This window comes from Kogia breviceps, chromosome 1 (genome assembly GCF_026419965.1).
Source record: "Kogia breviceps isolate mKogBre1 chromosome 1, mKogBre1 haplotype 1, whole genome shotgun sequence".
Lineage (NCBI taxonomy): Eukaryota > Metazoa > Chordata > Mammalia > Artiodactyla > Physeteridae > Kogia > Kogia breviceps.
Genome location: NC_081310.1, coordinates 34,604,835 through 34,676,923, shown reverse-complemented (window position 1 = coordinate 34,676,923; position 72,089 = coordinate 34,604,835). Strand labels below are relative to the sequence as shown.

The following is a 72,089-nucleotide window of genomic DNA, read 5'->3' as shown; positions in this document are numbered from 1 at the left end:
GTCCCGTGCATACCTTATGCTGTACTTGGAACCTTGGGGAATGCAAAACTAAGTAGAGAATGTGGATCTGCCTCAAGGAGCTTGCCTCAAGAGAAGGCATGACAGTTTCCCTCCATGATGCAGAACTTCAAAGTCAGAGATACCCATCTATTGTTCAGAGTATCATCTACTCCAGAGATCCTAACCTCGGAGCCTATAGGTTAAATTCAACTTACAGACATACTTGTTTTGGCTCACAAAGTATTTACAAAATAAATTTTAACAAGTCATTGATATTTTGAAATGGGAAGATATTACATAAAATTCTGGATTTATGACTGCTTTTGAAAAAAATGGGGAGATATGGCAACACAGGGTTTTCTTTCCTAGTTGGCAATAATTGAGTGGAGTGCCCAGTTTTTCACAGTCCTCATCACTCTGTCACTGTGTTCTCTCAATTTCCATAATTTCTATAGAAAATAGTGGGAAGTTTCTAGGAAGGTGGTAACCTGAATGTATATATATTTTTTCTGGCCATGCCATGCAGCATGAGGGATCTTGTGGCATGCAGGAACTTAGTTCCCAGACCAGAGATTGAACCTGTGTCCCCCTGCAGTGGAAGCACAGAGTCTTAACCACTGGACCACCAGGGAAGTCCCCCTGAATGTATCTTTTTTCCCTGTTATTTCAACTTTGTCTAGTCTGCTTTCTGAGCCTCCAGACCACTGAAGCTGATTGGTATATACTCATGTTCCAGTGAAACCCAAACTCTATGGGACACACAGAGGAGAAATGTTGTATAGGGCTTTTTCTATATGGTCTTGGAGAGCCTGGAGATCTCCAAGATGAAGACTGAGAAACCTGGAAAGCACCTGTTTCTAAGACAGTATGGATCCTTGGAAGAAGTTTGACATTAATATCTGTGAATGTGCCTGGTCTTCTGGCCTTCAAGAGCTAAGGAGAAGCAAAGCAAAGGTTGAACTCTCATTATACCTGGGATTAGAAGAGAGAGAGGATAGCTGGATGCAGGAAGGTTTTCAGACAGTTCTTCAATAAGAGTCAGCCTCTTGTTTGTAAAGTCTGCTTCACCTTCCACAATGCAGGAGCCTATAGACAACTTGAGATAATCCAATAACTAGACAACAAGCTCATAATGAAAAGTGATCAGTTGAGGACAGCCCAACAATCTACAAAAAGAAGATAGATCATAATACACAAAACACCCACACAGCTGCTGAAGGAGACAGATGACAATTCATAAAGATTCAAATGCAGTTCCGAAATACCTCCTGTATGTGAAATCATAATTTCTGAGCTAATCAATTCAGTAAATGAGTTGATGGAATTGTTGGCTACCACCTAGACTCAAATTAGTGGCCTGAGATGTCAAATAAAAGTAATAACTCAAAGCACAACATAATATTTCACAAATATGGAAAACACACACAGAGAAACTTGCAGGATAGAGCAGGAGCCCCACATATGAAGGAAGTTCTAGAAGAAGAAATCGCAAAAGGAGGTGAAGCAATGAAACAAATATTAGATTTCCCTCAAGTTCAAATAAAGGTCTAATCTTCAATTAAAAGGACTGATGAGAAAAGAAATAAATCTGATAGGATTTTTAAAAAGAAAAAAAATAGTATAGTAATGTGATTAAAATTTCTCACAAAACTGCAGGAATTTAAAAAGAGACATCAGAGGTTCATAAAGGATGAAAAACGTATAAAAGAATATTACATAAAACTTTTAACAATAAATTTGAAGTCAGGAAAAGAAGAATTTCCTAACAAAATTATCAAAGAAGACCAGGAAAACTGCAATGGGTCAATTACCACAGAAGAGATTGTCAAAAGATTAAAGACTTACCATTAAAAACAGTACCAGGGACAGATGGATTCATAACTAACTTTTATCTAACCATTTAAAAAAAGTTTTCCACATTACTTGATGGAAAGATCTGGTATAATAAAAGTGTCAATTTTCCAAAAATTATTGTTTAAATTTAAAATAATCTCGGTTTTAATCCTTGCAGAGGCTTGGGGAAAATGGATAAAAGACTTTAAAGTTTATAAGGAAGCAAACATTTTTGAGAATAGCCAAGCAAATTTTGATAAAGGTGAATAGTGAATAGGGACTTGCCTTACTATCAGAATATATTAGTAAACAGTTGAAATTGTATTAGTATGGTTATAGGCATAGGAAGAAACAAATAGATCAATAGAACAAAATAAAGAATCCCAGAAAATACATGATTTGATATATGAAAAGAAGAAAAATACTGAATTATTTAATAAATAGTGCTAGCACAGAAAGCTACCCATCTGAAAAAAAGTAAAACTGAAATCTATTTTATGAAAAAATTAATTCCATATGGATTAAAACCTTAAATAAGTAAAAAAATAATAAAATATGGCAAGAAAATCTAGTACACAAGTACAATCAAGGAGCAGAAGAGACTCAGCAGTATAAAAGACTTTTTGATAATACGAAAATTAAACTTTTAATTTAAAATTAAAATTTTAATTTAAACTTTAAATATTTGAATGACAAAATATCATATATCATATTTTAATATTAAATATTTTATATTATGCAGAAATATACCCAAAACATTTATAAAATTTATAAAATTTTATAAACATTTATAAAATTGATTTGGGAAAAATATTTGCAATTCAGAAGATCACCAAATGTTTACTATGACAATGAAAAGTTCTTACTACTTGACAAAAATGGGATGTGAATCTCAATAGCAAAGAATATGAAGAGGCAACCAAATGGCCAACTAACTTATGAAGATATTCTTACTTTAATTTGCATTTCCCTAATTCTCTTTACTCCCCATTAAATTGACAAAATTAAAATGTATTGAAACATCTATTGTCACATTCATGGAAACATGGGTTCTCTTATATATTGTACATGAAAATGTGAATATTTTCAGCCTTTATGACCACCAATCTGGCAAAATATTTAAATTAACAAAACATGTACACCTCAACCCATTAAATCCCACTCTTTAATATCTATCCCATAGAAGGGAAAAGCCATTAATTTCCAGAAATACATTTTATTTGATTAGATATATTAAAATACAGTTGATACTGACAAAAAATGAGCTAATAAAGTAAATATACCTCAATATAGAAATAGTAAATTATGGTACAACCACACCAGGGACTATTATGGAGTCATTAAAATGAATGAACTACAGGTCTAGAAGTTAATTTGGAAAGATTTCCAGTAGATATTTCTAAACAAAAAGAAAGATAAAATAGCATAAATATGATTCTATTTTTAGAAAACAATGATAAGGTTTTATATCTATGTATACACATACAATGATAAGATTATATGTATATAACTATATCTATCATATATTATATACACATAATCCTATCATTGCACATCCTTCTATATATAATACATTTATATATGGAAGGATGTGACCATAAAGAAAATGTGAATGGTACAATACAAAGTTATTAGCATGCTATGGAAGAGTTATTTAATCATTATGTCCCCCTTGTTTCTCCCAATTACTTCCTTATGTTTCCCAACATTTCCTAACTATCTTTGGAGTTAGGTTGGGGTCACATGACAATCTTGACCAATGGACCAAGAGGAAAAATGAGGCAGTTCAGAAATGATGTGTTTCCTGCATTTCTCTCTTCCCTTGCCTTGGAAAACTTGAAGGCTACACGTTCCAGATGGCATAGCTACAAGTCTGAGGAAGACTGCCAATCTACATTAAACTTTGCATGAGGAAAATTAAACTTATTTTGTTAAGCCTTAGAGAGTTTGACGTTTTTCTCTTATGGTAGCTACATTAATTATCTTAATCCCGTGATTAATATTTTGAAATGAGATGTTACTGAAATTAAAAATCTAAAATATATGCTTCATATTAGTGTGAAGCCGGCAGTGAGAAAATTGACATCAGAGGAAAGAAAGATAGAAATTTATGTTATCCAGTGTCCCAACCCCACCCCCAAGAAAAAGAAAAGGTAAAATTATCACTCTTGGTAACTTAGGCATTAGGCCAGACCTCATGCATAGCAGAAGAGATTAGAAAAGACAACAATTAGTAGTGAATATTGGCTACTGCTAATTGCTTTTGTCAGAATCTTATAAGAAAGTGATGAACTCAGAAAAAAAATTGGCCAATTTTCAAGCAGAAGTTAGAAGGATTACAGAGATGAGAAATTTGGGATCATGCAAGGTTGGAAAAACTGATTGCTTATCAACCTCAAAAAGTGTAAGATAGTAACAAAAAAAAATTAAGGTCTTTGTTGGCATAAGTGATCACATTCAGATTTCTCACTTTTAAGCCTGAAAGCCTTTAGGTGGCTATTATTAAGTTGAGAAAGACAAGAGTAGAGATAAGAAAGCAAAGACATAAAGCAGATCTGAAAACTATGCCTCAATAAGATTTACAGTGTGGTTACTGGCACATGAAACTGAGCAAGTGGATGAAAAGCCTACTACATTTTTTAAGTGTTAAGCCAACCAAGATTTTAAGGAACTACATTGCTAAAGAAACCAGTAGCTTAGACCAACTGTGAGATTTTGATCAAGATACGGAGACTTCTACTCACCATCCAAAAAAATTACCCTCCCACATAAGACAACTAAGAAACCAAGAAAATATATTTTAAAAATTTATTTTCAAGACATTAGGCATAAGGCAATGAAGAAAAATGATCTTTTTGAAATGGGAGATGGGGCTTCCCTGTGGCGCAGTGGTTGAGAGTCCACCTGCAGATGCAGGGGACGCGGGTTCGGGCCCCGGTCCGGGAAGATCTAACATGCCGTCGAGCGGCTGGGCCCGTGAGCCATGGCCGCTGAGCATGCGCGTCCGGAGCCTGTGCTCCGCAACGGGAGAGGCCACAACAGTGAGGGGCCCGCATACCGCCAAAAAAAAAAAAAAAAAAAAGAGAAATGGGAGACAGAGTAGGTGAGCCCTACAATTGTTCCAGCTTAAAGCCCAGAAAAAGTTTCCAATCAGGGCACAGATGAAGGAGTACAGGTGGAGCATGGCAGTCTCCCTGAGTTGAGAAGACAGAGACGGGAGCCTGAGTAGTAAAAACGTGGCTAGATTTTGCAGGCAGAGTACTAGAGAGAAGAGAGCTGCACAAAGAGAAAATTTTGGACATCTGTACAGGGTTCTTCTCAAGTATTCAGCTAACTAATGATCAACACATGCATGTAATGAAATACCCAAGACTGAGCGAAAAGGCACCTGAAAGGATTAGAGGGAAAATCCTGTGAGCAAGAGTGAAAAAAACTCATAATGTATACAGCTTTGATTAGAGTACTCAGAAGGATTTTGTCTCAAGATAAGGAAAAATTAGTCCCTGACTCAACACCACTATGTCTAACAAAACTTTAAGCAAGATCCAAAGGATTAAACTGCTCCCAAATAATTTAACAATGTCTCAGAATAAAGCTCAAATATATTTATAGGAAAACAAACAAATGAAAAACTCCCTAGCCATCAACAAAGTGAAATTCACAAAGTCTGGCATGCAATCAAAAATTATCAAGCATGCAACTAATAATGGCTGATAATATGGAAAAAAGATCAATTAATCAAAATCAAATCATAAATGATACAGATGACAGAATTAATAGGCAAGGATATTGAAACAATTATAGGGAAAGAATCTGAAAATATATATGTATATAAATGAATAACTTTGCTCTATAGCAGAAACTAACACAACATTGTAAATCAACTATACTCCAATAGAATTTATTTTAAAAAACACTGTAAATCAAATATACTTCAATAAAAAATAAATTAATTTAAAAAGCAATTATAAGTACATGTTCAAGAAGCTAGAGAAAAGCTTGAATATGTAAATCAGAAACATGGAAGATATAAAAGAGAACCGAACTGAACTTCTTAAAATGAAAATTACAATGTCAAAGATGAAAAATGCACTGGACAGGATTAATGGTAGATTAGATATTGCAGAGGAAAGGATTAGCGAATTAGAAGACATAGCAATAGAAACAATTCAAAATGAATCACAGAGAGGAAAAAAGTTATTGAAAAAAGGATGAACAGAGTTTCAGTTAGTTGTGGTATAATTTTAAGCAACCTAATATACACGTGATTCTAGTCTCCAAAGAGAGGAGGGGAGGGACAGAAATTTTTTAAAAGAAATAATACTAAAAATAATGGTCAAAACAATTACAAATTTGATAAAAATTATGAGAGCAGGAGTGATTATATTAATATAAGGCAAATGATACTTTAAGGCAAGAAATATTATTAGAGATAAAAAAAGACAATTCATAATGTTAAAAGGTGCTAGAACAATTGAAAATCCATATGTGTGTGTATGGTAGAGGGATAACTTCCATCCATATACATATTAAAATCACTCAAATTGATCATAAACCTAAATGTAATACCTAAAACTATAAAACAGTCAATAAAAGCAATGCATGGAATCTTTATGACCTTCAGTTAGGAAAATATTTATTAGATATAACATTAAAAGCATGACCCAGGAGCTTCCCTGGCGGTCCAGTGGTTAAGACTCCATGCTCCCAATTCAGGGAGCATGGGTTCCATCCCTGGTCAGGAAACTAAGATCCTGCATGCTGCACAGTTCAGCCAAAATTTAAAAAAAAAAAAAATTAAAGAAAACAAAACAGAAGCATGATCCACAAAATAAAAAATTGAAAAATTGGACTTCATCAAAATTAAGAATTTCTGCTCTTTGAAAGATACTACTATGAAAAGACAAGCCTCTGGCTTGTGAAAATGATTAAAAATCATATATCTGACAAAGGATTTATATCCAGAATATAGAAGGAACTCTCCAAATTCAATAAGAAAAGAAACAGCCCAATCAAAAAAGGCCAAAGTGTATAAATGACACTTCACCAGAGGAGAGACGCTGATGGCAAATAAGTACACAAAAAGAAGTTCAAAGTCATTGGCCATTTTTGAAATATAAGCCCAAACCACAAGAAGATCATGTTATACACCTATCAGAAAGTTTGAAATTAGAAAGACTGACCATATTAAGTGTTGTGGAAGTGGAGAAGTTGAAACTCTCATATACTGCTGGTGGAAGTGTAAAATGGTGCAATTACTTTGGATAACAGCTTGGTGGGATTTTGAAACTTAAAAATACAGCAACCATATGACCTAGCCGTTCTATGCTTAGGTTTTTAAGTAAGACAAATAAATTTATATTCCCATACAAAGACTTGTTCTTGAGTGTCATAGCGGCTGTATTGGTAATATTCAAAAACTAGAAACAACCCAAATATCTATTAACAGAGGACTATGATGAAATACTACTTCGTAATAAAAAGGAATGAGATGTTCATGCCTGCTGTACAGCATGAATGAATACCGAAATAATCATGCTGAGTAAAACAGACCAAAAAAAAAAGTATGCACTATATATAAAGTCCATGTATATAAAATTTTAGGAAATGAAAGGATCTAGAAAGCAGATCAGTTATTGCCTAAGGATGAGGGGGGAAGAAAGGTGAGGTGGAGAAGAATTCTAAGGGGCTTGAGGAAATTTTTATATGTGATTGATATGTTTATTGTCTGAATATGATGATTTCTCAATGTAAACATATGCCAAAACCTATCAAATTATATTGTAAATATGGGCAACTTATATATCAATTATATCACAATAAATATGTTTAAAAACCAGGCAATTAGGGCCTCAAACTTCTGCAAGCAGAAAGTAGACTGAGAAAGGTATATAGTTCCAAGGACAGTATATTCCCTAAATGACTTTTTTAGGTGTAGACAAGGAGGATGTTCAAAAAAAGAATTTTCAGATGGGAAAACAAAGGTTATTGAGAACAGTGGACAGAGAAGATTCAGAGAGCAGAACTGGGGGCTGACCAAGGTGATGTCCTACACGCACATCTCCATGCCAGCTAGGAGGCCTTCATATTGCCTGCCCAGAGGACTTCAGAACTTCTGAGGACCAGTGACTGCTGTGTATCTTCCATTCTTCCCTTTCAAAATGGGGGGTGTTTACTGTTCCATTATATATTAACATCTTGAGTAGTAGGGCTGGGGTATGAAGGTGACTTGGGTATTTAGTTCATAGTTCTCCAGTCTTGATGGAGATACTAATCTACATCCTGGACTCTGAGATGGAGGCAGCACCTGAATAGGACTTTTGTTGTCTCTTTTGAGAAGACATTGACTGTGGAAAGGAAGGAGAAAACGGGCTATTTGTCACAATGACAGTGCTCACTACATACTCCGTGAGCTGCCATGATTTTGCAGCCTGTTTTAAAGTTTAGCTGGAGCTTTGTGACTAATTCAGCTAATGGTCTGTCAGTAGAATTTGTGTGTCACCTGCAAGCCAAAATAGTTAAAAACTCTTTTCTTGTATAGTGATCTTGAAGGTCATATGTTCCAGATGACATAGTTACAAATTGGAAGAGGACCACCTTTACCTTCATCAGATTTGAAATAAGTGACAAATTTTTATTGTGTTGTCACTGGGATTTCAATAGTGAATACTTTTTAGATTATTGGGGTGGGGATGAGAAGGGGACAGAGGAAAGTGGAGGGAGACGTCAAGAAAAAGAGGAAAATAATTAAGAATATCACTTAAAAATGCATAAATATAATCAATTTATTAATTTCTATAAATATACATACATTTACATAAATCAAATGTCCTCTGAAAATAATGGGGCTATAGAAATATTATAGAGAAATATCCCAAATATTTCTACACATATAAGTTCTTGTCACTGTACACTATAGTAAATATATTATTGTTTATTATATTGTATATAATGTATTGTATAACAATGCTACAGAAACTTTGGACAATGGAGAGAAAAAAATTCCTAAACCAATATTCTTGTTAAAGTAACTTTGAAAGTTTCTATGCATTCTTTTCCAATCTTTATTCATCTGTACATACATTTCACCTAGAGTAATAACAATGTAATGACACTTGTAATTTATTCACTTTATATTATATTACCACTTTTAGTAGTTGTAATAATATTTCACAGTGTGTATGTCAGCATTTAATTATTTATTTTCCCAATTTTGGATAGCTCTAATGTTTTCAAACTTTTGCTATTGTGAATATCTTCCTGCACATAACTTTTCCCTCATAATGTTTTGTTCTAGGCTAGATTCCAAGAAATGTTTACTAGGTCATTTTATATATTAACTTCCTAGACTCTGTCACCCCACTACTTTACTCACCATCTTTTTAAATCAAATACATGAAGGCTGACTACCACTTTGACCTATCTACCCTCTCTGTTTCCCAGCTTCAACTTGAACTCCAAATTACTTAGCATTTTGGCACATCTGGCACCCACTTTCCTTTCTTACATCCTCTATCTGAAAGCATGGAACCAGCTTTTTTTTTTAACTACTTAAACTATCCACCATTTACAGAAAAATGTATCACTTCCTTTAAGGCATACTATATGTAACCAACTAAAATATATAGAATTTAAAAGAAATTTAGATTCCACTGAGGAAAGGAGAGGTGAGAAATAGATTTATCAAGTAGAGAGTAAGTTGGTTTAGTCAGAAGTTTTCATGAAGAAAATAACCTTGAGTTGTGGCTTAGTATATATTCTGGACTTAACATATTGAGAAAAATAAAATAAGCAACCAAGTGTACATTTGTTTGTTTCCCCGATATTTCCTTTCTATTTACTCTGTTTGGGACTCAGCAAAGTTGATGAAGAGATGTTGGTTAAGGAGTGAATTGGAGCCCAAGTCCCTGCAGAGAGTCAGATTGTCCAGAATCACATTCCTGATTATAACACTCACTAGTTATGGGAAGCTGGGCAATTACCTAATTTCTCTAAGTCCTAGTTTCCTCATCTACAAACTGGGAATAATTATATTTACTCCATATGGTTGTAGTAAGAAGTAAAGTGTTTACATCTGTAAATTGCCAGGCCTAGTAGATAGGCAAGCAACAGCAGGAACAGTATCAAACTCCTCTCCTGGTGTAATGTGGGCTCCATATAAAAAATAAAAATGGTTGATGAATGTCACTGGTTATCAGATTTATCATTCACTATGAAGAATCTCTGAATGAATTACATTAGATCAATTAAATTAGATAAATAAAGCATATCTTACCAGTTCACTCTAGGTATTAACGAAGTCACCAGCTTCCACTAATAGTATCCTTGGGGAAATGCTTGACTTTTGCTTAGTGACTACATGAAAAGTATAAACAGGTGAAAGGGACCACTTTTGGTCTACAGAGGAGTTGAGTTCATTGTTATTTTGTATTTCTTTGAACAAAAGGGAAAATAATGACATACATTTTCTAAGAGTTTAAAAAATCACATGAACAAAGAAAATGATGTCAAGAATAACCATCACAAATCACTTTTTAATCACAAGATGCCAATTAAATAGTAATTAATGATTCACTTTGGGCCCTTGATTTTACCTTCTTAAAGATTTCTAGCTAGTGTGAAAATGACCAAAGTATTGAAAAACTGCCCAGCAATTGGGGGGCCTGTCACTTGGACATTAGGAATGTCAAGGGCTCTGAGCAGAGTCTGGATCTCATCCAGGTTCAGTGTCACTGAAATGAGAACCTGACCAGTAGGAAAAGTGTGTTCTTCTCCTGCCTCTGTGGATCTCTACCGTGGTTGGTGGGACAGCTGCCGGGAGCTAACTCTGTGTGTCAGATCTTCATCCTGTTGCCTGCAAGGCAACAGGTAGCACCTTACCTGCAGAACTGAACAGATGGACTTCTCTCAGCAAACTTCCAGACTGTAGCCTCCTACTCGGGCTTAAGGCTGAGAACCGACCCTACCGATTTATTTTCAGATTTCGCAAATGAGAATGAAATTCAAAACACTTTTAAAATTGGATTTGATACACACACATATGTTCAGTTTTAGTCCCAGGGGAAAACCAAAAGCTTGATAGCTTTTGATGCGCAATAACACCATTCTTTCGAACGCTGATTTCTCTGGCCTCTCCTATAAGCATTGCATGCCTTATTCCTGCCACAGAAATTCCATCCAAGCAGGATTGTGAATCTTATAGATTTTGCCTCCCTTCAGCAGCCCAGGAAAATAAACAGCTAAACTAAACCTCACTGTAAGTTGGTTTCTCCTGAGCCATGTAAATATAACAATACATATTTTTACCTAGATGTAGTAAATACATAAATATACAAAGGCTTCTAACCTCCTTGTGTTGCTTCCAGAAGCTGAGTAAATGTTCTCCTGGGATCCATTTTAGGAGTATGTTATTTTCAGAGATGTCTTATGCTGACCTGTGTTAGTGATGCTTACCTTTCACCTTGTAAGCTATTTCAGTGTTGTGACATCATTTTAAGGAAAAAGAAAACACCAAAGGGTTTTAATTTTTTCCCTCTTTTCTCATGTTTCTACTTCTCCATGTCCCACCTACACTAGTATTAAGTTGATTTCCTCCAGAACCCTTGTGAGTGTCTGTCTTCATTCTAAGTTTTCCCCTCCCCTATGCCCGATGGCTCCTTGGTATTGACAAAGTCTGTGTTCAAGCCTTCTCTGCCCTCCTTGGTTTGCTTGTTTGTATTTTCCCTGCCTGAGGCTGGACTGACTGCAGGGCTTTCCATAGAAGAGGTAGGAGTTTGGATAAGCCAGCAGTTTAAGCAGGTTTTATGACCAGCCAGTGTAATAAAATGCATTCAGGGGTCACCCGAGAAACTTTAATCAGCACCAGGGGTCACTGGATAGCACTTCTAGACGGGGGAGACAGAAATGAGGAACAGAGGCTCAAAAGAGAAGGACGAAGAGTTGGGGGAGGGGGCTAGGGATCGAAGGTTCTCAAGTTATCAGAAATAACTTTTTAAAAAAATCAATGTGTTTTGCAATCAGAAATGGTAAGAAGAGACATAATTGCCCAGCGGAAACTAGGGATCTGCTGCAAATTTAGATGAGAATTTTACCCAAAGACCTAATTTTTTTTCCCTTGTGCAGTTTGCATGAAAGTTTGGCCTTATGATTGGTCTCGGGATGGATATCAGATATCTCACCCTGAAGGGAGAAACATTCCCACCAAATCCTTCTCCCCTGAAAGGAAAAAAAAAAAATTTCTGCATCCAATAATCAGAGCCTGGGCAGACAAATTGGCACCACTTTTTTTTTGCTCTCCAGTCTCCCTATTATTTTCTGCTAGAAATAAGACTGCAGACTTGAGTCACAATTCACAAATATTTGGTAGTATTATGTTGTAAGAAACTGGGGCAAAAAAAACAGAGAAGAAGGTAATTCTTAAAAGCTTTGCTTTTACTCATGCAAACAAACTTTATGCTTCTCAATAAATCTCCTGTTTTGTAAGTGGCCATTAAAATAACAGATCATTTGATTAAAATTCTGTTTTCACAACAGTCATTTGGAGTTTTGGGGAACCTCCAAATGTGGTCTTGGCCATGATGCCATTAGCATTTTATTAATGCATTCAAAAGGTTAAAAGCTCTTACTTTTTATTGGGCTTTTAAAAGCAAACATTTGAATGTCTCTTGCATAAACTGACTCTGAACCCATTAAAATGTGACAACTTCAGAACTGACCCGATTTAAGGGTAAAAAATTGATCAAGGATTTGCCACATTCTTAATTGCTTTGAATGAGGTGGAAACTGAACTGAGGCCAATATGTTGGAATGGAAAGAATTAAATCTAGTGCAACACCTTTTGATATAATAATGATATCTTTTAAATTAGGGTTTTTCCCTTTTAGAATTGAATGATTCTTTATGGCACAAAAAAAGTTCATAGTTTGAAAGGTTTATTTTTTCCTCTTTTAGTCCAGTCACAATGCAGTTTGTCATTAGAAATAAAATGGAAATTTTTTTTTAATATGTTTCAGGTGGTTTGGCCTAAAAAAAAAAAAAAAAAATAGCTCAGGGCGGCAACTGTAAATCTACCTTTGTTGTTTATTTGGATGAAAATGCACGTGTGTCTGTGCAGATTTGAAATGATGTTACCAAAAGTTTAGGCTCTTACTTGTATATTAGGCACTTTTGGGAATTAGGTAATAAACCCACAATAAAATAATAAAACCAGTGGTCCTGAAGCCATTTATTGTTATTTTCCATTTTGTCTCATTCTCATAACATATATTTTTAGGTTGGAATACCCCATTTTATTGAATGATATTTTGTATACAAAAAAGAAAATTCTTGCTCCCCCAACTTCTCCTCCAAATGAAAATGTCCATTCTTATTATTTCCTACTTTTACATCACTGATTGTGAAGAGTTTTCAACTTACCTTTATTGTTTTATTCCTTTATGTTTTAGTGACTGATCACATTTCTCACTCTAGTATATTCTGTTTTTCCAGAGTACATTAGGTCTTTATTTTTTCCTCCTTCACAAATGAACTACTGAAAAATCATCTCCCTGGGCCTTTCTTTTCTAATTGCTTCTGTGTTCTGAGGCATTGGGGAAGCTGCATAACTAGCAGAAGTAGATCAGTAGATAAGCTTGCATAACACGCACTTAATTATACAAACAAGTCTTTATGGAGAAAGTCTTCTGACAATTAACTCCCGAAATAAATATACCTCAGTGACTGTCAATAGTAATAAAACCTGCACAATCATTTCTTAAAGCTTTTATTGTTTGCCTGTAATTAGCATGTTGATGTGATTAAAGCTACGTTTGACTTTTGATAAACCCCAGACTCCTATAGATAACATTTCCAGCGGTTCTTCGAAGCTGCTTTCATTAGAAGCGATATTTATCTGATTTGTAACCAATCAATTGGAAATAAAACTTTCCTGTGGCATGCTGTTAAAACGCCCGCAGCAGCCCTGGTTTCCCGAAGCCCCTCTCCTTGTCTATGTCCTTGAGTGAGATGGATTCCATATGGTTAGGCGCAAGAGAACGGGCAGGGATTGAAAAGGTAGGGAATGCGGCTCTAAGGAGAGCCCCTCTAGACGTCCTGCCTTATTTCTACTTGCTGCTATTCGAAGGCACGGGTAACTGCTGTAACCAATTTTCTTGAAAAATACACTTTTGTGTGGCAGCAGAAAAGCCTGCAGAACTGGGGTTTGTTAAGGGCATTTTGCGATGTTTACTCTGCTTCTATATTTTTAAGTTTATGTTGGATTCTTTTATCAGACCCCTTCAATTCTGATCTTAATTTTGACCTTTTAGCCCTCCCCCCAATTATTTCTCCCTCTGTTTCCATACTATTATTCTCATTTTATATCTCCTTTCTTTCTTTCTTTCTGATTTTTGTTTTTGTGTTTGTTTTCTATAACATTTGACTTGCAACCAGTTTAAATTTCCTTGTTCAAAATTACAAAGCACTAAATTTTGAAGTTTTGAAAAATAGACAAATAATGTCTTTCAACAGTTTATCTGACCCAGCAAACATGCTGAATACTTTCTAAATGTTCATAAGTGATAGAGGAACACGGAGCTAATAGTATTTATACATTATCACTGCAGTGATGTTACATCCTCCATCCCAGTTTCTGTATAATTTCTCCTCTGCACTAAACTACTAATCTACTTACTCTTGTTCTCAATAGGAAGAAGAAAAGAAAGAAAAAGAAAGAAAGAAAGAAAGAAAGAAAGAAAGAAAGAAAGAAAGAAAGAAAGAAAGAAAAAGAAAAAGAGAAAGAAAGGGAGAAAGAAAGTGCACCTTCAGAATCTATGTATTTATTTAAAGCATTTCTTCCCTCTTATCCTCCACATTAACCAAACATTTCATACTTTTAGAAATGTAATAGAGAAAGGAAAATATTTTCTAAAATGGAGCCAGTGTTGACATGCAAACTTTTATGGATTTCCAGTCATGGCTCATTAAAATCTGTCTTTAAATATATGGTAAACATGTGCATAAATGCTATATATGCCATGCTTTTCAAGTTGAGTTTTAAAGTGAACGTACATAAACAAAATATTTTATTGCTATTAAAATGCAAACATGAAATCTATGTCTGTGAAGCCATTTACACCAATTTGGACATGTTCAAAGGTTTTCAATTTTTATTTAATTATATGGCTTCTCAGTGCCCATTTCAAGTGTTTTCGTGAACAATGTAATTTATAACTTTATAAATAATCCTATACAATTCCAACCTTATTTAAGTACATGTATGTCTTTGCACAGATAATTCAAGTGCATTGTCTTGAAAACACTGATTCTTTCCAATCTTAAAATGACCTCAGTTATGACATTTAATATATTGGAAATGAATGCCATTTCATGTACATATTACCTAGAGGCAGTTTCATTTAAAAATTTAGAAAATAAGAAGGGGAATTTTTCCTGTAAAATGAATAACTAAGAAGATAGCAAGATTGGGTATGACAAGTATGTCTCTACTGGTGTGGGGTTTATGAACTTGCCTTATAGTTAGGAGAATTTCTGTAGAACGGCAGGCTCAGGGAAAAGGTTAGTATAGTAGTATGCTATGTGCCTTTTGAAAGCAGCTTTTATCAAATAGTTTAAACATTTTCTTTTCCATTTATTTTTAAAAATGTTTTAGAAATCATTAAATATCCATTTTAAATAAGTCAACTGTAAAGTGGTTCTTCACTTTAAATGCATTCCCTTATTTCTCCATCTCCCAATTAAGAGACATTAAGGTAAGTCTGTTAGCAAATATATTATGCTACCAAAACACAAAATATTTATTCTCATCTTGATTTTGAATCCTTTAACGTAAGAATATTAATCATGTGTTCTTTGGATACAATTTTTATTTCTGTTGAAAAAACAGTAAGTATATTTTAGAAACTGAAGCTGGGATTTTTTTTTTTTTTTTTGCACATAAATTGTCTTGCATTTCAGCAACCATATGATCACTAAAATAACAGAGAGGCTCAGAGCATTCTGGATTTGAGCAGTACCTTGAAAATATACTCTGCCCATAACTGAAACCACAGTGACAATATTTCAAGCGATAGAAAGAAAAATGTTTTGCAGATTTACAAAGAGAAGGCATGTACTTCTACAAAGTTTTATTCTCATAGGAGTTGTCTGGCGTATGGATGAATAAGATTGAGATAACATCACAACAAATAACTAAAGGTAGAGGGAAAATCTCACTTAACTGGATTTTTAAAAATTGGTCTTTGAGTGTATGTTTGCACCTGTGCCTGTTATGTGTTTGTTTCTAATAAAGACACATAGGTGACATGGCACAATGATTTAGCTGTTTACTTTATGTATCTTCCCTATAATTTACTTCTCTTGAATTACCTATCATATATATAACTTTCAAACTTTTTTTCTGGTAAACATACACTTATCTAGCCATTGACTATAGCTACACAATGACAAATATCAGAATGAAACTGAAAAATCTCAATTGTTTCCCTTTACAATGCCAAAGAGCTGAGTGTCTGAAAAGCATCACTGGTGTAATGGTTTCAGTTTTTACCCAAGTGTTTGGCATCATGTAGACATGGTCACAGGCTCATTCCCTCCCTGATGAGGTGCTTGTCATCTGTAGATACAGGATATTTCAAAAGTACTCAGTAGAGCAACTGCAGAAGTGATTGAAACGACATTTTCCAGGCTGCATACTTGAAGAGGGTAAGTTTTGAACACTTTTTCTTGCAAGTAGCCAAGCCAAGTCATTCCGATTCACATCTCTCATTTTATACCTCAGATGATTTTCTCCTACATCAGTCTTTGCATCTGTGTGTGTTGATTCCTTTATTTTTGTTTCCTGAAATTAACATGATTATATTTTAAAATTCTATACATGATGGAGATTTAAATTTTGTTCATAAGTCCTATGCACATCATCAAAAAATGCCTCTGTGTTTCTATGTCTCTTTGAAAAAACTTCTCCTAGAGAGGGAAAGAATCTTCTTATTTCAAGTTTTACCTGAAGACAGAGTGGGCTTCATGCTTCAGAGTTAATTCTTTAAAAAAAGCTGAATGTCCGTGAACTTGGGAAGGGTAAGACAGGAACAAATAGGCCAATTTCTATTGTCTCATTAAGACTACAGTGCTGATTCAAGTTTAAGTAACTCTCAATTTGTTAAAGGCATTGACTTCTCTTTCTTTTTAAAAAAATTAATTAATTTTTTATTTTTGGCTGCGTTGGGTCTTTGTTGCTGAGCCCGGGCTTTCTCTAGTTGTGGTGAGCAGGGGCTACTCTTATGTTGTGGTGCGCAGGCTTCTCATTGCGGTGGCTTCTCTTGTTGTGGAGCACGGGCTCTAGGCACACGGACTTCTGCAGTTGTGGCTTGTGGGCTTCCTACTTGTGGCTTGCGGGCTCTAGAGCGCAGGCTCAGTATTTGTGGCACATGGGCTTAGTTGCTCTGCGGCATGTGGGATCTTCCCAGAGGGATCGAACCCGTGTCCCTTGCATTGGCAGGTGGATTCTTAACCACTGCACCACCAGGGAAGGCCCTTTTTTTTTTAACATTCCTGAACCAAAGTACACTTATGAGTGTGTTCTAATATTGTGTCCTTTCCAAAGGCTGATCAAACATTGCTAGAAACAGTAATACCAGCTAAATCCACTCCAGCTCCCCAGACAAAAAGAATGAGAACAAAGATGTGCCCTTACAGTGTGTTTCATTTTATATTCTGTGTATTCATGATGCTTTTTAAAACTTACTCTGTATTCAAACAAAACTTGTTTGCTTAAATTTAGATTTAAAACCACCATCTTCTTTTCAGGTCTCTATGTGGCTGCATGGCTAGTGTGATTCTATTTTTCATTTTTCCACAACTTGAAACATGTTGTGACAAAGTCAGTTAAAAATGAGGTCTAATAAAATGTAATGGAGTTCTGTAAATACATGAATATCGCAACCTCTACACTCTGGGTCTCAAAAACCTAGTTCTTAAAAGCAAAAGCAGCTTGGAGGATTCATCTGCAGGAATTCCTCCACACAAAATGGCGCCATTGGGCAAGTCCACTGACAAGAGAATGTGGCGGGGGAGCTGCAGGCTCTTGCAGAGAAGTGAGTCATGGGCAACGTGCATGCGTGTCATTTGCATTCGTGAACATGTCTCTGTGCCCCTCACTGAACTGCTCTTTATGTGTAGTATGAAGGCCTGATGGAGGGGGACAGAGTGAGCTCCAGAGACACATACCTCCTGTTTGCTCTGGTCTTAGTAACTATTGCAGAGTCACTGCAGAGCTCAGGAGAAAGAACACAAAAAAAGAAGTTTTAAAAGGAAACAAAAGAAAAAGAAGAGAGGAAGAAAAGAAGAAAGTGCAGGCACTCTCTGCTCCAACGGAAGCTATGCCAAGAAGCAACTAACTAAAAACAGACAGAGCAGAGGGGAGAAATGAGGAAAGAATAAAATGGTTTGGAGTCAGGCTGACAAATGCACGAGAGAAAAATTCACATGGTTTCAGAGCAGTACTTGGCATCTAACTCAGAAATTCATGTGTGTGTATAGTTTTTCATTTTTATTTCTGGAAGGATATTTTGCAATTTCTTTTTATTGAAAAAGATGAGTTACTTTCATTCTTCTAGAATAGTGGAGAGAACACACTTATCTTCCCCCCAAAAGGCTACCTCCTCTAACTTAACACATTTTTAAAAAATGGTGTGTGTGTGTGTGTGTGTGTGTGTGTGTGTGTGTGTGTGTGTGTGTGTGCGCTGACTCACTAGATGACTTCCTACTGTCTATAACCAAATAGAATGCTAAAACCCAAATGTCTGGGCCTACTGTCTTTCAACTAGTATCCTAACACCCCTTATGAGGAGATAGAGGCTCATTGGCTTGTTTCAAAAGAAGGCATGGTGTAACTCAGGCCCATTTGACTTTGCATTACTTGAATAGTCTAACCAGCCCCAGGGCTGAGGTCTGCAAGTATTTGGCTTATTCGATCTAATCCACTGATGGCTTGTGTGGTAATGAATGTCTGAAATGCTTGTCTATGATCAGGAATTTTTAATGCTGTCCTCATGGGCTCTGCTGAGCCTTCCTGCTTGTAAACGGAGGCTTAACACACTCAAATCACTCATGGAACTGTGTGAGCTGGCAACACCCAGAGAGAAAACTTGCCATTGTGATGCTAATTTCCTTATCACCTTTGACCAGAAGGGGTAATTACATATAATTTGTGGAAACAGTTCCTCTGGAGTGAGAACACCTAAGGGAAACACAGAAGTTTGTTTAAACTAAATTGAATACATTATAGATAAGAAATACAAATGCAGTTTCAACTGGATTGTTCATCTCTGTCCCAGGATCAAAACTGAGGAATTTTGACTCCTCTGAAAATCACAGCCATACTATGGACATTCTTATTTGGACCTCTCTCTGCAAAGCTACAAAGACTGAACTTGATGAAGTAAAGAACCTTAGAACAGCTGCCAGGGGCTTTCGTTCTTTTGTTTTCTTCTATGGCAGACATGTTCTAAAGACACTGATAGTGATTAACCATAAATGATTGTCTAAAGGGTACATCTATTTTCTTGCCACTCCACTCCACCCCGCCCCCCCCCACCCCAACATCAACCTTAAACTAGTTTTATCAGGATAGACACACCTGGAAAGTCATTCTGGAGAAGTGTGTGCATGGCTCCCACCTCTAGGGTGGCCACCAGTGTTGCCCTGAGAACATGGTGTAGCATCCTCTAAGAGAAGTCTCTTGAAATATGTTTCAACTTATGTGTCCCAATTTCCAGTATTTTTTCCATCAGAAGTGAGCTCCTCAAAGGGGTGAACGTTTCAGTGGTGCAGTAAGCAGCAGTGCCTAAGCAGACTGTGATGTGGATAACACTGTTGATCCATAGATGCAGCACTAACCCCCTTTCTGGGTAAATGATGGTAGTTGGGGGGACATGTATTTTAACCACCATCAATTTAGAAGCCAGAATATTGGTATTTTAGTACTGATTGAAATACTGTTTCTCTCTGTTTCTACTGTTGATCGACAGTTGCAGATAAGTGAAAGTCAAATCTGGCCATTCCCATGTAGTGGAAATAGCACGAGCTTTAAAGTCGGACGGATCTGGATGCACATATTAACACACTACATGTTAACCTTGCACCCTTGACTTCCCAGATCCTCAGTATACTCACCCTTTAAAAAGAACACCACCTCAAGGGATTTTTAAGATAAGATGCAGAAAGTGCTTGGTACTTTTAAAAAACAAACGGGAAACAGGGAAAAAAAAACGAAAACATCAACACTCAATGAAAGTTAGTTCTTTCTTTTCTCCTAAAAATATAACAAAACCACAATTGTTGAAGTGAACCATTTTTGGTACAAATCACTCTGAAGTCTAGTTGTCATCCTCTTTAACAGTTGATGACCTTGCTATAACCATGATAGATATTAGAGCAGTTGTAGAAGTTAAAGGAGACATGATACACAATGTCTTAAATGCTTAATATTATGTGTCATCTGTCTTTAGTACCAAATATCCATAGGCGGTTTTCTTATGCTGTAATAATCATAATATCTTTTTGAACATTGTGAGAGCTATAGATATATTCTTTCATTTATTTCACATAACAATTTTATGAAGTGGTTATTCCTGTTTTACAAATGGGACAATTAAATCTCATTATTTGCTACCACACAAATAGTGGAGGTGAGATTGTAACCCAGTTCTACTTGGCTCTAAATCCCAAACTCTTAGCTGCTGTGTATACTACCTTATGCTATTCAGCCACATGGAACAGAATTTCACCATAGCATCACTGCAGACAATCATTTAGATTCTGCTCAAATACTCTGATGACATGAAATCTACTTTTCCATCTAGGTAATTCATTCCACTTTTTAATAGTTCTGTTTTTCTATAGTTATTTACTTGGAATCTGATAATCATCACTGTGAAGCTGAGAAGGACATTCAAACAATTGTATGAAAAGAAATGTGTTGTAATGCAGGGTAAAAAAGAGAAGAAGCTGGTGAATTGTCTACAGGTCCCCTGGCCATTATCCAGTTTCTGGTAATATTCCTAGGGTCATTAAATGTTATTTTCCATTTGTTGGAACATTTTCATGACCAACATTTTAGAACTGCACTTGCTACATGTGGGTATTAAAAACTTGAAATGTGGCTACTGTGGCTAGTCCAAACAGAGATGTGCTGTGAGTGCAAAATACGCATCGAATTTCACATAAAATTTCTCATTAATTGCTTACACATTGATATGATAGTATTTTGGATATTGCTTAAATAAGTACAGTATTAAAATTATTTTTGCCTGTTTCTCTTTACTTTTGAAAATGTGGCTACTGGAAAATTTCAAATTACATATGCAGAGACTTACATTTGTAGCTTGCATTACACTTCCATTGGACAGCAATTGTTCTGTACCCTCAAGAGGAAATGTACCAGATGTTTGAAATGTATCAAATCCATACCTTGCCCCAAACAGTCTCAGAGAACAGTAAAGGCAAATGCTTATTTATCTTCCACTCTATGCTGTTTTAAAGCTGAGTACAAAGGTACTTTGTATGCACAGAGAGATCATTTATCTTTTGGCATGTGTCTAGTGCTAAAGTGAATATCCCTTAATCATCCTTGTTTAAGTTTGACGAGAATTATTTCTTTATTTACACCAGAAATATTGCTCTTTGTGTTGTAGAGAAATGCATGGCCTTAGTTCTTAAAAACCATGGAGTTAGCATTGGAACAATTCAGGCATGTGTCCTCAGTTTTGCCGTGTGTGGGTAGGTGGGTATGAAGGGAAGGTGTGGAGCAGAGAACAGATGGAGAGCTCTCCTAAATAGACACCATGATGAACATAAAGGTCTTTCCAAATCCTGAGTCCTCCACTTGAACACAACAGAATATTATCCAGAGTAACCAACCATGGCTGAAGACCTGAGTTGGCTCTGATAACTGTTCCCTGGGAAATCAAATGGTATTTCCACCCTCGCCACCTAGAAATGGTTTGTTCAAGTCACAAGAGGAGGCTACAGCTGATTTCCATCTTGGAGGAAGGAATTGTTCCTGTCAGCCTGCCTGCCTGGGATTGCAGCTGAGCCATATTTAGCCTCTAAAGCTAGATGTTTCAGTGCCTGGCTCTTTTTAACTGGCATATGTTAAGAGCTTTGAATTAACAGGTGCATAAAAACTGTCAAAACACACTTAAATCTCAAGACAGACCGTCAGTTGTATTAAAAAATATGGTGTTACATAAACATGCACTCTCAACACATCCAGCATATAACAGCTTGGAAAGTCCTTTCTCCCTGCAAGCAACCCAGCAATGTTAATCCATCCCATGAAACAAAAGGCCATGGTCCTTTAACCTCTTGATGGAGGATGGTGTGTGTGTGTGTGTGTGTGTGCTTGTGCACACGCACGTGTACGTATTAGGGGGATCAGAATCATGCACAAAGTTTTCCCTTCTGCAACTGAATCTTCTTTCAGTTTCCCGGATCCCCACTTATAAACTAAACTAATTGAAAGGAAAAAGAACTCCCAGAGCTCTGGAAGGCACACTTGAAGTTGTTCCTTTTAAGGAAAATAAATTTATCGTGTAACATGGTGAAATTTAAATTAAAATTATCACAGGGTGGCAGGGAGAGAAAATGCATCACTTAAAGCTGCATGAATTATGTGTAAAAGACACTACTTGGTTAAAACAGGTAGAATCAAGTAAGATCCAGTACTTGATCAGAGGATAAGCAGAGGATAATGTTTGCTTCCGTGACATTAAGTTCCTTTATTATATTTGTAAAAGCAATAGTTATGTATCACTAACTCTAAAATTGGCATGAAAGAACCTGACATTTCTGAGTTAATGATTTTCTTGCACATAATATGTACCATAAAGCATTTTAATTTAATCAAATTAAAAGTTTAATATGACCTTGGCTCTGTGTTTCATAGTGACATCTTAGATTCAGCACTAGGCCCTCATCTACCAAATAGCTGGGTGATCATAACCAAGTCAGTTACTTTTTCAAAGCCTCATTTATTGTTTTAAATTGTAATATGAAAGTGGATAGAAGTGGGATGGGAGAGAAAGTTTCCTTAACATTCATTTTGGTTCTAAAAAGAGTAAAATCCTATGATTTACAACATTCTTCCTGGACTAAGAGTGTCACTTCTAGATATTCCTGTGTAGAATACTAGGGCCACTATACTGAAATGACGAGGCAGTGTATTATTTGTTTGTTTATGTTTTTTCTATGTCCTAGCATTTAAATTGTTTATGTTTTTTTCATTTTTAATATACATTCCAGAAGGCTGTCAAAGATCAGATTTCCCAGAAAATAGAGTCTGGGATGAAGATGTGTGTGCCAAAGTTTATTGGAGAGTATGTTTGAGGACAAGGACTTTAAGTGGTGAAGGAAGCAGGACTGGGTAGGGAGAGCCGTTGGATGTGATACAGACACAACAAAGGCCTCAGCCGATCCTATTTGGAGTTCTGGCCTCAGTTCTTCCCAACTGAGGCCTGCGGGCCAGTTCTTTGTACTCCCATAACTCTTAGACTTTGTTTCCAGGCTGCCCCCCAGGAAGGGGACACGAACTTTGGCAACACCACTCTCTTTAGCCTAGGGCAATTCCTGAAGACAGAATCTCCAGTGAGCCATTAGCAACCAACACTTTCCACAGCTGGGGGAAGGGGTGCCTTGGTCCTGAAGGGGTCATCTGGGCTGTGCACCACTGTGACCATTACAAAGACAAATATAGGATCTGTTCTCATCGTTCTTTTTGTAGCTTCTCTCCTACTAGATGTATGACCTTAGACAAATGCCTAATTTTTTTGCTTCTTAACTCATGCTTTGCTCATTCCCAAATTGTGGATAATAACAGAACCAGCTAAAGTTATAATGAAGACAAAAAGAAAGAAAATTTTCAAGCATCTAGCAGAATGCCTGACATGTAATGGGCTCTCTTTAAAAGTGAGTTTCACCTTCCTCTCTTATCAAATGATAATCCTTTTTTCATGTCTAAGGATAGTTTCAAAAAATAAGGGAGATCTAACAAATAGCAGATTGTCCTTGAGGTTAGTCCACAGATGAAAATGTTGTCGTGTTGTAAACTGCCTTGTTCCAGGAGGAGTGTTGACATTTTGGATCAGGGTTGTGCTTTCTGCCCCTGGAGGATGTCACTCCTGTCAGAGGAAAACGATCAAATGACGTAATGCCCTTACTCCACCACCACGTCATCCCATTCAACGCTGCCCTGGTATTAGCATTACTCAGCATTAACTGTTAATACACTAGGGATTGAGATAGGAAGTATCCTTCAGAAAGGCTACTTCTGCCCTAATTATACATTCATTTGAGAGGCTATCACTAAGCATCCTGCCAAATTGTTCTGACATCAGTTTATTAAGCTGCATACGGTTTGGATAGAATAGAACAGAGGTAGACAGAAGCATCTAATTATTTTGCCAAATCCCCTTTAAAATATGAAACCAAGCCAAGAGCAGATAGCATGCACAGTTCCCAGCACTGTTTTCCCATTGGGAAGGTGTTAACACTATTGTTATTGTTTTATTCTTATTGATTGGCAACGACAAGTTCCTTTTTGTAATGAGTATGGAGGAGAAAGGGTTTTTGCCAAAAAGAACTACATTCTAAGAAAGATCAAAGCATGGGTGTTTCATCTGATACACGTCTCCTCTGTTTGGATACTCAGCCCTGCAGCCTGTTTTGAAATTCCTGTGTGCATGTCAAACAGTCAGGGTTTTTCTTCTTTCTTGCTCACTCTCTCCTTCCCTCCTTCTTTGCCCACAGAGGTTTCCTCCTGGCTTTTTCCCTGCTCACCACCAGCCTGTCTGATGAGCTACCCCAGCAGACCAAAGAAGGAGATGCAATGTTGTACAATCAAACCCTGTTGGTAAATATTTTCATTTCAGAAAAGCTAAAAAACAATTGTTATTTCAGAGGTTGAAGGGCCAATTCCAGGAAGGAAATTCCTGAAAAGGGACCTGGCCCTGGCATTGACAATCTCTTTAGCTGGGAGATATTTTTATCTTTGAATATGGAACAGGAAGATCATTTTCTCTAACCATTAGAATGAAACAGAATCTTGACCAGCCTGCCAGCAACTTATAACAGAAAAGAAGAAAATTACTTGAGTCCTAACCATGGAGAAGTTAAAACCACAACAATAAAACAAACTAAAAAGACCCAAACAAACAAAAACCACTTTTCATTCCACTGTGTGAAATAAACAATCCCATCCCTCAGGGTGTATTGGTTTTTATTTTAGTTTATTTACATTTGGACATCCTTTTTGCTTCTCTTCAAAGGAGGCTGAGGTGTCTTAGGGATGGGGATTAGGTTTTCTAGGTTATTTATAATAGCAGTTTTCATTGTGCCATGTTGATGATTATATAAGACGTCAGGTATTTTTTTTTTTCTTCATCTTTAAAGAAACTTTGGAACAAGTCCCTGAGAAATAGTATTCAATTAAAACTCTATTCATATTAACTCTTCAGTTCTGCTAAAAAGAGATGATCAGGGGCCTCATAATTGATTCATACCTGACACCTTGTCAAATTTTAATGGACAGTGTTTATATAGCACCAACCTCAAAGAAAACCAAGTCTTGAGCTGAATTAGGTAGCCCTGCGGGGTGGGGGGTTGAATGCTCCCAAGATTGTCAGTAAAGAGTGGGATGGAGGTGTGAAGGGAGGGACTTGGAGGTGATGTGGCACATTCTAAGCATCTCTCAAGATTACCTTGGAGCCTCTCACTTTCTGCACCCTCACCCCCTTACTTGCCTTGCTTTACCCAGCCTACCAACTTAGCCTGGCAACTCCCCTGCTGCCATGAGCAGTCTACTGTTTGCAAATGCCAAGTCCTCCCCCTCAGCTGCCAGTCATTTATCCACATGTTTCTATCTCCTCCCACTGCTTTCGGACTTGGATAAAACAGTACACCACAGGCCTACTACACATACCATATCTACGATGGCATTTGACATCCTAGCCTCCGCCGAGATGATGTAATCCAGAAAGGTGCGGAGCCCCACCCCATAGGGCAAACTTCAACCAGTGAGGAAGGGAAAGAGGTGGCAGCTGGCCAGATAAAGTTCCTCTTCTTCCTCATACCCATGGACTGCTCTGACGCATTATAGTCTATCTGTAGAAGTGGCTGCTGGATATACCAGTGCTGCAAACAGCTATAGCTCTTCACCATTGTGGCAAAACACTAGCCAGTGCATTATTGCTTCCTGTTCCTTCCCTTCCTCCCTTCTTTCTTCCTCACTCTTTCTGACTTCCCAAGCAAAGCATCACCAGGGAAATTTTGCCTCAGGATCTGTTTTCCAGGGGCCCTGAGTGAAGACCAGAGGGCAGCATGAAGTCCTCTGAGAAACTAGACTTTTCAGCAACGCTCATGGACTACTGTCTGAATCTTAGAAAAAGTGTGTAAAAGTAAGAAATCCCTCTGAGGAGTTTGGAATGCTAGACAGCCTCCTTTAAGATCTTGGTAGCAGAGGGTCGCACAAATACACATCTATGAGGGCAAGAGGAGGAGAGGTTTCTCCACTTCCTCAGTGCAGGACAATGTGGCACAGGGTGGCCCTTAGGGGCCACTGGGTCCCTCAGTGGCAGGAAGTAGCCCAGCCTTAGTAGTTGTGATGACAAGCTTTGCGGAGAAATCACTAAAGAGAAATAGACAGAGGAGCAGAGAGTAGGGTGGGTGGTACATGGTGGTTTGAGAGACCTTGTTCAGAAGAATTTGAGAGGCTGCTCTTCAAAGTTTTAGAACTATTTGGAAATTTGGGAAAGCGGAGTATTGAGGGAAGGGTTAAAAGTTCTGTAATACAAGTTGGACCAAAGCAAACTTTTATAATGCAGTTGCTGAGTTAGAATGACTAACTGCATTATACATGAGCTAGCCACAGTGTGATTACTATTTGCTGTATACCCTTGCCATGTTTCTGTAGGGCATAGTGTGACACTTGTGAGGTCCATTTACTAACGGGATGTACCATGACTGGCTCTACATTATTATTTGTTTTCCTGCATCTTAAGCCAGTAATCAATCCATGAGATATTCCATTTCCCTTACAAATGACCATGCAACACCATGACATCAAGCTTTCTTGACTAAGTCTTTTAAATTGTATACTCAAAGCTAAATGCTTCTCAGATGATAGCTCTGGGTAAAATGAGGTAGAGAATTTGACACTTGAAAAGATAATATGTTCTAAGGTTAGAGATCCTTATTATAAGCCCTCTACTTATAATGAAAGGTAGCTTCCAGATACTCTCAAATTATGCTTGAGAAATTTTTAGTAATTATTAAGCTTGAGAAAAAAATGACTACAGGAAAGAGCAAACAATACAACAGCTAAGTAAGATTGAGGACAGAACCAATGACTTTTTCCCTTAAAATTTTACCTGTGTCACCTGTGTCACAGTCTCTAAGTCCAGGAAAAACTGAAAGGTCTAGAGCCCAGTTGATTAGCATATGTGTCTGTACCCCAAAGAGACTAGTATAATTATAGTCATAAACACATTCCCCATAACACAGTTTAAAAAGCTCAAAAGTCCATACCAGCTACACTCATCCAATTTCTATTTGGGGATCTTATGATTTTTCCCCCCTAATCCTTTCTTTGAGTAGAGGAATTATGACTCTTTTAAGATAAAAATAATTAATAATAAAAATAAAATTTCAGAATTCCTACATGACACAAGATTTAAGGTTCAACATGCATGTTATTGTCAGTAGATCTATTACTACTGCTTTCTTCTAGTCGATATTCAACTGTGACACATTTGTATACACATTATTATGGATACACAAAAGTAAAAAATGGATACTGTGCATTGCCCCTTCTCTCACCCATCCCCTCCCCACCTATCAATATACTTTCTTTTATTCAATCCGGAGATCAAATTTTGTTGGTTTTCAGTGATGCATCTCCAGTATCATAGCACTTGATATACGGTAGATATTCAAGAATTATACATTCAAAGAATGAAATTTATCAAAGGAGATCACCCTAATGGATTAAATCTCTTGAAACCATCTCCTCTTCTGAGAAATCTAAACAGGGTTTACTCTTAGGCTACACACTAAACTATATGAAGCACATAATTTTGAGACCTAGTATTTATGCATTTTTGTTACTTTACCCTGAAAAGTACATCTGTTAATCAGGCAAAAAAGAGGCCATATGTATAATCATAAGGTGGGAGCAATTATATACCTTTTCATAGAAAAAATATACACAGCTTCTGTGTGTGTAATGGCATTATTCCTCTTCCTCATCAGCATGATCATCCCCATCTTCATCATCCACTGTGGGCTAACAATCACCACAGAGAGATGTAGGGAACGAGGCAAAAGGTGATGCCCAGAAGGAAGCCTCAGGAGACAGTAGGATGTACTAAAAAAAAGCACCAAAGTAGGAATCAGGAGCCAGGGGTCTTTGATAAATTGCATTACCTCTTGATCCTCCATTTCCTCAGCTATAAAATAGAAATCATAACTGCTTTGTCAATCTTAACTGATTGTCAGAAATATCCAAAGAAATCAGTGCTTGAGAGCTCTGACATTCTATATGGCTATAAAGTGCTATTATTATTCATGTAACAATCTATTTAGGAGATAGCAAGGCATTAGAATCAGATAGACATGAGTTGAAATCCTGAGTCCTTTATACTAGAGCTATATGTTCTTGGATGGGTTACTTCATTTTTCTGAACCTCCTTTCATTTTTATATGTGGCTAATCATACCTGTTAGAGCGGACATAACAATAAATAACTGCCAGGTTGCTAGGCACAACACTTGGGTACCTTGTTCATGTAAGCTTGATTTTGATCATTTTAAATGAACAGACATTTGTGGAGGATTTTGTCTCAAGAATTTGACAAATTGGACCTTGTCATTTATTTAGTAAATAAATGGAAACTTTGTTGCACTATATAAAATATATAATGCAGACTAAATTAATTTTCCTGAAGATGAGGCTGTAATCTGCTTCTTACTAGCGATGTGACCCAGGAGAACCCAAGAAATTTCAACCAATTAACAGTACCTTGGTCACACGATGCTCACAAACAGAATCATTGTTTTCCATCAGATCTCAGAACTCAGTAACTAACTTAAGCAGTAGTTGATATAGAATATTAAAATAGCCTCAGTCAACTGGAAAAGTGAATTACTTGTGATGAGTCACAAACCATAAAAGTAAGAAGGTTTTACTCATAAAAATGTTTACAAATGGTAGATAACATAATAAGGGGAGATAATTCAAATCAAATTTTAAAAATAGATAAAAGACTGGAAATAGACACACATAAAGCTTTTTCCCAAGACCACTGGATTTGGTGAACAAAAACTCTCCAACCTACTTGACCAGTTTACCACGGTATGAAAAAGGACAAAATGACCCTAGTGCCTTCTCTTTCAGTGCTATTGTTCTATTTCTGATGAGACTTGAAGAAGAAAGTCATTTGCTAATAGAAATAACACAGTCATTCAAAGGTGAGACCATTATTGATGAGACAGCAATAAAGAATAAAACAATCATGAGAAAATATACTAAGGTCAAAACCCAAGGTTTAATAAAAAACAAATATGAAGATTTTCCATGGATAAACAAAAGTCAACTGAAACGATAGGCAGCTAGAATTTCCTGCACCAGATGATTATAGGGCAAAGAGTAAGAGAAGGAGAAAGATGAGGCACATGGGTGCAGTTGTGGAGGCCCCCCGGGACAGCACTGTGGAATGCCAGCTGCCAGGCGATAGCTGTTGCCAGCTCTTGGACATTAGGCTGAAATCTAGGACTTCCATTCCCTGCTGTCTGACGAAAAGCTCTCCTGTATCCACCATCAGATTTTGCCTGGTCCTGACCTCCTTGCTAAGACACGTGCAGTCACCTGTGTCCTTGAGTCATCCTGGACTCTTCTGTTCTCTTTTGGGGCTGAGTGCAGCATGTTTTTAAAAAAATCCTCATTTTTTCCCCCACTTTTCTGGTTGGAAAAAAATGTGAATAGAAGAGAATTAAGAATGGGTGGAAAATGGGGAAGGGCGTTAGACCTGCTTGTAATCATGGGTGCCTTTTTAGGACTGATTTATGTTTGTCCAACTTAGAAAATGTATTTACCAAAACAATCCAGTCCTAATTCATAGAGCTATGAAGTTTTTCCACCCTCAATCTGACTTAAACTACTAACATGATTTAAAATCTGAAATGCACACATTGCCCAAGGCAAGGATTTAAGGTGAGAGTCAAGTTTGCAGTCTTCTACCAAGTATACTTTCTTACCCCCTGTCACTTCTCTGGTTACCAGATCTTTCCCAACCTGTCTGGACCTTCTGGTGCTTGGGCATAAATCAGGAGAAATGTGGTTGGAAATGGCTTCCTTTTCTTCAAAGCATCAGGTACCCACCTCAATGGTGCATTCGAAATCCATAATAGTGCATGTGGTTTCCATTATGCCAAGGGAAATCCTGTCTTAACTGCTCTAAACTGTCTTTCCAGTGTATGACATCGCAGCCCAAGTTGATTTAAAAAATTCTGAAGTCCTTGGGTTAAAATCAAGAAGGCATCTTCTAGGCTCTCAGATCTAGTTTATTATTCTGAGAGACACAGAGAGCGTGTGCTTGTGATGTATGTATGGTGCCTTGGCATGGTCTCTGAAGAAAAGATCGTGCTATGAGATTTCTGGACTCTAAATACCACTGTACTTTTGGGACTTTAGAACTCCTCTGAGGCTGTTCCCAGCCTGAGCCAGAATGGTCACGAGAGTCCTGGGAACAAACATGAGACACGCAGCCTTGAGGCAATAGCGATATGTTCACGGCATTTTTTCCTTTCTTTTTTCTCTTTTTCCTCTCTTTCTCTATCTTCCTTCCTCTCTCCCTTCCTTTCTCCTTCTCTCCTTCCCTTCCTTCCTTCCTCCTTCAATACCTTTATTATTTATTGTTTAACTTTTATTTTTGAGTTTTATGGTATATTTTTCAGATGGCTGGACAGGTGGAAAAGGTTAGTAAATGATACATATTTGTCAAACACCTTCTTATAGCTTTCTTGTTTTTTCCAAGATGGTTATTATTTTTACTGTGTTGCTGCTTCCAGCAGTGGGGAGTAGCACTGAAGTCCATAGACAAATGGGTTACCTGCCACGATGAATAGATCTTTATGTGCCATTGAGAGTCATCTAGTTATCAAACAAGGAGACCAAGGACTCGGAAGAAAACACTCATCAAAGCTCCTTGAAACACTCATCAAAGCAAGTATACCAAGAGATATATGCACAAGCCCTGTCCTCCGAAAATTACAGGCTAGTGGAAAAAAACCAAAAAAACAAAAAACGAGAACCAACACTTACTGCACACTGATTATTCATTAATTCATTTAATACACATTAATTGAGAACCTGCTCTGTGCTAGGAACTCTTCTAGGTGCCAAAGATAAAGCAGGGAACACAAGAGACAAAGCTCTGACTTACTTTGTAGTGTAAGGGACCAGGTACTCTGTATATATGACTTTATTTGATGTTCCTAGAACTCTGTAAGCTAAATATTATTATTTCCAGGTTACACATGAGAAAATGAAACTGCAGAGTTAAATTACCAGTTTATTAGGGAAAGGTCCCAGCTCTCCAACTAAGTCTATTTGATTCCAAACCCTATACACTTTCTATGATCTCTCATGGCCTTAAGAGGCTAATGAAATCATATGAGCTATCACAGGACAACGCAGACTAGCTTAAGTACCAGAGGAATCCAGATGAGAGAGACCTGGGAAAGCCTGGAGCAGCCCATGAGAGTTTCATGGAGGCATCCAGTCTGAAGGATAGAAAGACAGAGCTTAGACAAGAGAAAAAAGGGGAAACAGAGCACATTGAAGGTGCAGAGGCACATGTGTGCGTGGCCTGGTTAATGACAAGTAGAAATGGCCTAAATGAAAAGAAAGATTCTCATAGGAAAAAATTTGGAGACAGAGCTAAAGAGACAGAGCCACAGTGTATGTCCTCCAGCTCTATTATTGCTAAAAGATTTTTTTACCTTTTCAAAGTTATGATTTCCTTGTCAGTGAGATAGAGGATAATCACGGACATGTTTTTAGATGACTTCAACAATGACCAGCTAATAGGAACATTGGTTAATTGCTGGACAAAGGGTCAGCCCATGATGAGATTTCTACCCTGGATATATTTTTTAATACCCACTCAGATTCTTCTTTGGGCGGGCTTGGTGTTCATATAACTGGATACATGAGTATTTAGCCAATAAAACTGGTTGAAGAATGTGAGAAATTTATCTAGTACATGAAGTCATTGTTTCATATTTGTCTGAAGCTCCCAGTGGACTCTGAACACCAGATTTTCATGCCCCTCTGCTTTCCACATTGCTCTTTCCCATGAGGAGATTCTTTTGATATCAGCATGGGGTATATGGAATTCTTTGGGGGTGAAAGGTGTTGTTTCTATTATAGTAACTTTTTATTTAACTAGTTCATTTCCATGTAAAAGCTGCTATTGATGCAATAAAGTAAGAAGGGGCATATCAGATTTGTTTTTAATTTTCCTCTGGTGGGGCAGAGTTGCTGAGCAAATTTGTTGAGCAGCCGGAATGGCTAAGGTCACACTAACTTTGAAAAAAGAAGGTCCTGACATCAACATATCCGAAGATCTGAATAATTCTGGGCTGCCTCCAATTCTGAAATCCATTTCTTCAGGCCGTTCATTTCTTCCTTTCTTTCTCCCACACTGGTTTCTGGCTTTTCCCCTTTTTCTAATGAACCCAATACTATGTGGATGTTTTAATTTTGCCTGCTCTAACGCAAACAGTTCCTATGGTATAACCTTTAGGTCAATTTTATCAAGTATTATTTGCTTGGTCGGTTCAGGAAGAAAAAAAGTCACATTCTTCTGCCAGGATCTCATGTAATTGCAGGAATTCTCTGATTTAGTTGGCTCTGCAAATCTATCCCAAGGTGCTCTGACTGCAGAAATGGAAGGGAATTCATTATACATTCCCTGTTGAAATAGTGACCTGCAAATAATGATGGGGAAATCAACCTTGATCGCTGTGCTTTCCCTTCAGTCTAATTTCTTCTGAACTTTAGACTGTAACTTGTTTTTCAGCTGGATAGCCCCAGGACATACTGGAGTCTGACCAAGGGGGTGCTGAGACCTGGATTTTCACACCATGAAGCTGGTAACAGTTTTGACTTCAATGCCTTGAAAAGTGGGTGATTTCAATTGCCCTGTTTCCTTTCAGGGGAAAATGCTTTCTTTGCACCTAAACAATCTTCCGGTGCTTTTGACTGACAAGCATATTGTTATGATTATGACTGGACTTCTTGACTCCTGCAGGGATAGCATTTAAAACTGCCTGAGACTGGCACAAATCAAAATATTCATCAACTTAAACTATGTCAGCTAAAATGGAAAAGCCAAAATTGTAGTGTTTTATATCATGTCAGAAGTCCACGAACATGGTGTAAGACTGCTTAACTCTTTCCCTGCCTAAAGAAAATTGTAGCATATAAGCATATAATAGAAGGTATCTGGATACTTTTTCAAAATTATATCTGTCATGTAAATGCCTTATATTTCTCCCCTTATAGTATCTATTGATTTGGGGGGAGGGCTTATTGGTTCAATTAACTCTTTTTGTTCCCATTCATTGATTTTTTTTAAAAAAAATTATTTATTTACTTATTTATTTTTGGCTGTGTTGGGTCTTCGTTGCTGCGTGAGGGCTTTCTCTAGTTGCAGAGAGCGGGGGCTGCTCTTCATTGCCGTATGTGGGCTTCTCATCACAGTGGCTTCTCTTATTGCGGAGCATGGGCTCCACGTGCGCGGGCTTCAGTAGTTGTGGCGCGTGGGCTTAGTTGCTCCATGGCATGTGGGATCTTCCTGCACCAAGGCTCAAACCTGTGTCCCCTGCATTGGCAGGCAGATTCTTAACCACTGTGCCATCAGGGAAGTCCCCATTGATTCTTCAATGGATGCTCTTGAATCCTGTACTCTGCAGGGCACCGTGTTTGCCTTTGTGGGGAGGAGAAACTAAGTTCTTGCCCATGGTTGCTTGTCCCATTAGAAGAGAGACATATCCCTAAATAGCTATGAAATGAGTAGTCTGGTGGGTACTACATGATAGGTACAAATAAGCTGCTAAGATAGTTTTGGAAAGGTGAAGTCACTTCCACCCAGAGAACAGTAAACTAGACATCTGAAGCGCTATCTGTCCAACCTCTTTTTTTCCAAGAATTTTCCTTTCTTCTGTTGGGCCTGGGCACTTGGCAGTCTTTGTAAAATGGGATTCTGCCCTTCCCTACACGTATTCTCTTAGCTATTGTTGCTTGATCATTGACCACACTGATGGATCCGTTCCATTAGAATTCATATATTAGAACAAGAAGATTTCAGTCTCAGCACAGTAGCAGGAGGAGTTCAAATGCAGGCCCTACCTACAGAGGGGCCAGAGAAAGCCATGACGTAAACAGAGCCAACATGAAAACAGAGAAAGCTTGGTTCTGATAGAAATTTAGGTCCTTGGTGGCTTCGTGAAGCATGATTACTTTTCTGTCTGTCTCCAATCCTTCCCGCTCCTTCTCTCAGCACCTGCATTTCATTCAGGGAGCGGGTGGGCAAAAATGGGTTGACTTCTATTACTTACATCCCAAAGACCCCTTTCTAATGCTGAAGACTGTAAGAAAGGAGAAAGATGGGTTTGTCATTGAACAAAGAATGAGAAAGAGACTAGGAATCCTAGTGTAGCAGGATAATATTTTTATATTTTAACAAATGTGTTTTTCCCCGTGATTTCCTGTTACCCTTGACCCTCCCCCACCCGGGCAGCCAGACCATGAGTCATTCCTTGCCTCAAGGGAGGGTTGTCACAGCAGAACCAGAGAACAAAAGAGACAAATTCTTGGCTTTCAGAGTTTAAAAAGCAGAGCTTCAGGCTTCAGACAAAAAAGATTTGGAAGAATATTTGATCAACTTGAGCCAATATTTTCCTGCCCATGTAAAATAAAAATTCCCCTGGCTGGGAGACAAGAGGCCATTCTAAAGCAAAGCAAGAGGGTTAGATGCTGGTGACTCCCTGAAAGGGACTCTTGCACTCTATTCTTGCCCCCCCACCCCGCCCCCAGGCTGAATCCTGGGTTAAGCATGGGTTTTTCAGGTTCTGAGAACAAGGAGACCTATGCCTTATTTCGAGGTTGGAAGCCAAAAGATGGCAAACTTCCCAAAGATCCCCTCTACCCAGCATTGTGCCAGAGACACTGCCTGGCACACCTAGAGCAACAGGGTATGGGTTGCCTCAGAGAATTTTCCATGGTCCTAGAGTGGCAATGGAGTTGTTTCTTTGGTCCTGAGAGGTATAGAAATGGTCAAGAGGAAGCCAGATGTGGCAGAATCCCACAGTCTGGTCCAAGCGATGTTGAAGATGTAATCCACATGAATTGAATACGAGGGACAAGTGGTACCATATACGACTTAAGAGGATGCCAGCCTGGACAGATAACAACCAAGAACCAGACCCTAAGACAGGCAAGGGCAATTCTGGGAAAGTAGCTCAGCTTCCCTTTGGGTAGCGATTTGAATTTAACCCACAATTCTTTGCTCTCTGCACTGAATACTTCCTCAAATGAAGGCTCTGATCAGGTCGTTTAGGCAACATTTAGATATGGCACACACCTCCTTAGATAGGACAGAGTTTCTGCTAATCACCTTAAGGGAGGCTGACCTCCCTCATGGCCAACTTGTATTTCTGTTGCCTCATATAAAAACAAGAGCTCCTGATTCAATCTACTGCACCATATCAATTATTTATTGCTGTGTAAAAAACCATCCCTAAAACTTAATCCTTTTAAAACAAAAATCATTTTATTTGTTTCTGATGCTGTGTATAGAACATAAGAACTGTCCCTCTGATCCTAGTCCGAACTGCTGACCCACAGAATGATGAGAAAATAAAGTAGTTGTTTTAAGTCACTATTTTTTTTCTCAAAGTCTTATTTGTTGACGCATGTTTATATAGAGTGAAATTCACCCTTTTTAAGTGTACAGTTTTATGTAAGCCATACCTGATTTAGATGATATTTAGATGAGACTGGACTTTAGACTTCAGATGTTGGAATAAGTTAAGGGTTTTGGAGCTGTTGGGATGGAATTTGTTATAACAGCATCCCAGTTCTTGCTTCATATATGTGTATTAGTCAGCTTGGGTTGCCATAACAAAACACGATAGGCTAGATGGCTCAAACATTAGAAATGTATTTCTCATAGTTCTGGAGGCTGCAATGCCAAGATCAAGGTTCCAGATGATTTGATTTCTGGTGAGCATTCTCTTCCTGGCTTGCAGATGACCCTCTTCTTGTTGTGTCCTCATATGAGGGAGAGGGAGAGAGAGAGAGAGAGAAAGAAAGAGGAAAAGAGAGAGAGAGGGAGAGAAAGAGAATATGAGGGCTTTCTGTTGTCTCTTATGAGGACTTTAATCCTATCAGATCAGGGGCCCACCCTTACGACCTCATTTAACCTTAGCTACCTCCTTATAAGCCATATCTCCAAATACAGTTACACTGGAGGTTAGAGTTTCAACATACATATTTTGGGAGGACATAATTCAATCCACAGTAGAGACACCGGGTCACAGCTCCCTGACATATACAAGAGAACTGAATTGACAAAAGCACCACCAGTTCAAACTAAAAGAGACTAAGACTTTCCAAAATGAAAAGAGACCTCTGGACCCTCCAGTTTCTACGGACAGGAAGCAGGCTGAGAAAGCTACTCATTTGCAAACATGGGTCATTTCTTCTGGAAAAGGGAAGACATCTCCAAGTGTGCAGGCTAGAATTGTGAACTAGGGAGCCACTCCCAGAGAGCAGAACTAGGCTCTCATTACCTTCCCTGGCCCCAGAAGGGGGAGACCTGACAACATACCTCAGGTTAGATTTCAGAATGCCTTCTGTTTGCCTCATGTTCCTCTTCTTTTTAAAAGGGAATGACTACTGAAGCTATCCCGTTCTGTCTCACCACTGTACGTTGATATGTGGTCAGGACAGGTAACTTTTCATTTTAGTTCATAGGTCTTTAGATTAAGAGGAGCCACACTGGAGGAGTTACACCTGAGGAGCCTCACTGTGTGGCTGAACCACATTGACTCCATTTTGTCAGCTCTATCTTAGGCCCGCAGTCCTACCCCCTCCCCTTTCTGCATCACTGAGCTTTAGCCTCCTCACAAGGAATGCACCCAAGCCAGATAAGTTCCCTATCAACTTTTACTCTTGCCTTCATCTAATATGAAAACTGGAAGAATGCCTTTTGCTGATGCAGATGATTAGTGATCATGAGACCCCCAGGGGTGGAGGCAAGGAAAACCTCCTGGTTCCTGTCAGCACAGACATACTTCTCCCTAGTAGTCAGATTCTGTTTTTAGCTTTGACTCCCTTAAATTCCCCTGTGCCCTTTTTGATGGTACAGAGGGAAGCTGTGAATGTCTCTGGATCATCAGCTTGATTCTGCCTGTATGTAAGTTACCATAATAAACTTCATAATTGCACTTTATGGAGTCACCTACTTCAGTTCTTGGTCTCAAACTTTCTTAGTTTGCAGGATATTGTTCAATGTATCAGCCTTGCAATACTCATCCATATCTGGACTTGATCAAAGGATGAGATCCTGGATTCCATGCCTGAAACCAGACTGGGAAGGGACTTTTAGGGGAGGCGGTGAGTACATTTTGCATGTGAAATGGCTGTGACTTATAGTAGCGAGGGGGAGGGTGCAGACTGTGGCTAAATTGTTTGCAAAGATGGCTACAACAGTTCCTTCCTTTTCTGTATGACTGACCCTTTTCAGAGTGCCTTTCTCTTCCTCCCATCAAGATGTAGAGTAAATTTTGCCACTGCTCGAATTTTGTGGCTTGCTTTGCAGTGGAATGCAGCAGAAGTAAGGTATGTGACTGCTAAGCCTGGGTTTCAAGAAGCTTTGCAGCTTCCACCCTTGCCATCTTAGAATCCCGGGACGTCCATAAATAGAAATTCATGCTACCCTCTTGAGGATAAGAGACTAAATGGAGAAAAAAGCCCAGGTGACAGGCATCGCCAATTGCCAGAATGTGAGTGGGGCTTTCTCAGATCATCTAGCCCTGGGAAGTTACCGAATTACTGCAACCACATGAGTGCTCCGCAGCAATCACAGTGAACTTCTCTGCACAGCCTAGACCAAAGTATTGACCCACAGAATCATAAGCAAATAAAAGTGGTTGCTGTTTTAAGACACCAAGTTTTGGGATGGCTTACTATGCAGCTACAACTAACTGGTATATGTGGCCTGAATGGCAGACTTGGTTTCTTTTCAGGTTGGAGTAATTTTCCTCAAATGAGGATTATTCCAGCATGAGCAATAAAGGCTTCAGGGACTCCTTTCTCAGCTCATGCAGTAGGGTATGATTTCAGGATTTCCTCAAGTCCTCTCCAGGCAGTAGCACTATTCTCACACCTGCTCTCTGATGCTTGAAATTCCTTTAGCTGGGGGTTAAGATTTCCACTACACAAATTAAAATACATTACTTTAAAATATTCCATTACATTAAAATGCAGACACCCTTGGGAAAAGTAACCTACTGACTTAAACTTTCCCCAAGATGTAAGTAACCATTGTCTTGGTCTGTCTGGGCTGCTATAATAGAAACTTGAAGGACATTTGGTCCTGTCCAAAATGTCCATAAGAGACACTTGGTCCATAAGACATTTGGTCCGTGCCAAAAGGTCCTTGATATCTGGTCCCATCCAAAACCATTTGGCATGGACCAAATATGCTCATAGAAGTTTTGGACATGACCAAATGTCTGAAAAATTAACAGAATAGCATAGACTGGGTGACTCATAAACGACAGAAATTTATTTCTCAAGTTCTAGAGGCTGAGAAGTCCAAGATCAAGGTGTTGGCAGATTCTGGGTCTAGTGAGGATCTGCTTCCTGGTTCAGAGATGACTGTCTTCTTGCCATGCTCACACATTGTGGAAGGGGTCAGAAAGTTTTCTGGGGTCTCTTATAAGGGTACAAATCCCATTCATGAGGGCTCTACCCTCATCACCTAATCACCTCCAAAAGGCCTTGCCTCCTGATACCATCACATTGGGGGTTATGGTTCAACATATGAATTTTGGAGGGACACAAGCATTCAGTCTATAGAAACTGTATTCAGATCTTTTCTCAAGAACAGATTTTGAGCGAGAGCACTGGTCACAAGAGGGCCTAGACTATCTAAGATAAATTGTTTGCATAGCATTTTGTCCAGGGTACAGCCTGAGACAAAATTCACTGGTATAGGGAGACATTAAAGTCCACAAAAAATCTTGTCCTCTGACGTTGGTTCAGATTTTTAACTATCTTCCAAAGTGATAAAGAAACACAGAAACATGGAGAGACATCTGGCAGTAAGATACCTACCTCTGTCTGCTGGGCTTTTCAGGGCATTCGTCAGAGTCTGGAAACTGTTTACCCCACTTTATGAATACTGGGTATCGCACTTCTCATTCCAGTGAAAGGCTCACCTCCACCATACTGTGGGGTTCAGTTAGTCACTAGCTCTAGAGTTCTCCCCATCTTCCACCAGCAGCATAGCAGTACGGAAAGGAAAGCTTACTAGAAAGCTGGAAACCTTTCTGGACCTATGTGACACTGGGGCCATGTCTCCTGGTAGTTTCTGAGGGAAATGCATATGAGATAAATGAGCCAAGATAATAAAAATAACAGTGTGGGGCTTCCCTGGTGGCGCAGTGGTTGAGTCCGCCTGCCGATGCGGGGGACACGGGTTCGTGCCCCGGTCCGGGAAGATCCCACATGCTGCGGAACGGCTGGGCCCGTGAGCCATGGCCGCTGAGCCTGCGCGTCCGGAGCCTGTGCTCCGCAACGGGAGAGGCCACGACAGTGAGAGGCCCGCGTACCGCAAAAAAAAAAAAAAAAATAACAGTGTGGTTACTTCAGTTATTTTTCAGTTATAAAAGCCAGGTCTGAGCAACTGTAATTATAGTTCTGCCAGACTGTAGTTCCACATATACGGCTATGAACTTTCCAGTCTGTTTGTGTCTTAATTACTTGGTTTTTGCTTGGCTAAGAAAATTTGAAATGGACAATTCTGGGTTTTAAATTAGGTGAAGGCTCTGGTGTAAATACAGAGCTTCAGGATACGGGGTACAACTAATGGTTACATGTAATGTGCATATGGCAGTGTAACCCTACAACTGAAATAAGAGCTCGTGAAATGACTCTTCTAACTCCCATTATTCATTTGCTTCTTCTTTTCCCTCTAAGAGAGCGATACTATACATTGCAAGGTTATTATTTCACTCCTCATATGAACCTTTGGCCTAGTGACTTATCCCTTGAGGCATGCTATAATCATTGAGAAATGTGCTCTCTGTCACATCTTATTGCTTAATTATGGTTCTATTTTAGATGCCTAGAGTCATTTGGCTTGAAAAGAGCTCTCTTATGTGTGATCTTTGAACATGCATCCACACTGTCATCCTTGAGTTCACACCAGTCTGTTCCATTTCCATCTTGTTCTGGCTTGGGCAATAATTATTGCCCCTTGGTTCAGCAACACCTTGAATTACTGTAATGAGATATTATATTTATGCTCTTCTCCACATAAGAGACTATCAACCCTTTGTCAGAAAGGTATGTGCTTAATGTTCATTTTACCAAGCTTGATTTTTTTTAACTGATAAATCCCAGTGGGCCCCCTGTTTTAAATCATGTCATGCAAAAACTTCCTTTCACTCTTGTTCTGGTGACTACAATTTTTTAGCTCAAAATCTGGACATGTTGTCTAGCAGGGTTTTTTTGTTTTGTTTTTTTAGTTTTGTATGTGTTGCTCCTCAGTGCTAAAGGCAAACTGAGATATGGCAGGTCCTAAATACATTCAGAGATCGCAGAACAACTGTATAGACTCTTTAAAATTAGAACTGTTCTAAAAATTTGGGACTTCTGGAGAATGCATCACTGGTCACTTATTTTGCTTCCCATTAATAATACACTATGTTCTTTTATCAGCATTTGTTTTATGCATGTAAATCTTAGTCCTTCAAGCAGACTACAAGCTTCTTAAGGACAAAAGGCAGACTGTATACCTCTTATACAGCTCTGCATATATGTAGTTACACACAGCTGTTTTTTTGATCAACTGCGTAAAGAGATGATGTTGTATTTTCAAGACAACTGTTTGGGATTAGGAGCTTGCAAAAGTAGCCTGACATTAAGGTAAAGGCAGACGGGAGAATAGTGTCCTGCTTCATCCCTCCAGAGAGTAGTTCAAGTCTGGCCTGGGATAGATCGATGTTGAGAAGGGGTATAATTACCCTGGTACAGAGTGGCCCCAGGTCTTGTCTGGCAGACTGAGTTATATCTATCAAGGACTTCTAAAATGCTGACTTAGCTCTTAGAAATACAAAACCCCAAACATCATTTATAAAGGTCACTGGGAATGGCCTGGGTCAGAATAACTTGAGTTCATTTTGTGCCAATGCCTCAGAAGAGGAAGCTGCTGAATACTTAAAGCTCCTTGAGAATACTATGTTGCCAAATCCAAACAAAGAATGAGAGAGGTTTATAGCTGACTTTTTACTCTATAATTCAAATGCCAATCTAGCAATGAAATATGTTCTAGGAATTCCAATCAGAGATTTGTATCAGCTGACTTGGAAACCAGCTGTGCTCTCAGTGAGTACAAAGATTTACCACCTGCAATTGCTATAATTCAGTAGAATTATGCAGAGGTAAAAAAACTTGAGAAAACCTTTTTATTTTAAATGTATTGAGAACCATGCTTTAGGAAATTTTGCTTCTCTGAAACCTATAAAAATGGCTCTAATTTAAAGAAAGTAGTAGGGTCTCAAGTTATAACTCTTAAATTCTGGAATTCATGTTTACCCTTCAAAGTATGCCTTTTTAAGATAATGAGTGAAAATTACTACAATTTGGTAAACCCTATCTTTTAAATAGAACAAGAAAGATAACACAGCAGTTAACTCCTAAATTACATATCACATCATTAAGAGCCTTGATAACATTACACTCTTAACTATCTGAGAAGAGGGAGGAAGAGGAGTTAAACACCAGAGAGGAACATTCTACGGAAGCATCCCAGTAAACTCATGGCAGTAATTCTGAACCAGTAATTTCGTTCACAACATTTCATAAATTGTTCATAAAATAACAATTATTGGGGCTTCCCTGGTGGTTAAGAATCGCTGCCAATGCAGGGAACACGGGTTGGAGTTCTGGTCCAGGAAGATACCACAGGCCGCGGAGCAACTAAGCCCGTGTGCCACAACTACTGAGCCTGTGTTCTAGATCCCGCGTGCTGCAACTACTGAAGCCCGCGTGCCTAGAACCCCTGCCCCGCAACGAGAAGCCACCGCAATGAGAAGCATGCCCACCGCAACGAAGAGCAGCCCCTGCTCGCCGCAACTAGAAGAAAGCCCGTGTGCAGCAACGAAGACCCAAAGCAGCCAAAAAGAAATAAATAAAATAAAACATTAAAAAAATAATTATTGTGGATTTCTGAATCCATATATCAAAAGTCTTTCAAGTGTATTTTATGATTTTAAAAGACATAAGGGCTATCCTGGAAAAACCAGTGCATATGGTCCTCATACCAATGAGCCTCCATTCTCACTCACTTGCTCTGTTCCTCTCACACATGGGAGACAGCTGCCTTGTACAAAACGGATGCAATATAACTTTGTCACTTATATCATCACCTGAGCACTTGGATACCACCCTGGGAAAGCCAAGTAAGGTAAGTTTTTCAAAATAATGGTTTCAGTGGACCTTTTATAGACATTTGAAATCATTTCACATGTACAAACACAAACCCTGATTGAGTTATAAAGCAAAATTTTCAAGTGGAAAAATGCAGTGAATTTCATGGCCTAATATATGTACGAGATATACTGAGTTTAGAACTGCAACTTTACTAGCACTTTAACATGAGTCAGTCGGCCAACATGCCATAAGTGAAATCTCTGGCTCTCAAATTCCTCAACTGTAAAATAAGATGATTAAATTGAATCACCTCTGAGGTCCCATCCAATTCATTTATTTCATGGTTCTCATTTCTCCTTGTATTTTATAAGTACTTAAAGTATAGACTGAGAATTAGATTGTACCTACCTGCATTTAGCCAATATTATAGAAGCTGAATTGATGGATTTTCCCTAGAAGAGGCTCATACAAAGGAGGTTTATCTACCACATGGAGATACAGGATACATTATTGCCACACAGTGCTTAAGAATACACACTAAACTGCTTAAAACTTTGAAAGGTGACATTATAAATGCATTAGAATCGTTTATTCCTTAGAAAAATAAGAGTGTATTGGACAATGAAGCTTTCCGTTTTTATGTATGTAATTCATAAATAAAAAAACAACTATCTATATAAAAGCCTCTGCTTAGAGAAGTCAGTAATGGAAAGCTATAAATTCAACTCAAATTACATAATATAAAAATACAAAGTTCATCTGCATTACTAGAAGGTAATACCCTCAAACAAACTCATTTAAAAATAGTATGTCCCCAACTTTTCAGAAATTATTATGGATACAACGTTACATTTGTCCTTATCTTCTTTTATAATAGTTCATTAAGACTTAAAATGTAGTATTTTTACTTTTGGAATTTCTGATAAATAGATCATAATTTAATGTGATATTCATAGATTTTGTGACGAAACTACAATATTTATTTACACATTCACATATAGCACAATGTAGTGGTCAAGTATTAGTGATAGTAATTAACAAACTACTGAAGTAATAAGAAAACCATCATTTTAACAATTTAAATGTTTTATGACAGGATAATTTATATCCAACATATAAAACACATATCTTAGAGGTAACTTTAAGAAAGAAAATATATCAACTTTTATAGATAATCCAAAGTAGCAATACGATTTTTTATATTTTTGTCAGCCTGCAGAAGGTTAAATTTAATCAATGTGCTGATTAAAGAAGAGACAATATATCAATAGTGAAATTATTTATATACCACAGTATGTGTATATCTATCTATCTGTGTGTGTGTCTGTGTGTGTGTGTGTGCACGTGCACGCATGTGCTCATGTGTATCAACTAACCAAAACTCAGGTTGTAAACTAAAGCCATTTAAAAGGCAAATTGAAAACAAAAGTGATGCTGGTTTAAGTTTTCTGGTTCTTTTCATAAACTACAACTTCCAAGTTGTGTTTTACAACTCTAGTGAGATCCAAATAGATAATTCAACCTACTACTTTTGTTGGTTGTTTCTCATTCTTTCTCTTTCACATGTTAGCTTTTATGTCTCTTTACTGATTACATAAAATAGTACTCTCATTCTCAACATTTCTCCCAGGAGAAGTTAAATGAGTTCAATTAGGTATTGACTTTATTTTTCACTTTACTTTTCAGTATTCACCTGGTCTAAAAACACTATTAACCGTGTAGTTTTTCTTCCATCCTTTTAAATCACTTGTTTTCACCCAGTAGTAAGTGTACAATGAAGGAACTGGATCAAAATCAAGGTGAACCATGCCCCCATATAAAAAATTATCATAATCTGAGATTTTCTAGAATGTTCAAATGGTATACTAAAACTAATGGATTTAAAAATTAATACTGCTTTGAAGAGGCATTTATCAGAGGTCATGGCATGATCTACAACAGAAAGTTTAATTTACTGAATGTTAGTTGTAAAGAACAAACACTGGCACCTCATGTGGTCAGAGCAGCTGTAATGTCTTTTACAGTAGTTTCAACTTCTTGATTTGGCTGGTCTGGGTCAAGAAGGGCAATGCTACTGGAGCTTTCACACTGTTCATCTACCTTTGGGGAAGCAGCCTGGTCTGGATGCTTTTTGTTCTCTTTAGCAAACCCTAAGGTCATACTCTCCCCAGAAGGCTGAAATGGCCTCTCTAAATGAACCACTTGTTTCCCTACTTCTGCTTCTTGTTCACACAGCAGTCTCTCCACCTCCACCTCGAACTCCAAAGTCTCCTCATCAGCGTGCACATCTAGTTGTTGCATCAACTCCTCCAACTTCTTGGCCTTGCGGAGCTCGTTTTGCTGTATGATCGTACAAAGGTGTTCAGTGAGTTGCTCTTTAAGCTCAGTCTTGCGCTGTAGATCTAGTTTTGCTGTAACATACTCTGCTTCAGCCCTGTCAAACCGCTTCCTGCAGGGACAGGTACAAAGACTGGTCCATTAGTTTTCCATTGAAGAAGACAGTCAAAGGAGGGCCTAGAAATAATAATTAAACTCCAAAATCGGGAAATATACATATATATAATGAAAATATGGCTATTAATACTTTACGAATACTTATCTACACATTAGACAAAGTAGGCTATTGCTGCTGAAACTTCCACAACATGCACATTTGGACTCTCCTAACCTAACAACATTCTTCGGCACCCATTTCCTCTTTCCAAGGCTGTGCTTGAATGAAAGCAGGCTGAGAGGTTAATTCAGTGGTGTGCTAGCTCCAGTGGGGGAGAGCCCTAATTTGTAGGGTTTATCAATTTCTGTAGTAAAAATACTATTACTATGGCCAATTTCAAGCTATCAATGTGACATCACTGAATACAGAATTGGGAAGAGATACACAAAATCTCTCTCATGAACCAGGGCAAGCCAGCTCCAGCACACAACTGGTTAAATTTATGAGAGATAAAATACTAAGAGATGGAGAAAGTAGAAAATCTATATCTTTTGATTAATGGAGTAGAAAAGGAAGAAAAATTTTGGTGGAGAAGGACATGGACAGTGGTTCAGAAATGACAGAGCACAGCCAGCCCGATGATACTGGGTGAGAGTAAGAAGTAAACACCAAGTAGAAGAGAAAACTTCAGGATAGGTTTAAGCAGGGTTTCTCAACCTCAGCATTACTGACAACTTGGGCCATGTAATTCTCTGTTGTGGGGAGCTGTCCTGTACATTGCAGGATGTGCAGAGCATCGCTGGCTTTCTCTCCTTAGTTGTCAGTAGCACCCACTGGTTGTGAGAAACAAAAATGTCTCCAGACATTACCAAATGTCTCCTAAGGGGCAAAACTGCCCCCAGTTGAGAATCCCCAGGTTAAGTTGGTTTCACCCTCTCCACTCTGTAACAGACTACTGTTAGACATTTATTAAGAAAAGTTTATTATTTTTACATATATAGAAACTCCATAGGTAGGTAATGCCAGACTTATTTGAAGTAGGGTAATTCTACTTGGGGAAGTCACCTTGCAATCTTCCTTTTTCTTTTTTTCTTCTTTTTTGCCTTTTCCATATAATCATTGCTTTTCTTTTTATCCAGAAAAGAGGATGACCCCTACCTACCAACTAATTATTCTATTTAGTTACCACTAACAGTTGTGAAGGCCATGATGCTTTACCTATTATGACTGCCTTACCTTACTCAACATAATAAATAATTTCTAGTACTAGAGTTATAGCAAAAAAGAAACAGGTATATCTCCTTATGCAAGATTCTCTGTCTTGGAGGGAAATATAGTGAAAAAATAAAAGGCCTTGCTTTTAGAGAACCCAGGATTCAAAACCTGCCTTTGCCATTTACTATGTGTGTACCTCCTTTGGTGAAGGCTTTTTCTGGATGTAATGGGCAGATATTCAGTCATACTCACTCAGGTAAAAAATGGGTTTTATTGTAGGATACAAGAGGCAATCTCACAGGCATGTCATCAGAATCAAAGGCTATTGCTCATGCTAATGCTGAGAAACCACAGTTTCTCTCATTTAGGCTTTCCTATCATATTCACAGCCCAATATGGCCACCAGCTGTGCCTTGACATCAAATTCACTCCACTCAATCCCTCAGTGTTCCAATCGCAAAATTCCAGAGGGAGGGCCTGGGTTGGCTTGGCTTGACTCATATCAGTTTAAACAGAACTCTTAGTGACAGGCCATGCCGTGCACCCCAGTTTAGTCTATGGATTAAATGCTCTGGAGTTCCCATCTTTGTTCTTATCAGGTGTGTCCCAGGCTCAGCATCATGAATACAAAACACAACCAGGTTCCTGTGGAAGAGGCTGGAGAAAAGGCATGCAGTGACTGAAAATTCCAGTATGGTGACCAGGAGTGGTTTCTTGAACTAAGTCTTGATTTATCTGTAGAATGGTAATGATAATAACACCTCACAGGAGGATTAATTAAGCATTAAATAGAATAAAAAGGGCAAGTGTCTAGCCCAGTGCCTGGTAGGCCTTCAAGAAACAGAACTTCTTCTTCAGAGCACCAGAATAAAAAAGCACTGTTAGTATACCACTAAACATGTATCTAAAATTAAAATTATGTACAATTTAAGGACTTGGTGTTTATATTTGAAAACTTATTTATATTATGTTCATTTCTCATATTTCAATTTTTTACTGTCATCTAGCAAATATAAGAATGAGGGCTTCCCTGGTGGCGCAGTGGTTGAGAGTCCGCCTGCCGATGCAGGCGACGCGGGTTCGTGCGTGCCCCGGTCCAGGAAGATCCCACATGCCGCAGAGCGGCTGGGCCCGTGAGCCATGGCCGCTGAGCCTGCGCGTCCGGAGCCTGTGCTCCGCAACAGGAGAGGCCACAACAGTGAGAGGCCCGCGTACCGAAAAAAAAAAAAAAAAAAAAGAATGAGAACTAGATGTTTTTCAATTCCCCTTATGTTAAAAGAACTGTTGTAAAGGAGCTGTGTTGGGTATCTGGATCCTTTATTTCCATACTTTATAACATATCCTGTTTATGAATGTTCTTTCATCAAGCTTAAGAGCTCTGACAACATCCTCTATAGGTATACGTATCTTGTCTCTAGCCCCAGCTCAAACCTCCCTTCTCTCCAAGTCTCTGGTCTCCCTCAGCCAAAGTCAGTTAGTAAAGATTTACTGACTGGGCTCATGAATGCTGAATTGAAATTAAAATTTGCAAATAGGTCCCTAGGTTTCCAATGATCTTTCACCCTGGATAAATCACTGAAGATTCTGCATTTTGTTTATTTATTTAAAGTCCTTCTGGCCAGAAACACACACATATATATATTTTTTGCAAAGTGATTTATGTTCAAAATATGGATTAGTTTCACAAACTGCACTGTGAGTCTGGGGGTCAGGGGGATAATACCAAAGCAGAGTATGAAGACATACTTTGGAACAGAATAATAAGAGCATTATACATAACACAGTAAGACAAATTGAACTGGAAATGTAATTATAGAATTGTTTTATTATTTTAAAGGAATGTTGAATGATTTAATGAATCTTATTTAAAGGATTGTAGAAACTGTCTCTTTGGTTCCTCGAAATTTTTTAAAAACACTGTTAACCCTTGGCATGTCATTAGGTTCCGCTGAAATACTTAGTTCTTCAGTTTCTTTCCTGAGCAGTTCTAACTATTCGTAAGGATCAACATATCATAATTTTTATCCTTTCTTAGAAGTATTCCAGAGAACAGAGAGAAAATTTACTTATATTTTGAAAAACAGACTTTAATTATATTTTGCAATTACTATATGGGTCCACTTCTATAAACCTAAGATATGTTATGGGATTGTTGAAATATATTTTTTCCTATATCTTGAAACATTTTGCCATTTCATCACCCTAGGAATTATTTACTCATTACTTATCAATTATTCACATTTATGCTAAAAAAATTAAAATAATAAGAAAACAGAGAATGATGGAATGACCTAAAAGGATGATACTATTATGAAATAAACCATTATTGCTTAGTTTCCTTACTGTTTTGCCAAAGTATTACATCACCTTTAAATAAGGTATAAAAGAAGACTGGAAATACCACACTAGTAATCTGCTCTTAGCTTTCACTGTTCAGATGAGAATTATTACTTTTCATTTTACACCCAGAATGACAAAAGTGACAGATGAAGATCTTTTGCAGTTATTAGACAAATCAAAAGATGCATGTTGTGGCGGCTAAAAAATGACCCCCACCCCCAAAGATACTCATTTCCTAATCCCAAGAACCTGTGAACATTTCCTTAAATGGCAAAAGATGTGACTAAGTTAAAGATTTTGAGAGGAGTCTATTCTGGAATATCCAGCTGGGCCCTAAATGCAATTACATGTATCCTTTTAAGAAAAAGGCAGAGGAACTTTTGAGAGAAAACAGGAGGAATCAATGAGACTATGGAGACCCAGAACTGAGTAGTGTGGCCACAAGCCAAGGAATGTCTCCAGCCACCAGAAGAAGCTGGAAGAGGCAAGGAATATATTCTTCCCTAGAGCCTCTGAAGGAATAACAACCCCACTGACACCTTGATTTCAGACTTCTGGCTTCCAAAAGCATAAGAGAATAAATTTTTGTTGTTTTGAGCTACCCAGTTTTTGGTAATTTGTTATGGCAGCCCGAGCAAATCAATACAAATGCAGAGACAGGCTAGATTCTAGGTGGTGAAACTGACCACGTAAGTGAAATCTCAGAGTATGAGTCTTCAGAAGAACACATCCTAGATCAATTTTCTCAAACTCAAGAATCAGTGAGTGAAAAATATATTTCTGAGGATAAAAAGGAAATAAGTTATTCTCCTAGAGTTAATAATTTCAAGAGGAAGAATTTTATCATACAATATTTTACAAGTACCTGGACCATCCTGTGTGGCTGAAAGGATATAACGATATTCTTTTAGCTTTTTATAATGTTTGCAGTCAAACATTACTTGATACAAAATTTTTTAACAAAGGTGTTTTCCACAATCCTTTATTCTTACTTCTTTAAATTATTCATAAAATGACTTAAAACATTTATGTATGTGTTTACACGTGTATGCATGCATGTGCGTATGGGAGCGTCTATTAAACATCGATAGCAAATGGTGATCATTGTTTTTCCTGGTATACTGAGGGTTAAAGAAATGTTCTACAGGCAGCCACTCTAGTTTTACAAGCTGGTCTGCGCAGCACATGGCAGCACTGTAATCACAGCTGTGAACAGCAGCAGCAGTGACAACTCTCCCTGCTGGGACACTCCAAGTGCCATCTCCTCAGAGGTGGATACCCTGATACTGCTCTACAGAAACCAACTTTAGGATGAATTCTGACCTATTCGTATACAAGAACATTTTGTGGACAGAGCACCATGCCAGCCACTACAGAACTACAACGTTTTTATTAAAAAAAAAAAAAAAAGTCAAGGAAATCTCCCAGAGAACCACAGAAACTGACTGCCCTGGGGATTACCTTCTAGTAGAAATCTAGACCATAATACTATATCACCAAACTATAACTTCTTAATAACCACAGATGTAAATTTAGAAAATACTGTCTTAATCTTATGCATGAACAAGATACAACCCTGGTTCTAGTCTAAATTGTCAGTGGCTTCTCTTTGACTTAACTCAAGAGCTTACGTTTTTAAAAATAACCCCACACATACGATAAGGATATTCACATACATCTATGTCAATACTAGTATCATGATAAACTGTCATCTTTAGCTTAAGAGATGTAAAAATTTACCATATTAAATCTTTTTACTATATTAAAATGTCATTAAAAATATTCATATACTATGGGATGTCTTCTTTTTTAACCAGAATCTCTGAAGGCTAAAACTATGGTTCTCTGAAGGCTAAAACTATGACATTTCTTATATAATTTTCAATGTACAAAGGCATCCTCTTCAGCCTCCCCTAGGACAGAATTAAAACACGATCAAATGATTTTTCTGTGGAGATATCCAGAATAATCAGAATCATTCACTTAAGGAGATACAAAGGCATAAAAATGTTCCTCTGGCAAACTTAAGTTACAGAGAATAAAATGTGCTAAAAATCTAGGCTTAGTTTAATCTTAATAAAATCTTAGTTACTTCCTTAATGACCTTATTAATAGAAATGGAACCACCAGTATCAGCTACCGATGGCATTAATTTACACAGTTAATTAATAAAAGCAACCCATTATGTCTAAGAGCATATGGTCAAACAATTACAAAAATCACAAGGACACCACAAACCTCTTTCTTAAACAATAAACAGTGAATTAAAAACCACAATCAAGCATTTCCGCTTTATTAAATTGTTATATAAACATTCTGATGCTGTGGGTTACCCTGGACTAATGCGGCACTCTGATTGATTTCTAGTGTTACAGAGAAAGATGCAAAACCGAGTCATTAACACAGCATTCCCTTGTGAAAAAAGACAAACCAGGATGATTAAAGCAACGTTGAAAGGACAGATAACCCTGAAATTGGGCTTAATTTTTTGCTTTTATCTGTTTGCAAAGCTCATGTAATTCTTTACATGTGTTAGTTTGTTTTGAGAATATGCAACAATCATTGAAACCAAGGAAACACATGATAGCAAACCATTTTATATAGAGTATAATTGAAAAAAAAAAGAAAAAACTTCAAGCTTTCAAGACAGAGTGCTATTTTCTTTCAAATACTCAAAGCTTTTAAAAAATAAACTAGATCTCCTTTCTTTGATGAAAACTGAAATGAGAAATAGTCTAGTCCCTATACCATCTCACATAATCAAAATTTCTAAAAGAAAGAGCATAGACTTGGTGTTAGAATAATACATAGAGTTCTGGGGCAAGTCATTTAGACATTTAAAGAGTCTCAAATATTATACAGCTGATGGTTTAGCAGGAAAGACTAAAATGTAAATAAATAATGCAAGAAATACTCTAACAGGGATATAAACAAGGTTAATGGGTAGGGCAGAGTTAAGGAAGACTTCAAAAAGGAGATACTTGATTTAGTATAAAACTGGAATACAGCGCCTAATAGGGTCATTATGAGGCTTAATGATGATATATATAGGCCTAGCTAGCAATAAATGTTAACTAAATTAAACTTGTTCAGAGGTCCATTTCCCCAACTTACCAAGCATATGAATAGTCAAGGCTGGCCTGATCAATCCGGTTCCTGAGGATTCCAATGTCAGCTGACACCATGTCATCTAAAGCCTGTAACTCCTTCTGGATCCTCTTTAGTTTCATGGTTTCTGCCTGAGTTCTTTTAGATCTATAAAATGAGGAATGAGAGTGGAAAAATAAAAACATTTCAAAATCATGTATCCATACACAATATTAAGTGAAAAAAGAAAGCTACTGTATACACAATGACTAAAATGTGTAATTTTTAAGAATTAAAAAAAAAACAGAAAAATTTAGGTAAAACAAATGCTAGTAACATTTTGGTATATCTCTAAAACTGCATTTGCACTTTTCCTCCTGACTAGTCCAAATTATATATTAGTATATACTTTTTTATACACAGGATAAAAAGTAATTAAAAAAAAATACCGAGAGTTCACTCATAGGCCTATATTCATTCCATAAAGATGAGAATAAGCACTAAAAGGGTGTATCTGTATAGAGAACTGGATATGCTGGAATACTGAACACAGCTTTCCAAATTCCAGCCTTAAACTCATCTTGCTAAGTCTACTTTCATTTGTCTGATACTTAGTGGCTGCCAAGAACAGATGCCTACGTTAAACACCATTTCTTTGTAAGTCTGAGAACATCTACTTGGTTTTATTTATTTTTTAAAATAATTTTTATTGGGGTATAGTTGATTTACAATGTTGTGTTAGTTTCAGGTATACAGCAAAGTGAATCAGTTATACATATACATATATTCACTCTTTTTTAGATTCTTTTCCCATATGGGCCATTCCAGAGTATTGAGTAGAGTTCCCTGTGCTATACCATAGGTTCTTATTAGTTATCTATTTTATATATAGTAGCGTGCATATGTCAATCAGTTTTAACTTTCTTAAGATTCATTTCCCCAAACTTCTTTGATTCCTCTTTTTTAGGAAAACTACAGGTCCTCAAAATTCTTCTTTCTGGGGCTCAAAACCAAACACTCTTTTTGTTCCTTTGTTTAAAAGCAACCTCAGGCTTCTCTCCAACCCCAAGTACATCATCTACTTAAGAAACAGAATAAACAAATACAAAAGCCAACCTTTAATCACAATTCCACTCATTTCAAAATTTCATACACATTCTCACAGAATAAAACTCCCCAAAGAACCACTATACTGCAACTTACATTCTCCTGATTTCTACTCCATTATGCATCTACCCTTATTTTCTGCCTACAAAAGTTAACCATGTGATCTTTTTACTTCAAGTGATTCACTATCCATTTAGTAATAATCTAATCAGGTTATATTTCCTTACACTTCTGTCTACAGTAATACTTTGTCTTAAATCAAAAGCATGTAGAGAAGAGTAAGTGCTGAGCCTGTAAATTTTTTTGTAAAATCCTGAGTAAACAGCCTCCCCAACCTCTACCAAACTGAAGACTACTAAAATGCTTTTCAATAATCATTTTTCAATAATCACATTGTTTTTCTTCTTGAAACATAAGTTCAGTAAGTTGAGTATTTCCTATGCTTCATGAAAGATCAAGATGTACCAGTAAGAAAAAAAAATCGTTATTTTCAAATACATACATCCCTTTGGCAGATAAAATCCTGAATTACTCTTATACCCACATGCCTTTCTCTCCATCCCTATTCCTTCCTCTCCCCCGACACATACACCAGCTTTAATGAGTAATAGTTGTGCCAGACTTTTCTGGAGATCTAAAAAGAAAATGCCTCTGAATACTTGCTTGCATTTCGTTCTCACTATTCTCAATCATTGTTTTATTGACTGAGCTTGGTTTCCTAAGGCCACAGCACACTAGAAACTACAAAGAGGGAAGAGTGGGTGAGGGATGGGAAAAGTGGCTCAAATAGGAATGTTGTTGTTCAAGGCTTGTGCAGTGCAGTAAAGGAAAAGGGATCACTGACAAGCTCACTCTGGAAGGTGAGAGAAAAACTGAATTGTATACAGTATGGGACAATGCTTATAATGGTGACCCACAGTCAAGGATAAAAAGTTAAATTATATTATGTATCTTTTATCAGTGGGGTCAGGATACATTATTTAAGAAAAATGGCCATAGAAAATACAATTAGGATTTGTGGTTGTATAAGTCACTTATGTGGAATAATCTTATTCCTCTACATGTCGATTAAGGCCCATGTGAAAATTAAAAGCTGCATTTGTTGCTAACTTACTTATGTTGATAGCTATTTACTGCCTCCTTATGAATGTGTAGATGGTTAAAATTAAAAACACTGATGATGATCCTTAACTTTTAATTGCCCCTGTATTCATAAATACATTATAATCTATGCTTAAAAAGCCCTCCTTAATAAATTAAGACTGTAATTTCAGTATCATTTGTAAAGCATAATTTGTTTAGTAGGTCTTAAAAGTAATGGTTGTAGACAAAACACCATTTATTAGAACAGACATAGGAAAATAAATATAAAACATGACAAAACTAACTACAGGTTACAAACAAGCTCTCCTGGTTCAGGTGCCTCACCTTTCTGCAATAGCTTTAGCCAAAAGAGCTTTCTTACGTTTATTTTTCTCTTCCATTAGCCGCTGTTCTTGTTGGAGGACTTCCCAACGAGATTTTTCTTGCCTAGGGAGCAAAAGTATAAAAATGAGTTTCTGAAACCCCACTCCACATCTTACCAGTCTCAGTTCCTAAGTATAAAATTTAATCAACCAGATTATATATATTTTCCTTCAAAAGTCCTCTTAAAAGGAACCCGTCTGTAGCTCATTATTTTGTTCTAATAGGAACAAAGACTATGATTTGAAGTAAAGAAGGCTTGCATAAATTGGCCCTTTGAAATCCATTATACATATATAATCTAGGAACCCAAACTGGAAGCCAGAGTACTATGGCATTTTTTAGGAGTACAAAGAAACTTGTTTAAGTTAATCGTGTTATATGCAAAATAGAAAGCAAAATAAGTTGTTCTGTAACTAATTTCATATCTTTTATAGTTTTCTATAATACACATCTTCACCATGTAATAACCCATAGCACAATAACCAATGTTTATTTCATACATTCTCTTATAATTTGCTCACTTCTTTCTAGCTCTTAAACATTTTAAACAGAGTGAAACACTATGAACTAAGACCTGAATGTTGGGCTAAAGAAAAACTCCAAAGATCTGCAAACATGAATTGCCTTCCAATCTTTCCAATTCTAAAAGAAATATATTAAAATTTCCTGTAAATTCATGAACTTAATGTCAACTCAAATTAAACAAGGTAATTACAAAGCTATTTGTTCCTATTACTGTCATTTCTCACAGCCATTATATCAAAAATCTCTATTCCCAGACCTAGTAACCACTTGCAAAATTATCCTTTTCTCTCCATTCCTATAGCCTCCACCTTAGTGCTGGCATTGGTCCTTTCTCATTTTTACTATCTGCAGGTACCTCCTCCCCAGATACTTTAGTTCCAGCTCACCCAGCACCCAAATGGTGTGCAACAGTGACACCTGGAATTTCTCTAACCATTATTTTTATCAGGGCATCTCTCCTTCAGGGGTCTTGGTAATGTATTACAGCATCAAGGAACTCACTAGGCAGGCATCTTCTGCTTCCAAGTCCTTCTTCACTTCCTTAATTCTCTACTATTTTCTGGCTTATCTTGTGCCTCTTTCAGAAAAGTGAAATGTAATCTCTGACCTTCTCTAGTATATAGTTTTCCTTTCCCCCTCTTAAAGCCTCAGAATTTCTCTGTTTTAACAACAGTTCCTGAGATTACATGTCTTCTATGAATATTTTCTCAAGTACCTAAAAAGAGAATAATTTTCCTAATGACATTCAGTCTAAATTCTCCAGCTCAATTTACACCCCCCGCCCCACCCAACAACTTGTCTCAGGACTTTGCTGGTAAACTACACTTAAGACATTAAAGGTATGCACTTGTTTAATTTGGGTCTCATACTTCATGTGGCTTTCTATCTCTTGTCAAAATGATTTCTTGGCTGTAAACCCCTGGTGGGCAGGAAACACTTAAAACTCAATACAGAATCTGGATTAGCAGAGATTGGAAAAATGGGTGAGATTAGAAAAAACATAAGACACTTTGAGGAAGAAAGACTTGGAAAATGGAAAACAGAAACAAATACCATTCTTTCTTCCCTGTGAGTGATAAATCAGGAGGAAATAAAGAGTGGATATTCAAACATAAACTATGTTAATAAAAAAATTCTGATTATAAGAATTCACAAGTCATAGAATGGTAATTTCCACAAAAATGTGGCTAAACCAAATTCTGCAGGTGGTTTCTAATACAAACACATTAAATAAAGAAATCTAATGATGCAGCTGAATTATTTAATTAGTCCTCTCAATTTCCAATACTCTTTCCTTTGACCATCCCTTCATGTCTCTTCAGAAGTACCCTTTTCTGAGCCAATGGAGATGCAATCTGGAAGTTGAAAGAATGGGTTCAATTTGGGAAGGAGTACCATGCATATAAGAACTGGTTCTGGTGAGTGTAAAGGGCATAGACTCTGGATCCAGAGAGTCTTGTATGTGAACCCCAACTCTGCTACTTATTAGTGGTGTATTCATTTTGGGAATACAGTATCTTTTGAGTCCAAGATATCTCATCTGTAAAGTGAAAATAATGAACATGCATTGTAAGACTGTTGTAAAGACTAAATAGCATCAAACATAAGAAGTGCGTTAACATTGCTACTTATATTTAGGTGGTAGCTATTTTTCAATAGTTTATTCATTATGTTTCTAAGTTAGAATATAAAACAAACAAAATGTTAAAACTGTCAAAGCCCAATGGGAAAAAAATGGTAAAATGGAAAAAAGTCTCATGGATATACAGACTTACTAACAATTCCACTTTCTTTTTTTCCAATTTGCAATCTGGTTTTGGAGGTAGAACCTCAGCATTTTTGTGACCTTCATGGGAATTCTTAAGTCCTACTTCCCTTGGTGTACTTTCAATACCCTGTGGTTCTCCATCACCAATAGGAGACGTGAGTGTGGGGGGAGTAGGGGGAGAAGAACATGATCTTTGAGTATTAAATCTTTGTTTTGGTGCAGAAAGCAACTGCTCTGGAGGTAATGAGGTTGATCCATCTTGAAGTCCAAGTTTTTGGCTTTGCTCTTGAAGGGCTTTTTCTCGCTGAAGTTGTTGTCGACTTTTCTTCACAGGGAGAAGACGCCGCTGTGGTTCAAATGGATCTATATATAAAATAGAATGGAGAAAAATTCCTTTGTGTGATCAGCAAATAATTATAATTTCTCTAAGAAAATAAAGCATTAACATTAAACTCTGATAATTCTTCAGGGTTTTTCTCCCGTTTTCTTTCTTAAAATCCCAGGGAAAAACAGTCATCTTCTTGCAGAGTTTTGACAGTTCTCTGATCATACAATTAATATTTAATAAAAACTACCTTAGTTCTCAATTATCTTTGAAGAAGTCCATTTGTCTGTGAGTTAGGCCTTAGAATACAAAGCAAGGTTTCAACTTGATTTGCTAACTGCCAAAAGAATCTAATAGGACCAAAGTAGGTAGACAAATGAATTCTCTTATATGTCTTAAATTTGATTTATGGTTCTGTCTGTTCTTCCGAAATAAAATGGTGATTGTTTTCAAATGGGCTTCACCTTTCTTAACTTTTAACAGATCTTAGGGTAATTTGATACATAGGTAGACACGATACACAAAGTACAGCTGAATGAAGTTTATTAATTTTAGGAATGCTAGTTAACCCTAAATTATTTTCTTTCATCTTCCAAACAGTCCAGGGCTGTGTTTCCCAAAGTGTAGTTAGCCTTTAATCAATGTATGCAAGTTAATTTTAATAGCAGCCTGAGCAAAGCAATAGAGGAAGATAAAACAATCATGAGAAATTTTTTTTTAAAGCATTACGAACTAAATGATAACACTTCTATTGTACTTTTTGGATTATCCATACCAGTGTTAACCTTGTAGGTCAGACAACTGGAGAATCTTGACTCACATTCATACTATACTAAATAAGATCTGTAAGAGATATTCTTTACAAATTGCCTGAGAAATGAAACTATGATAAGTTCTTATAAATGAACTAAATGGGTTTTTAAAATCCTGCATATTGACCTTTGAAACAACATAAGCTTAATATTTAAATTTCCCAAAGAAGAGTCAAAAGCTTTGGAGTCAAAGTTCTGGTGTTGCTTTTCTCCACACCTCAGTAACCTTAGGCAAGTCAATTAATTATTCTATACCTCAGTTTCTTCATCTGTCAAACTGGCTGAAAATTTACTTGCTCTACTTAACTCATGGAGTTGGTGTAAGAATTAAAGAAAATATTTTCAAAGACATACAATCAAAAGTAAAATGTTATTGTTGACTTTAGATAGAAACACAAAATAGAGTACTACATCTTGCAACAGAAAATTATTCTTGGCTACTGATCTTTATTCACACCATTAGAAAATGTCACTGAGCCTGCTTACCTTTCAGTTACACTTGTTAGCTGAATTATTAATATTCCTCTCAAAGTCAGTAATGCAGCTTCCATTTTATTTTGCATTTTCACAGAACCTACCTATGAGATTAAAAATGCTAACTTTTAAACTCATAAACAACAAATCAGGTCACTTAAGGATTAAACATCTGACAAAAATCCTCTTGGAACTAGTAAGTCATTATAGCAAGGTTACAGAATACAAGATTAATATACAAAAATCAATTACTTTCCTAGCAGCAATGAACAAGTGGAATTTGATATAAAAAATACAGTAGGGCTTCCCTGGTGGCGCAGTGGTTGAGAGTCTGCCTGCCGATGCAGGGGACACGGGTTCGTGCCCCAGTCAGGGAAGATTCCACATGCTGCGGAGCGGCTGGGCCCGTGAACCACGGTCGCTGAGCCTGAGCGTCCGGAGCCAGCGCTCCACAACGGGAGAGGCCACAACAGTGAGAGGCCCGCATACCGCAAAAAACAAAAACAAAAACAAAACAACACAGTAATGTTTACATTAGCACTCGAAAAAAAAAAAAGAATTACTTAGGTATAAGTCTAACAAAATATGTACAAGATCTGTGAGGAAAACTACAAAACTAAATAAATGGAGAGATATCCCATATTCATTGGTAAGAAGAGTCAGCATTGTCAAGATGTCAATGTCAGTTCATTCTAACTTGATCTATAGATTCACCGCAATACCAATCAAAATCCCAGCAAGTTATTTCATGGATATTGACAAAATGATTCTCAAGTTTATACAGAGAGGCAAAAGACCCAAAATAACCAACATAATATTGAAGAACAAAGCTGGACTGGCACTACTTGACTTTAATACTTACTATAAAACTACAGTGGTTATCAGCAGAAGAATAGAATAGAGATCAATGGAATAGAACAGAGAGCCCAGAAATAGGCCCATATTAATACAGTCAACAGATCTTTGGCAAGGGTGCAAAGGCAATACAATGGAATAAAAATATTATTTTCAACAACTGGTGCTGGAACAACTGGACATCCTCAAGCAAAGAAAAAATAAATCTAGACACAGACCTTAACTCAAAATGGATTATAGACCTAATGCAAAACTCCAAACTATAAAATTCCTAGAAGACAACACAGGAGAAAATCTAAATGATCTCAGGCACAGCAATGACTTTTTAGATATAACACCAAAAGGCACTATTCATAAAAGAGATAACTGAAAAACTGAATTTCATTGAAATTAAAAACTTCTGCTCTGTGGAAGACAACGTCAAAGGAATGAGAAGACAAGTCACAAACTGGGAGAAAACATTTTCAACAGACATATCTGATAAAAAAGGACTGTTATCTAAAATATACAAAGAACTATAAAAACTCAATAGTAAGAAAACAACCTGATTAAAAAATGGGCCAAAGACCTTTAACAGATACCTTGTCACCAAAGAAGATATACATACAGCAAATACGCATAGGAAAAGATTCCAAATCACATGCCGTCAGGGAAATGCAAATTAAAACAAGATACCGCTACATAACTATTAGAATGGCCAAAAATCTGTAACACTGACAACACCAAATGCTGGTGAGGTTGTGAAGCAACCCGAACTCTTTCATTGTTGGTGGGAATGCAAAATGGTAGTCACTTTGGAAGACACTCTGGTGGTTTCTCACAAAACGAAACATACTCTTACTATATGATATAGCAATCATGCTCACTAATATTTTAAAGGCAATAAAAACGCATGTCCACACGAAAACCTGAACATGGATGTTTATAGAAACTTTACTCATAATTGCCAAAACCTGGAAGCAACCAAGATGTCCTTCAGTAGGTGAATGGATAAACTGTGGTACACACAGACAATGGAATATTATTCAATGCTAAAAATAAAAGAAATAAGCTGTCAAGACACATAGAGCATGGAGGAACCTTAACTGCATACTACTAAGTGAGAGAAAACAATCTGAAAAGGCTATATACTGTATGATTCCAACTATATGACGTTCTGGAAAAGGCAAAACTATGAAAACAGTAAAAAGATCAGTGACTGCTAAGGATTGAGGAGAGAAGGGATGAATAGGCAGAGAAAAGAGGATGTTTAGGGCAGTGAAAATACTCTGTATACTATGACAGATACATGACATTATGCATTTGTCCAAACCCATAGCATGTACAACATCAAGAGTGAACCCTAACGTAAACTATACACTTGGGTGATAATGATGGGTCAATGTAGGTTATAACGAATGTGCCACTCTGGGAAGATGTTGATAATGGGGGTGGGGGCAGGGAGTATATGGCAAACCTCTGTATCTTCCTCATAATTTTGCCATGAACCTAAAACTGATCTTTAAAAAAATTAGGTTTTTAGGAAGAACTGGAAAAAAAAGGAACATACTGTTTTACATACTTATATTGGGGGCTGCAAGTATCCAGAAGACTGTGGTAAACTGGGAGCACAAGTACAGTTTAAAGGGGGCAATGCATAGCCACCTCTAGCCATTAAAACTGGCAGCTGTCACTAAAAAATTTAGCTCACTGTTATCAGACGTTTTTATTTTTCACCAGATAAATTCAGATTTTTATATAAAATATAGGGAATTGCATCAATCAAGAAAATCTAGGTTATGCTGTAGAGGCAAAGAACCCTGGAATCTTTCTGGTTTTAAACAACAAAGGTTTATTTCTCATTAATGCCACGTACCAACTGAAGGCCAGCAGCAGCTTTCTGCCGATCAGTCTCTTAGGGCTCCAGGCTGACTGCACAGCCATTTAGTGTTGCTAGCCCCCATGGCAGGTGAGAAGAGAGCTCAGGAAGGTCCTGGTTCAGCAATTAATTGCTCTGACCCAGTAGTGACATAACACTTCTGCTCACAATTCAATGCTGAACTAGCACTTGGTCTGATCCAAAAACAAGGGCAATAGGAAAATACTGGGAAGAGAAGTGAACTAGAAGTATTTTCACCACTATTAATTTTAAAAGAAATTTAAAGATTAGATAATCCAAAAAAGGAAAAATAAAAAGACAAACACATTTCTGGGTTAAGTCAATCCAAGAGGCTGAGTTTGTGAACTTTGTTCTATATCCTTTAAGCTCTACTTTCTCCTACCAAGACAACCATCATTTGAATCATGTGTTGATCATTCCCTTCCTTAGCTTTTTATGTCACACTGCATCTACAAATATTTCTTTAAAATTTTATTTTGTTTTAAATTTATAGAAAGGATGTCATGGTGGATGTAATCTTCTTTAACTTAATATGATATTGCCAATATTTATCCATTATTGTTCATGTTGCCTTAGTCATTCAATTTTAACGCTGTATAATATTCTATTGTATTAAAAAACCAGAGTCTATTCATCTTCTTTGATGGACATTTAGATTGGATTCAGGTTTTTGCTTTGGTGAAAATTGCTGTTATGTCTCCTCTTGTATAGGTACAAGACTTTACCTTAGATATCATCTAAGAACTGTTGTGTCATAAAGTATAACTTTAGGAGAAATGTCAAATTGCTTTCCAAAGTGCATTCCCTCTGGCAATGTATAAGATCCTGTGGATGCACTTTCTCTTCAATATATAATAGTATCAGACTTTGATTTTTGTCAATCAAATGGGTATGAAGTAGTATCTCACTGTGGTCCTGATTTGCAATTCTGTTTGTTGATGGTGATAAGCATCTCTTCATATTTCCTTTACTAAGAAATATATATTCATATCTTTTGTTGATTTTTCTTTTGGCTTGTTTGTATTCTTCATATGTCAGCAGCAATTGGAAAATATAATTAAAGAGAAGATATTTCAATACTAGAAATTATCAAGTATTTAGGAACAAATCTAGCAAGAGGGTGTTCAAAACCTCTACAGGAAAAATTCTAAAATTTTATTAGAAGATATTAAAGAAGACCTAAATAAATGAAGACACATACTGTGTTAGTGGTAGTGTTCACAATGTGAAAATGTGAAATCTCCCCAAATTGATCTAAAGACTCAATGCAATTCCAATAAAAATTTCAACTGGGTTTTCCATGAAATTTGGTAAAATCACAAAATTTTTATATGAAGAGGTAAAAGTTCAAGAATAGCAAGGAAACTTCCAAAGAAAAAGAACAAGGGGACTAGACTACTAGCTATCAGGAATATTGCAAAACTTTAAAACACTGTGGTATCGGTGCAGGAATAGATAAGACGACCAATGGATTAGAATAAAGAACAGAGAAACAAGCTCATACATGTTTGAAGCACTGGTATACAACAGAGGTAGCATAGCAGATCAACAACAAAAGGTGGGATCTCTTCAATAAATGGACCCGGGGGACATATGGTTATCTATATGGAAAAGATGAAATCAGATCTATCCCTCATACCATATAAAAACAAACAAAACACTCACCAAATGGATTAAGGACTTAAATGTCAAATCAACACTTTAAAACACATCTGAAACACATTTCTTTATGCAATGTTTTGAATCTGCTACAGCTTACAATAAAAACGATTTTTAAAAACTCTTAATTGAAAATAGGGATTAATATCTTTTTTTTTTTTTTTTTTTTGTGGTACGTGGGCCTCTCACTGCTGTGGCCTCTCCCGTTGCGGGGCACAGGCTCCGGACGCGCAGGCTCGGCGGCCACGGCTCACGGGCCCAGCCGCTCCGCCGCATGTGGGATCTTCCCGGACCGGGGCACGAACCCGTGTTCCCTGCATCGGCAGGCGGGCTCTTAACCACTGCGCCACCAGGGAAGCCCGGGATTAATATCTTTTAGAACTTATAGTAGGGTGCAAATTTCTTAAAACACAGAAAATGTTGACTATAAAAGAAGAACTAACAAATTTGTCCATATTAAAATTAAATACTTCCTTCATTAAAAGATAAAAGTTAAAAGATAAATTACATGCTGTGAGAACATATTCATAATATAACTGGCAAAGAACTAATATCTAAAAAAAAGAACTCAGGACTTCCCTTGGGACACAGTGGTTAAGAATCTGCCTGCCAATGCAGGGGACATAGTTTCGATCCCTGGTCCAGGAAGAGCCCACATGCCATGGAACAACTAAGCTGGTGCGCCACAACTACTGAGCCTGCTCTCCACAACTAGGGAGCCACATGCCACAACTACTGAGCTCACGTGCTGCAACTACTGAATCCTGTGCGCCTAGAGCCCGTGCTCCGCAACAAGAGAAGCCACCACAATGAGAAGCCCGTGCACCGTGATGAAGAGTAGGTCCCGCCTGCCACAACTAGAGGAAGCCCGCATGCAGCAACGAAGACTCAATGCAGCCAAAAATAAATAAAATATTTTAAAAAAAAGAATAAAGAACTCATGAGTATTTTCTTTAATTAGAAATTGACAGCACTGTTTATTTACAATTTTTTTCATTATGAAATAAACTATACATTAAATAATATGTATGTCTCTGTGACATATACACATCCAACTTGTACTAATTATAAAAACTCATAACACAGTTTAATAAAACATGACTACAGTAGACGTAACTGATGTTCAAGGATTGACACATTACCCCTATTTTGGAACACCAAGATAATTTTACTTCCTGTCCTCCAAGTCATATGACTTACTTTTGCTAAATGAAACATAAGTAGGAGTGACACCTGTCATTTAGTGGTGGAAGCATTTAATTGCCAATGCTCAATTCTCAATCTTCTCCTGCCATGGTGAACTCCTATGACAATACCAAATCATGGTGTGTAGTGACCATGTCAACCCATGGAAGACATGAAACTAGAGTGAAAAAGAGATCTTTATTATTTCAAACAACTGATACTTTAGGGATATGTGTTACTGCAGCTTAACTTGGCTTAACCTGATTTCATTATTATCAGTACTTCTGAAAGTGTATTTGCCCCTTCTTGTTCATATTCCCTTGCCTTCCCACCACCCTGAATTTTGTGTTTCATTCCTTTGATTTTCTTTATATATCTCCTATATTCTTAAAAGAATATACCTGCTTTGTATGATTTTGAACTTCTATAAATGGTATCAGACTGTATATATTCTTCTGCAATTTGTTCTTTTCATATATTAAGTTTATGAAATTTGTACATGTTAATACATGTGACTATAGTTCATATATTCCCACTAGCTGTATAGTAGCCCAGTGGATGATTATACCACAATTTATTTATCCACTCCCTTGTTAATAAACACTTGGGTTGTTTCCAGCTTTTTAATATTATAAACAATATAAGCAAGATTATTAAGAACTTTCTGACTTTCCCAAATGCCCATATGGGTTTCCCTACAGTAGTCTTGTCTTTATTTTTGCTGGCAACCAACCCCATCTTCATAGATTATTTAAATATATTTTTAAGGCTGGAGAACAGCTAGAAGGACCCTTAAAAATTAAAGATTCAGCTGTTTTAGTTTTATAAATAAGAACTCCAAGACAAAAAGATTTAGAGACAGAGCTGGGAGATCTTTTATATACCAATCACTGTGTTTGGCTATGAGTATACAAAGATGCTGAGATGTTTTCTTAAGGTGATCAAAGACTAGTGAGTTGGCGTCTAACCTCTCACTGAAATGATAGGTCTTTAAGTTAAGGTCCTTCCACCCCCTCTCTATGCCAAATTACGAAGGTATTTAGAAACCTACTTCCACATAATGAACCCAATGTTTAAGTCAGACTTCTACATTAAGTCTTCTTTCCCCTGGCAAACTCACCTCTGCTAACACACAATCTCGGTTAAATTTTGCCAAGCTCCACCCAACCACCAGCACAGTAAAGTTCCTGCTAATTCTGTAGAAAGCTCTTGTACAACATCTACAATCACATTATATTATAGTTTGTCGCCTCATTAGACTATAAGCTCTTTGAAGGCAAGGATGAGGCCTTGTTCCTATCAGCATCCCTAATGAAGAAGCTGATACCCGTAACTTCTGGTCAGACCAGAAGCAGGGGTACTAGTACTCCATACATCTGAACATGGGAATGTCAGTTAATTACAAACTGTAGTGTAACTTTTATGATATAGTTTTTAAAGGCCTCTGGACCAGTCAAAATTTCCTCGATCTACATAATCTACACTGGCCTTACATTACAAATTTACTTCCTTTTCCACTTGTCAGCCCTAGATTATTTTCACAACCATGCTAAAAATGCACAAGCTAACCTGAGAAAACATCCAGTTTTCTCACATACTCTAATTAAAGGCATGGCAGAGCTTATTTAATTTTCTCCCAGAATGTATAAGTTATGGCACCAAGAATGGTATAAGCTCACAGAAGTGGTGTGCACTACCAGGATCACCATACAGAACTTTACGAAATTTTAACCACAATCAAAGCAGACTTTATATTGCCAAGAGTTTCTCACAAAGTATGAGCAAACTTAATTTGTTCATTAAAAGATAACAAAATAGTACAAGTCCATTCAATGATTACGCTATAAAGCTGGAGAAGGAAGCACAAAATTTTAGCTTACACTCAAGTCAGTAGATATGGATGGACGGATGGATGGAAAGAGGCGTAGATAGGTAGCTAGATATTTCACATCTAACTTCTCAAAGACCCTTTTGGTTTGCTGACTCTCAAGAGTTGGAAAGAACTGCAAAAATCACCTGGCAAGTGAAAGCAAGACTCCAGATGTCTTATGAAAAGCACCAACTTTTTGCATTCATTCAGATCCCTGTGATCCTTTTTCCCAATCATTGCCTGCTTCTATAAATTCATCACAAATCTAATATGGTGTGTGCCCCTTCTCCTTCCTTTACTCACACCCCAACCCTCCAACCACTGATCTATGGAGCAATCCCCCTAATAGGTCACTTCCTCTCCCAAGTCCCCTTCCTTTCATCGGAAAAAGTCAAATCCCTGAAATAAATGCCTTAAGTCTCTTTTCTAAAAGTAGACCCCAGTCCTCTGTGCCCGCCCCCCTCCCCCAGCCGTGGCTCCAAGTAGATCCACTTCTGGCGCCCTCTCAAGCCTCTCCTCCCACTTATAGCTCCTTCCCCTAACACAGATAACCCTTTTCCCCGCCCCCTTAGCCTCAAAAACTGCAGCCCCGCCCCTTCCCCTTAACAGACCCAAGAATTAAATCTGTGCAGACCCGTCCCTTTACCTTTAGTCTGCTTTAGTCGCCTCAGCTCCTCCTCAGAGAAGCCGGCCCAACCCTGCGCCATCCGCCTCGACTTGCCAGCACGCCTAGAACGCCCAAACCTCAGAACCCCAATTGCCAACACAGCTACCCAGGAACATCCGGGTTCTTCCCCGGCCGCGGCTGACCAACCAATCAGCGCATCGAGCTCTGGACGCAAGGCCCCCTCTCCCCTGAAGCAGGACCCGGCTCTCTTCGAGGCTCTCTCCGTCAGTGCCAGACAAACTGCATGAAGAAATCGTGGCCTCGCAGACATTCATTTCCCCTGACCTGGCTGCTCTTTCTCCCTGTCTCCTGTGCTTGTTGGGTTATCGATTCAAGAGGTAAAGGGGGAAATAGCGATGGAAATAAAGGTGGAGATAAACAGGCAGTGAGGAAGTGACCACGAGTCGGTAGTGGAAAAGGGAGGACAGAGCTGCCTCTTGGCGCCCTCGAATTTACTGGGGCGGAGCGCTCTACGTGTTGGTGGTGGAGGGTTTCGCTGCGTGGCTTGTAGAGCCTTCCAAAACTGCACTGAAATCATCCCGCAAGTTGACTCAAGAATGTTCAGATTTAGGCTTTTAATTATAAAGAATTATTTCAGAGGACTGGGGTATAATAGTGGAAAAGGAACAGACAAAAATGTTTAACAGCGTAGCCAGGTCTCCCCCAGGATTTAGGGACTCCTAGATTTCTGTTGATTGGGAGTTGGTTCTTCGATTTTGTGAAAGATTCTCGCTAATCTGTAACCTTTCTCCTAAGAGATGTCTAAATCCCTCCTCTTAAAAATGACCTGTCCTCTGTTTTTATGTTCAGAGAAGACAATGTAAAAACGTCGGCGCTGGGGGATGGGAAAACACCTCCTAGGCTTCTCCCTGCTGGAGTCCAGATTTCAATGTTCTGGTACTACCTTGAACACGTTACTGGGCTTCCATTTTCTCATTTTAAGCAAGATTTTGGAGATTAAAAGATGCAAACGTTGTCAAAATACATATAGATCGGGGTGATTTAAATGAGACCACTTAATTTTTCGTGTTTCTTTTCACTGTTTTGCATTTTTAAAACCATTTATTATGGCTCACATTTAAAAATCACATGTGTGGCTTTTGGTTTTAGTGTGTCAATATTTTTAAACAAATTGAAGTAAAGAAGTAGACAAAATACTACACCAAGAAAAAAGTTGGAATGAGTATTTCAAGCTTAAATAGGTGATTAGAAGGTGAAGGGTGTTTGGAATTCTCTTTGTAACCTTTAAGCTTTTAAACTTAAAAGGGATTTCAATTTAGGTGTGCACAAACTCTTCATTTTAAATGTGGACTCATTTTTCTAACATTTAAAAAAATGCTATCCAAAAGGATCGGAGGAGCCAGAGTCATCCAGTTTTTGAAACTAGACTAAATACGTTAAAGTATACAGATAATCTAGCTTCAAAATAGTAGATGGGGATCGGTACATTCTGGTAGTTAATTCAGTTTGCCTTTTACAGGCATCAGCTATCTAGTTCCATCTAATAAAAATGAACCACCTTGTATGCCCCATGTTAAATTTTATACATAAACTTTCTTTAGCTCACTTTGGGTAAATTTCAAGAAGTATCAGCAATCATAATAGAGATGGAAATTAATGTGTTTTAGAAAGTTTTGAATTAACCCTGAATGAGAACCAAAGCATGAGCAAGATTATAGTAAAAGACAACATCTGTATAAAGTTATAATTTCCAATTTGCAAGCTTCTAAATCTACTGTTTGTTGTTTCTGTTAGCTCTCCTCATGGTGACTGGTTTCTTCAAATATACATTATTTTATTGGGAGTTTATCTTCAAAAAAGTTCTGTGAGAGCCCTTTATATCTTGGATTGAGAGACTACAGATTGGTTTTGCTGGTCCCTAGAAGTTTCATTTGCTTTAAACCAGATTTAAGGTAATTTTTTAAACTTGTAATATAAATTTAGATCTAACCCCCATGTATGATACAGGCCTCAAGTATCTGTAGATGCCCTTTAAAATATATATATATACATATATATATAAAACTCAGAGATAACAGTCTTCCTTACTGCTTTTACAAAGCAGTAGGCTGAGTTTTTTCTAATCCTCTGTTACCACGTGGACCATCCTTTCCACACTCTGAACTTTATTTTGGTGATCCTGTCTTCACATGTGTTTAGGAATCAAATCCCTAGCACACATTCAGGTAGAGTACCCCTTGGATTTGCTTTCTAAATCTCTTTTTGCTTTCTTTTAAGTTCTGTGATGTATTTTTTCTTTTAAATAAAAACATGTTGTGTAGTATACAGCATTTTTGTGTTTGTAGCAAAAGGGGACCATCTGTGACAACTTAGACTATTATATTGGCTCCAGTTGATTCTCCAACAGAGAAGCTAGAGTAATTTTTTAGAAAAAAAAATCTAGTGTCTATAGCCTGCTTAAAACTGTAGAACAGCTTCCCGTTGCCCTTTGAATAAAATCCCAGTTCCTACATGAGCCTGCATGATCTGATCCCTGCCTACCTCTTACATGACCATTGTGCTGTCTTTCCCTTTATTCCACATTCCCTACACTCCAGCCAGGTTGTCTTTCTTTGGAGTTTTAGAACATTCCAGTCTCTCCTGCCATCCCCTACTGCTCTGCCCCAGGCGTTCCCAATTCCTGTTCCATTTGGCTGTAATCTTTACCTTATGTGGCTGGCTCTTTCTGCTTCAGGTTTTGACCTGAATGCCCACCTAGACTTCAATGACTACCCTATTCTATCCAAATAGCACCCCAGTTTTTTTCCTACATTTCTGTGTTCTTTATTATTTTCATTTAGCACTAATTACAACTCCTAAATTATTTGCATTTGTTTATTTTCTGTTTCCCTTTACTAGTTAATATCTCCACAAGATCAGGCAATGCATCTTTTATTTACTCAGTGTTTAACAGTGTTTGACACCTACTGAGCGCTCACATAAATATTGAAAAAAGAAACCTTTTAAAGTTAAGTATTGAAACATTTCCACATCTTATATGTTCTGAGATTCCTTTCCAGTATGAGTTGCTATGAACCGCATTTGTTACTTATTGCTAGTTGCAGCCATGACCTCATGGTTTAGTAAATAAAAAACATTATAAATAGGCTGAAAAGGGACTTCCCTGGTGGCACAGTGGTTAAGAATCTGCCTTCCAATGCAGGGGACATGGGTTTGATCCCTGATCTGGGAAGATCCCACATGCTGTGGAGCACCTAATCCCGTGCGCCACAACTATTGAGTCTGCGTTCTAGAGCCCGTGAGCCACAACTACTGAAGCCAATGCACCTAGAGCCCATGCTCCACCACCACAATGAGAAGCCTGTGCACTACAACAAAGAGTAGACTCTGCTCACAACAACTAGAGAAAGCCTGCACGCAGCAACCAAAACCCAACGCAGCCAAAAATAAATAAATAAAATATAAATAAATTTATTTTAAAAATAGGCTGAAAAGAATCAAGATGCCATTTTTTTATAAAGCCTTTAAAATAGCATTTCATCAGTATCCCATAATTTTCAATATATGTCTTGCACATCTATCAGATTTATCTAAGTAATTAATAACATGATACTATTGTAAATGGCAATTTTATTCAATTTTTAATATTTTGTGTCTACTATATAGAAATAAAATCAATTTTAGTTGATCAACCATGATAAACACACTTAATAGTTTTTTAAAAAATTTTGTATTTATTTGTTTTTATTTTTGGCTGTGTTGTGTCTTTGTTTCTGTGCATGGACTTTCTCTAGTTGCGGTGAGTGTGGGCTACTCTTCGTTGTGGTGCATGGGCTTCTCATTGTCATGGGTTCTCTTGTTACAGAGCACGGGCTCTATGTGCACGGGCTTCAGAAGTTGTGCATGGGCTTGGTTGCTCTGCAGCATGTGGGATCTTCCCGGACCAGGGTTTAAACCCATGTCCCCCACATTGACAGGTGGATTCTTAACCACTGTGCCATCAGGGAAGCCCAAAACACTTCATAGTTGTAGCAGCATTTAAAAAAGTAGATTTCATTGGATTTTCTACCTGGATGATCATGTTGTCTACAAACGACAGTTTTACTTCTTTCTTTCTTCTAATCTGCATGCCTTTTTTTCTTTTCTTGCCTTATTGCCCTGGCTAGACCCACCAGTATAATGTTGAATAGAAAAATGAGATTGGGTATCTTTTCTTGTTTCTGATCTTAGGGGAAAAGCATAAAGTCTTTCACCATTAAGTGTGGTGCTAGCTTTAGGTTTTTTAGGTAGATGTCCTTTATTAGGTTGATGAGATTCCTTTCTATTCCTAATTTTCTAAGAGTTTTTATCAGAAATGGATAATGGATTTTCTTGCGTGTGTTTTCTGGGTCTATTGACATGATAATATGATTTTTCTTTATTAGATTCTTAATATGGTGAATTGCATTGATCAGCTGGCCAATGTTACACCAATCTTGCATCCTGGGATAAACTCTACTTAGACGTAGTATAGTATATTATGCTTTTTGTATATTGGATTTGATTGGGTAAAATTTTGTTAAAATTTTTGCATACGTTCATGAGAGATATTGGTCTAAAGTTTAATTTTGTGTAATGTTTCCCTTGTTTTGGGGTCAGGGTAATACTGGTTTCACCAAATGAGAAATGTTTTCTTCTCTTTGATTTTCTGAAAGACTTGTGTAGCATTGGTATTAATTCTTCCTTATATACTTGGTAGAATTTACCAGTGAAGCCATCTGAATTTTCCTTTGTGGGAAACTTTTTAACTACAAATTGAATTTCTTTGATAGATAAAGGCCTACTTAGATTATTTATTCTTAAGTGATTTTGGTAGTTTTTCCTTCAAGATATTTCTTTGTTTCATCTAAGTTGTTGAATGTATTGGCATAAAATTGTTCATAATGTTCTTATTGTTCAGGAAAGGGTTAGCTCAGAGGGTTTGTGATGTTCAAACTCTGTACATTCCAAAGAAATAACTGGCCCTTGACTGGCTCCTGGGAGAAAACCTCTCAACATCCTTCATGATAAGATTGTCTTTATATGCCTAGGGTCTTTGTGCTTGTCAGATAGTTTATGCTAACAGTGTGATTTATGGTGAATGCCTATTTTTGTTTACCTGGATTTCTGGGCCATACTTTATCAGTTTGATCTATGGAGGGGTTGGAGACTGGATAGCTAAAGTCAGTGATGTTGGTGTTCCATGCCTGCATGACTTGACTCCCAATAAGAACCCTAGACAACAAGGTTTACATGAGCTTCCCTGGTGGCAATACTTCATATGTGTTGTCACACATCATTGATGGGAGAATTAAGACCTGTCCATACAACTACATTGGGAGAGGACAACTAGAAGTTTATATCTGATTTCTTCTGGGCTCCTCTCTGTGTGTTTTGCCTTTTCTGATTTTAATATGTATCTGTTCACTGTAATAAACTGCAATTGTAAGTGTAACAGTTTTTCTGAGTTCTTTGAGTCTTTCTAGTGCTAATCATCAAAATTTAGGGTGATATGGGGACCCCCAACACTTATTATCCTTTTAATATCTGTAGATTTTGCAGTGTTATCACTTCTCTAATTCCTGATATTGGTAATTTGTATCTAGTCTCTTTTTATCTGATCACTCTCCTTAGAGGTTTATCAATTCTATTTTCTTAGACAATCAGCTTTTGGTGTTACTGAATTTCTCTATTGTTTATTAGTTTTCCACTTTCTTGATTACTGCTCTAATCTTTACAATTTTATTTCTTCTGCTTACTTCATGTTTCATTTGCTCTTCTTTTCCTAGTTTCTTAAGGTAGAAATTGAGGTTGTTTATTTAAAACTTTTCT

The 72,089-nt window shown here is 37.4% G+C and overlaps 1 protein-coding gene and 1 long non-coding RNA gene across 9 annotated transcripts; one reads left to right on the top strand and one right to left on the bottom strand.

Moving 5' to 3' along the window:
• Positions 1–23,945: 23,945 nt before the first annotated feature.
• GORAB (golgin, RAB6 interacting) lies at positions 23,946–66,408 on the bottom strand. 8 transcript variants are annotated; one of them, XM_067030549.1, is made up of 6 exons: positions 66,258–66,376; positions 58,176–58,267; positions 56,564–56,915; positions 54,221–54,322; positions 51,713–51,853; positions 44,538–45,058 (listed from the first exon to the last, which is right to left on the bottom strand). In XM_067030549.1, the coding sequence occupies exons 4-6, from the start codon at positions 54,274–54,276 to the stop codon at positions 44,599–44,601; spliced, it is 657 nt and encodes a 218-aa protein (XP_066886650.1). In that variant the 5' UTR covers positions 54,277–54,322; positions 56,564–56,915; positions 58,176–58,267; positions 66,258–66,376; the 3' UTR covers positions 44,538–44,598. The 8 variants fall into 8 exon arrangements, with proteins under 8 accessions (XP_066886634.1, XP_066886650.1, XP_066886642.1 ...); XM_067030541.1 differs by having other exon boundaries at positions 56,560–56,915; positions 66,258–66,351; XM_067030533.1 differs by lacking the exons at positions 44,538–45,058; positions 58,176–58,267 and adding an exon at positions 23,946–24,005 and having other exon boundaries at positions 66,258–66,402.
• LOC136793879 (uncharacterized) lies at positions 37,447–42,392 on the top strand. Its single transcript, XR_010839920.1, has 2 exons — positions 37,447–37,563; positions 42,196–42,392. It is a non-coding gene; the product is annotated as an uncharacterized lncRNA (long non-coding RNA).
• Positions 66,409–72,089: the final 5,681 nt, after the last annotated feature.

Bases quoted from the DNA above. Each gene is read 5' to 3' on its own strand.
- GORAB (XM_059083530.2), bottom strand. From the start codon at position 66,318: ATGGCGCAGGGTTGGGCCGGCTTCTCTGAGGAGGAGCTGAGGCGACTA. The intron at 51,854-54,220 runs GTGAGGCACCTG...CTCATTTTATAG, and splicing joins GCTAAAGCTATTGCAGAAAG to ATCTAAAAGAACTCAGGCAG. The intron at 45,059-51,712 runs GTAAGTTGGGGA...CTGTCCCTGCAG, and splicing joins CTTGACTATTCATATGCTTG to GAAGCGGTTTGACAGGGCTG.